The sequence below is a fragment of the Chanos chanos genome, chromosome 6, assembly GCF_902362185.1.
Source record: "Chanos chanos chromosome 6, fChaCha1.1, whole genome shotgun sequence".
Lineage (NCBI taxonomy): Eukaryota > Metazoa > Chordata > Actinopteri > Gonorynchiformes > Chanidae > Chanos > Chanos chanos.
Genome location: NC_044500.1, coordinates 35079029 through 35151117, shown reverse-complemented (window position 1 = coordinate 35151117; position 72089 = coordinate 35079029). Strand labels below are relative to the sequence as shown.

Here is a 72089-nt window from a genome sequence, read left to right as displayed (position 1 = left end):
AATGGCATAAAATACCCTACAATGGGAAGAAAAACTAAAAGCTGATGAAGTCTGAGATGTCATGGAACTGGGGTTCACTAACATTACTGAAATATTTCAAGCCATCAAAGCAAATGATGTAGTCAGTGCCTTTTTGTCAATATAGTAACTAACCCATGTACTGACACATTCTGCACGACTCCCAAATGTATCGGTTTGGTGCAGAAAATTGAGATCATTAAAAAACATCATCATCATAAACATCAACACATTTGTAGACTGCAACTCAACATGTGCAAATGGAGAGTTTCTGTGCCTCTAGAGGAAATAAAGTGAAGGAAAACTTAGTTAAGGTAATTCTGCTTTGACACATTAAACACAGTAAAGTCAAGAGAGCAAAATACAGCAAATACAAAATACAAAGAAAAGGGTTTTTTTGTTTGTTTGTTTTTAAAAAAAAAAGGGTTACAGGGCAAAAACGGTAAAAAGCTTTCCACACAAACATCAGCAAGAGGAAGAGAGAGAGAAAGTTATCAGGTACAACACCCTATACTCTTCAAAAATTAACGCTCATACTGCTTTTCCTTCATAATTTTGGAATAGACACAATAAAGAGAGAGAGATAGAGTGAGACCAAATGATGTCTGCTTTGCCTGGGCATTGTTTGAAAGTTTGAGTAGAGAATATAGATAGATAGATAGATAGATAGATAGATAGATAGATAGATAGATAGATAGATAGATAGATAGATAGATAGATAGGGAGTGCTTACACATTTTACAAGTATCATGAGAGTTTGTGTTGGAAAAAATGATTAATTTCTGCATTATTACAGGAAGGTATTTTCGATAAGCACTTTCCGACTGCAAAGTATTCAATGGGTCAGATCAGGGTAAGTATTTTTCATGTTTATTTAGAAAGGCATGCCTAAGGTGTGCTAAGGAGACAAAAGTGTGTCAGTTGCATTGTAAACTGGTTTCATCTGAAAATAACCGAAAGATTACTTCCAGAGACCATTTATTTCAAGATAAAGACACATTACATAAAACGCTATCGTGAATTTGTCCGACAGATGTTGGGCACACAGGAACTCCAAAAAAAAAAAAAAAATCATCATGTAAGAAGAGGAAGTGCATAAACATTTCAAGTGGCTCACCCACACTGTGAGTTTAAGAGCCAAAGTGGCTTTGAGGTCCCTTTATCTCTTGATTTGTTTTGTCTCTCATCTTTGGTCTATGACCGGCCTGTGATACTCTAGGGAAAATAAAGTGCTCACTGGCGCCCTCATGTGGAACATGAGAGGGCAATCTGTTGCACCTTGCCCAGTTCTGTCAGCAGCTGTTTGATGCGCAGTTTGAGCTGAGGCAGGCGGGCTAAGGGCTCTGGAGGTTCCAGCTCACCTGTGTAGTCCAGCCAGCTCTCAAGCACTGAGAAAGGAGAAGAAAACATTCAAAAGTACCTGCAGTGAGAGGACAGCTCACACATAGATATTATGAAGATGTGAAAATGTCATAACAACTTCAAAAATCCCATGAATACAAGTTATGTTACATCCACACTAAAAACATTAAACTGAATCATATATTCATTTCAGGTATAAGATGAAACTGCAGTAGTGCTCCGTGACTTGGCCATGTAATATTTCTGTTGAGTTCAAGGCAGGGTGTGTCCTGAGAAAAAACTATTTTGATGCTGAGACTCACCATCCAGCTCTTTCTCGATGAAATCCATCCTGTGTGTGACCTCCTCCTGAACAGCTTCAATGTGGTCCAGCAGGTTGATTTGCCACTGCTGCTGCTGCTGAGCTGTGTCCCTGGCCTCCTTATTGCCACCCGCAGACACCACCTCCCCCAGTTTACCCAGTGTCGCCCATTCTGACCTGCTTCCACGACCGCTGTCTGCCTCCTGGACACAGACACACACACACACACACACACACACACACACACACACACACACACACACACCTACTTGTTTATCTTCAAATATGACTGTCCAGAAGCGTCCCATGATTATAATGAACCGTAGAGACAAAGCATTAAGCATTTAGTTGGGGAGTAAGGATGATGCCTTCTACCTTGTAATGATCAGGCTGGTGAGAGGAGGGAATCTTGGCTGAATCGGGATGGAGCTGTCCCCCACAACGTTGCTCGTACTCCAGCAGGTCCTCGGTGCTCCGTAGGTTGTCCTCCAACTCCGAGCTACGCCTTGTCTCCACCACTAGCCGCTGCTCCAGAGCAGGGTAGTAAGCCCGGGGCTTCTGGTAACAATGCTCACTGCTGATGTACGACTCATGGAATGATGAAGAGGATGAAGGGGCTCGGCTGAGTCGGTCTTCCGTACTGTGGTTGAGGCCTACGGGGCTATCCTGCCTGTTGTGGCCCTCATCTATGGATGCTGGAGAGCGTACCAGTTCTGTTCCAGAACTAGATTTTTTCACAGGCTTCTCCAGCCTTTTCCACGGCTGGCACCATAACTTCAGGTCCGGGTGGGTCTGGGTCCTACAGAGAGACACAGAAAACAAAGATGTTTCACAAAGTAACCACGTTTTTTTGTTGTTTAAAGAGGCAGTAATGTTACTTACTGAAGGACGTTCATCTTGAGCTGTAGGCCATTGAGCACCTCCACCACACGGTGGACATCGCCCAGTAGCTGGTGAGTGGCTGTGATCTTCTTGGCATTCTGATGGGAGTAATTCTCCTCCAGGAAAGACAGACCATACATATGCCCGCTACTCAACCAGTCTCGATCGTACCAGTACCGCAGGCTCTGCCTCTGACCTGCATACACACACACACACATCGAGTAGAAAGGGGGAACTCAGAGGAGGAAAAAAGTAGACGTAAACAACAACAAAAACAGTGCGTGGACGTCTGCCAACAAAGCTGTGAGCTTCTTTGACAATTTTCTGGCAGTTCCTCTAAAAAGCAGTGGGGATTTCCACACAGAAGAACAAAACAGGAACTCTCCCCTGAATGAAAATAGTTGAACTAACGTGTTCTTGCGTATGAATCAGGTATCTGACCTGGTGGATCTCTGCAGATGTAGCAGGTGTATCTGTCTGGGATGCTGTCCTCCAGGAGGCCCATACAAGTACCATGCTGCCAGCACAGACACTCCTCGCACTGGGGAAACAGAAGAAGCAGACTGTTCTAAGTGCTGTTCTCTGCCGGAGAGGGCGGTCTGACTACCTTTACAGTGGGACTACTGTTCACCTGTATCATGAAGTCGTTCTCCTCCTCTACTTCACATACACAGCGTATAATCTCCTGTCCTCGTCGAGCGCTGTAGCCCAGGGGCTGAGTTGTGTCTAGGTCAGTTCCTGATTCGTCCTCGCTCCACCCACAACTGTCACTGGACCAATCAGATAAACTATCCTCGTCTACCATCAAAACAGGGGGAAAAAAGAAAGGAAGATGGAGGGTTACCGGTAGAACGAATGGATACTGCTGTTTAAATGGTATGCTTAAAAAAAACAAAAATCACCACTTAACCCTCATGTACCTGCTCTTATCTTTGTGGGGGAAAGAATGTAATTAGGCTACGGGATATTCAAAGAAAGTAGGGACCTTTGATGAAATGCTCTCCAAGCTTTGAATGCCATAGAAAACCCTGTACAGAATGATGGTTAGATGATATATAGCAGATCTGAGCTGCAGAGAAGCAAAACCTTGGATTCAGTGAACATGAGGGGCTTTGTACAACCCATTAACATGGGGATGGCAAACCCCTGATGCAACGCTGGACCGTTCATCTCATGTCTCAGTGAAAACAGTGAGACATGAGAGCGTATAACAAAGCCTTGACAGTGACCCAGAATCCAGACCATTGAGAAGAGAGAGGGAACAGAAAAAGACACAAGCAAACAAACAAACACCCCCCCAGCCTCACACACACAGAGCATTGATACCCACCATCAACACATCTCTGCTCTGACTGTCTGTGTCCGGGTCTGCAGTGGTACGCCTCAGGCGTGTGTTTGTGTGAAAGGGGCAATTTGAGGTGCAAATTCAATTTGGGCTGAGACGCCAATATTGAGATGCCAATATTCTCCTCACTACCTGTGTACTCTAACAATAAGGGGAGGAGGGGGAGAGCAAATGCAGAACAGAAATTATTTTTAGGACATTTTTTTTCCGATACAAAGACATAAATGCTCTACAGGGACACAGCATACTTGGCCAAAAGGATCAGGGTTGTTCATTTAATCTGAAAAGACTGTCACAGTCTGCGGGGCCAGAACCACCCGCATCAAGTCTAATCTATGGATATACCACCAACCAAATCAGTTTATGGAATAAATGCAACATAAGGACGCTTTCAAGATCTCATAACACATCCACCTTTAAAAAAAAATATGTTGGTCCAAATTACGGTGAACTATGAAGGGTTAAAAAACAACAACAACAACAAAAAAAACCCAAATAAATAAATAATAAAATATACAAGCACTTGAGGCTCTGAACACAACTGTTACAAGCTCAGTCAAAGAAAACAGTGAAAGGGGAGGGCCAACATGCTAGAAATGATCACTTGAGTCATGTCGACGAACAGAGTTGTCTGAATGCCAACACAATGGCTCTTCTCTACCTGACTTGGACTTCTTCTTCTTTTTCATTTTCTTCAGTTTAATGTGGAGAAAGTCCTTTGTTCTCTTGTCTTTCAGCCTGTCTCGCTCCTTCACACATGCTACAAACACAAAGCGGGACACAGTGTCAGTAAGATCATATAATGTGTCCTGACTACACTGAGACTGAAGCAACAGGAATCCTATATTAAATGACACTTTATATTTTGTGTTATACTTTGAATACAGGGGTGAAACTGAAACTTGTCACGTAACTTGTGTTGCAGAAGACACCTTACTGCCACAAAAAAAAGGTGTTTTCACATTTGACGCATTTCTAAGAGAACTACATGCGAAAACATCTAGAAAAAAACCCCTACAATTCTACATCATGCATTCTGTATCCGTCTCCCCTCTCCAATATCCTTGTCTGTTTCTTCTTTATGTCGCTCTTTTAACACACACCCATATCAGCAGCGCTCTTCTCTTTCTCTCGGTCTATTGTTCTTCGGCCGTTTCTGTCCAGCTGGTTCTCCTTGCTCCTCTCCTTCAACGAGGGCCGCTGCTGGAAATTCTGCACGTTAACTATAGGTGGTGCCGACGTGCGCCTCTTTTCGGTCAGCTGAATACTGGCCTTTCCGTCCACCCTGGGAGAGGTGGGAGTTTGGATGGGACTGTGTAAGGTGGAGTCTGTAGGACAAGGCACACACATACATTTAAACACGGAGTGTAAAAATCAACATCCACATTAGAGTTTGGCGTTAAGGATTGGGTAAGACTCAAAGATGCTGCTTTGAGTGACGAATGTGTGCAGAGGTGCAATAGGCGTCAGGGAGAGTGGTGCTTTGTGCTTCAGAGGTGATGAATGGTGCTTATTCTCTTAACACTTGGTATTTCATGCACAGATAATAACTCAGATGGAGGCACTCACACATTGAGGCTGATATAGTGCGTCTCCTCTTGGGACTCTCTCTGTTGCTGACGGTAGCCTGTTTGTCTGTCGTCCGAGTTTGAACTCTTCTGGTGGGGCTGAGATCCTCATCTATTGGTCGGTCGTCTCCATGGTAATATTTCATGTGGTAGTGCAGGAGTTTTGCTTTGCGAAAAGACTTAGGACACCCAGGAGCGCTGCACTTGAATGGGTTATGGTCCAAGTTGATGGAGAGAACAGGGGGTGGCTGGTTTTTGATGACTCTGTACACTAAAAGAGAGGAAATATGTTAAAGTTCATCTGAGTGATGAAAACAGAAAAAGCAGGAAGGGGTTTATGAGTACTCACATGGCTCCCTGCTGAAGCGATTAGGGTTGTGGAAACCCTGTTTTCTCACAGCTGAAATAAAAAGACAAAAGCCAGTAAAAATACAAAAAGAGTATAGACTATAGTTCTAACAAATTCAGCTAATTGTAAGAAAACTGATACCAAGGGGCTACAAAGAGCCTTGTATTGCACTAATTAAGACAGTTAAGCCAGAAGAAAATTATAACATACAGCTCAGCGCTCATTCGTCAGAACAGGTCTATACTGAAATGTAGAGATCACATTATGAGACAAAGAGCTGTCTGCTTTAATATCACCATTTAACTATGTACAGTACAGGACTCTTACACTTTACTGGGGGAGCTGGGTTTGTCTCTCCAACAGCTTTAGAATCATCTGATTTGTCTTCAGTCTTGTGATCACCAGCAGCCTGTTCTGAGGGTGTGGGCACAGACTCTGGAACAACCTCAGTGACTGTGTGGTTGGCCAGTTCGGTGGAAGGCTTGGACTCATCAGGTGAATGTTTATCTTTACAACACAAAAACAGTGAAAAAGGCAAAGGAAAGATACATCAGAGAGATAAAGGGGAAGCCCACTTTTAACACAGCAGTGAGATGACTGAACTGACATGAACTGTTGTGACATATCAGCTTAAGTACAAGATAGTATCTCCCTGCTAATCTGTATTTTCGGGTTTCTGATCTCTTAATGTTTAAATAATGAGACTAAAGTAACCGTGTCAGAATCCACCCTGAGTTTGAGCCTGTTTTGTCGCACTTTGTTTTGCATTTCTTTAAAGAAAAGCTACTTTGCACCATTGAAACTGTCAACTCGAACTTTTTACAGAACATGTCACTGACAAGAGAGGACAGAAACATATTATATCCAAACGCTCTGTTATCTGAACGTGAAAGAAACCGTGACTCAAAACAACTCAAGCGAACACAGGAATTCCGCAAAGGTAACTGTGGAGAATATTAAGACCACAAGAATCAAACCTCCGACCAAATAACATTCAGTAAAGTCTGTACAGTTTATATAAGCATGTAGCGCCGTTACAGTTAAACACAGCCACAAAAAGGGAGTCAAATTCAATTTGGGTTAAATGCTCTCTTTGATTTTGGCTAATGACTCCTCCAGCTGGACAGATGACAAACGGATGAAGCCAAACCTTCCACAACAACAGCAAATTAGAATCAGACGTGACTAAATAAAAGTTTAATACAGAATTTTACCTTCTCGCGCCCTCTTGGTCTGAGGAAGCCCCTGACTGTCCACCTCCTCCTCCTCTTCTCCTTCTTCTTCTTTTGATTGCACATGTCCTTCCAAATGAGTGGCCTCGGTCTCTTTTTTCACCTCACTGAGCTTTTCCCGCTCATCCTCATTCATACTCGCGCTGTGTTGCATGACTTCAGCCCGTTTAAACCCATCCTCTACCGCTAACTCACGATTCTCTGTGCAAAAAGATCTATCGCAGCTGTGCTTTTCTGCTGTTTCCTTGTTTATTTCTCCTTCGTCCGCCCTTTCACTTTCCGTTTTGATGCAAACACTCTGCTCCTCATGCTTTCTCTTCTGTGCTTTTCTTCCTTCTATTGTTTTCTTTTTTCCATCATCTTCTGCTCCCTCCGAATGGACGTCCATCTTAGCGTGGCTTTCCTCATTCGCATGTTCTACATCCCACTCGTCAGAGTCAGCGTCCTCTTCGTCATCCTCTTCCTCGGTATCGGTACAGAACTCTTCGTCTGAAGTGTTGCGTGAGACTCGTTTGCTTTTGCAGCCACCGTTCTCCTGCGCTCTCCTGTCTCTCACCCTCTGGATTCCTCTGGCCGAATGCCTCTCTGTAGTTTTGTCTGATGATTGAGATTTCTGTCTTTGTCTCTATTTTTGGGAAGGGCGAAAAAAGAAAGAGTAGGTTAGGATAAGGCTATTGCAATGGGTCAGTGAGACTGCGTGATATTAACTTGGAAAAAAAAAAAACCAAAACCCTCACCTCTCTGATAAAGGGTTTGACATGGATTCCTTTTACAGTCTGTATGACTCCGTCATAAAACTTCACAGTATACGAGGCTAATAAAACATGGAATCATGAGAGGATGTTAGGTGTAATAATTTTCACAATTTTAAAATGCCATGCAATTCAATAAAACGTGATGTGTTTTCCAAATACGGCAGTAAATGGTCAATGATCTAACTTCTAACTGATTTCGCTGGAGTCAAAAAGTACTACCCAAACTACACACCATCTTTATGGACAGCCAAGACTTTTGCAGGATAGAAACGACAGTCAGACCAGCTGGCAAGAACCTTGTCATTCACATGAAACCCCTAAAGGCAAAAAACATACATTAAACAATTACTGTACTATGTATCAGTCTTCAGGGTATTACTGAGTATTGGCCAAATGGAAAGTGGTTCAACGTCAAATCAGTATGGCGGCAGAGAGACACACTGTAAGAGGCTGTCAAGGCCTTTCATGGGCTGTGTGACTCACTGGGATATGACTGTCCTCCTGTAGTCCTTCTCTCCTAAGCTGAATCCTCTCCACAGGTCTAAGGTATGGGCTGGCCCAGTCAAACCATTCATCATAGCGATGGCTCCACTGGCGGTAGTGAATTAAAACTTTTTCATCGTCATAGTCTATCTTCTCAATATTAGCAGCATACCTGAGAGCAGAACAAATGATAGTTGTTCAGCAAGTTGCTTTTGAGACAGAGAAAGGCCACAACAGAGAGAGAAGAACATGACTCACCAGTTTTTCAGACTGTCTCGAGCTTCAAGCTGTGCTCCCACCTCAAAGGTGATCCCTCTTCTATTAGGGGGTGTTTTACTCATACTGTCCTCAACCCCCTCCTACAAGCAATGTACACAGAGACATTTAGGATTTGCGCTACTTCACTAACAAGTGCATTCTGCTCCATTCCTCTCAAAAGACTCAGTAAAAATGCTCTAAAACCTGAACTGGTGAAGAGGATTTGGTGAACAGTTCAGACACTACAGATAAGAGGAGAAGACAGCGGTCAGATTAGAGACTCAGTTGAGCTGAGTTCATCACAAATATGTGTGAGGGAACAGAACAAAATAAGAAAGATATTGTGCCTGTCCTCAGCAGAGCCCAAACAAAGAAATCTCAGAGACCATTCTGGTACACTGTAGACTCATTATGTAATACTTCCTGTCACATCCTTGAAGACGGCACACTGCCCCAGTGACACTGACACGGGCCTCACTGACATACTGCCCAAAGATATCTACATGTATCAGGAACAGCTTCTTCAACATACATCTATACACTGAGTCTACAAAACACTGGGGATGGCTACTCTTTCCTTGAAATAGGCTGACCAGATGAATCCAGGTGAAAGCTATGACCCTTAACTGAATTCACCTGTTTAATCCACATCGATCAGTGCAGATATAGAGAAGGAGACAGGTTAAAGGATTTCTGAGGCTTGAGACAACTGAGACATAGACTGTGTATGTGACGAAGAACAGACAGGAGAAAGGATTTAAATGCCTTTGAACAGGGGGTGATAGTGGGTGCCAGATGGTAGGCCAGTTGTCGAAAATGGCTCATCGATGAAAGAGGTAAAAAGAGGCTGTCAAAGATTGCGCAGATCAATAGCCAGCTTACAGTTGGTCAACTGACAGTGCTGTACAACAATGGTGCCAGAAGGTCCATAAGAGACTGCATATCTCAGAGCACCTTGATGTGAACAGAGTATGGCAGCCAACAACCTTACAAAATTCCACTTCTTTCAGTGTAAAAACAGTAAAGAGTTGCAGTGGACTAAGAAATGAAACCATTGGATGCTGGAGGATTGGAAAAATATTGCCTGGTCTAATGAATCCCAGCTCCTGCTGTTTCACACTGATGGGGTGACTCGTGTATAGAGAAAACCATGAGTCCATGTATCTATCATGCTGTGTGTCCATCGTGCACTGTGGGGCCTGTTTTCATGGCACACATTGCTCTGTTTTTTATCACGGTGCCCAATGTTTGAACGCAACTGGATGTCTGAACATAACTTCCAATCACATGCATCCCTTCATCCGTCTGCAAATTGGTCTTTCCATTCGGATAATAACTGATGCCAAAAAGCTAACACTATCCAGGAACAATTCCATAAACATGACAACGAATTCAACATAACGCAGTAGCCCGCCCTGTCACCAGATCTCAATCCAAATGAACATCTGTGGGATGAGATGGAACAAACTAACTGAAGTAGATGTCTGTTACCAGACAGCATGGGACGCATCCCTGTGGAATGCCTCCCACACCTTGCTGAGCCCATGTCCCCATGAACCGCGCCTGAGAGCGAAACGGGTGTGGGATGAAATGTTAGGAAGGCATCCATAATGTTTTGTATGTTCAGTGTACTTTTCACTTATATACCTGTACCTCTTAGGGTTGTTAATCTGGACATAAATAATTAAACTCTTGCCCGGCAGTCTGCACTCACGGCAGTAATTTACAGTACTTGAAGTCCTCGTTGCCAGCAGGCATATGTCCACTACATCCTAAACAAACTTCAAGACCAGCATTTCACTCTGAAGTAGACATCTGCTGAAAAGGTGTGTCTAGTGTCTTGTTTCAAGACTAAGACAAACCCCCCCAAAAGAATATGCTCTAATTGATGCTTGGAGTACTGCTCACTCCTAATAAAAAATATATAGAAAATATTTAACACATGCATAATTTGCTCCTGTTCTCATGAGCAAGAGTCCAGCTGACAACTCAAGAGGCACATATCTGCTTGGAACAGATGCATGCATCCCAACAGTCTGAGGCATCCCCAGCAAACAAACAAAACTCCTGGACTGAATTTTGCACCTATGGTATATCTAATCTAGAGATTGAGAAGTTTAGCAATATTTATGATGTTTTTCCAACCTCTAGAAATAAAAACTGGGTCATCCAACGATCTTGGCTTTCTGCCACGTGACCAGCCTTCGTTAGACATCCGTCTTAACTTGAATGACTGCAATGTCTAAGCCTCTAACATTCAGGGCACCTACCTGATGGCAGACTTTAAACCAAAGTCCACGGAATGTTTGGCCGTAAGTACTACCCTGTCAAAGCTTGCTGGTCTAAATATGCAGCAAAAACGACAGTTACGTTACCTAATAATATAGTTAATCCTATATTTAATGGCAAACAAAACGAACAAACGTGAGAGGTTGCAGCAATTTCGCTTTATTTTCTCTCCTTTTTAAGGAATCTGCAAGGATCAATGATTGAGAGATTTCAATTGGTCATGTGCCTTCCCAGTTTCAGCTATCTACTTTCACAATGGGAAACCACAGAGAAGGAAATTCACAAACAGAAACTGGCTGAATTGTGGTCTCATTTAACTTTGCGCGCACCACCTGATATGAGCTGTGATTTCGTTGAAGAAAGGAGCCTTGCTTTCACTCTTTTGGTTTGGGCGTGAGCAGCGAAATGAACTGAGCCGTGACGTAAATGGCGCGCAACACATCACTTTTGTTATTGATAGATGGCCAGGCGAAATATGCCTAAGAGAAGAAAAGCATGCGACAGAAGCACTAAGAAACACCAGTAACAAATTACCATGGTGGATAACATCATGTTATCCCGGAAGAAACAACAATATGATACAACCTTGCAGATTTAATCTTTATTTTTGTCAGTTTACTAGATGCAAGCTTGGGTTCGGCAATACGAGACATTTGACCGCATGCTCATCACGAGACCCATAATTCATGTATTCTGTATTCGACACAAGACAAAGTTTTGCGAAAAGAGAGTAATTTGAAGACTGCTGAGAGGAACACATTTATTGTTACATGACTATTAATAAGTATTTTGCCTATTAAGGTGCGAACAATACATCCGCAACGCTGTGCTTTTATTGTTCTCAAGACAGAGAGTCATTATTGGTTCTGAGCTCACACAGATTCAGCTTTGAGGGATCTTAAAGGTCGTTTTAGCTGTCAGTCATGGATCTTACCGTGGCCTTTTCTTGGCCTGTATCCGTGCATTTTTACAGTAAACACAACTAGCGAGGCACTGCCCAGTGACTAACCGGAACCCTTTGAGAACTGCATGAACGCCAATTCGAAGACCGAATGCACAGCTTGCAAGTGCGGACTTCCCTCTTCCCCACATGTTTTCTCTACGACAAATTCCATGCAGCACGTTTTGTTACAAAAGTGGAATGTGTGGAGGGAGCACTTAGGATCTCGTGACGGAACCATTGTAACAATGATGCACGAACAATTTCGAGTCATAAACAAAATACAGTTTCGTTCCTTATTTGACAGAGACGTCTTTTCCAATTTAAATATAGGAGAATATGATTTACCTCTTACTGTATTCGTCTTCAGCGACGACTTTAGTGTCACACCACTGAGTTATCCTTCGACTCGCAGCCCGTCGTTTACGCACTCAGTTATTTTCCAATGTGTTCCAACACACTACCGGTTCCAGTAGCGTGACTGCGCATGCGTCAGAGGTGCGCTAAACAAAGGTAATAATAATAATAATTTGCCATCTATTACTGTTATTATAATCAGAAGCAAAAAGTTCACATTTGCTTGGAGAGCTCGAATGACTTGCGCGATAAGTCCACGTAATTTTACACAGAATGTTCAACTTTTATTATTATTCAAGCAGTGACAGCAGACGTTCACGAGAAAATGCAAATTACAAAGAGAGCGCCAACTGTGTTAGTATTATTTCCATCATACATAAGCCACACACAAAATAGTAAAGAAAACTCCTTATGAAAACAGATTTTTTTCTAATGTCAAGAAAACTCGTTGCTACTTTTTTCACTCAAACGAATGGTCAGTAGAATATTAGTATTTACAGACTTTATTTACAGTGAACGAATTGGAGGGGGGGGGGGGGGCGTTCTGTAATCAGAGCGCAGAGTATATCCATCCTCTGTTCTTTCTTCTGTTCCTAATATTTATTCATTTTAATTTCATTTTATTTATTACAACAGCCGCCCGAACATGTCAACTTGTTAATGGGCACAATATCGTATGGTATTTTGCCCTGACTGATGTAATCTGGTTCATTCATTTCTTTTTAAAAATTCTCAAACATTTTGATTTAGACATGTGCTGTAAATTTCTGATCCCTTTAGCCATGTGAAGTAGCTGCAATTACATCTCAAATAAATTTTGCTGATTGATGACAATCAGTTGGTGACAAAAACATCAAATTTACTTATGTGCACTTTAAACAATTACAAAAAGCTTTTTGTAAGAAAGCTGACAAACTCCTCTTATCTCAGATTATTGTACAAGCTCTGATCAGGAGGGTACAACATATTAAAAGTGTCATTGGTTCCTCAGTAAAAACTCTGGGAACAGAAATAGTTTGCATAGCCACTGAAAACTAGTTACAGGAAACCATTCATAAACAGACATGTATTACATTTCTCATTATCTGTTCTGTACATAGTTACATAATCTTAAACCACCCCCAAATACATACACACACACACACACACACACAAGCACTCTAGAATTTGTCATAATCAGAGAATTTATCAACAACCATCATGGCTTTTGCCGTTAATTGTATAAAATACCTGCACACTTGTTTAGATGTCCTGTAGAAAGGCTTTTCATACACAATTAGTCTGAAAGTAAATACAACCACCCGTTTTCTTTCTTGTGTGACATTAACCCACAACTATATATTATTTGAGTAGAGGAAAGGATTGGTTTACATGCAGTTACCAAAGACAGAGAATAAACAACACTAGGCCAAGGGATGAGACCACACTGTTGCTGAACATTTTACTGTCTTTGTGTATATGCTTATCATGGTGTAATGTTCCAAGAGTCACTGAGGTGAACAATGAATGATTTAATACCCAACAGAAGTGAGCAAGAGACAAAGTCCTTCAGTGCGTGTTGCTTGCTGGAGTTGCATAGGCTGCTGAAGTGCGTAACCATATACTGGAGGGCAGTCGAGTATGAGAGCATTACACAATTCCCTCTATGAAGGTGGTGTCCAGGTGTACGATGAGCATGCGCAGGAAAGACATCTCCTTGCGTGTGTTCTCAAAGATGACCCGTGGGTCATCAGAGTGGCAGCGGAGGCAGTTTGGAGCCATGACCATGGCAAGGTTGTTAACATCCATCTTCGTTACAGACACGTTAGCAGGCTGGGCAAAAATCTGTGAGGAGAGAGTAAGACACTGAATTCAACACTATCTCTTCAGTCGATTCCACCGCACAGTAGCAATATGTAATGTTACACTACAACTAACACTTATCCATTGTCCCTATGGTTAGTTGTAACCATATGTGGCTGCTCATGAAATCTGATAATGGATAAGTATATCTGTCTGTGTCTGTATGTGTTTTTGCGTCTTGAAAACCACGTGCTCTGGGCTTACCTGAAGGAAGTGGATGAAGTAGCAAAGCACAAGTCTGTTGAGCTCAGGCAGGGACTGCACCACACTGATAGCTGCCGCTGGGTCGTCAAAATTACTGACACACTGATTATAAAAGCTCATGGGAATTAGAGGCTCCTCCAGCTCGCGATACCAAAGCTTCATCAGAGAGGCTGAGGAAGAGGAACACACTTGTGTGAAACTATGACTAGACAGGCACAGCAAAACAGTATTTAATTCAAGTATGTGAAAACTGCACACAGTCAGTCAACTTACCAGGGACATTGGGATCAGACAGGTTCTCCGGGATCCTCCACTGATCCACCTGCAGCTTGAGTGCATTCACCTCATCAATGTCTCCAGGCACCCTACCAAAAACAAATGTCACAGTTAAGTCCTGTATCCACTAGGGGGAGCCAACACATCATTAGTACATCTCTACCTGCTGAGGGTTTGGGCAGTGATATTTCCACAGGGAATACTTAGCTTTACACTAATTCTACAGTGTGAAATGAGGACACTCCACGGCCACTGCGCTTTGTTTTAACATCAACAAAATGGAGCAACTTTATTTAAATTGATAACGCAGAGAACTGAAGAGGACTCGTGACTTGTTGCTCTCACCTGAAGATGCCCTCAGTCTGAGTTCCTCCCAAGGCCAGCACATACTGAGAGAGCTGCACCTGAACCCAGGGTAACTTCCTGTCAGGGAAGAGTTCACTCTGTCGCTCCATCACCTCCTCCAGTGAACTGCCAAACAGAGATGGAGTCACGATGGCCTTCCTGCTGTGGTCCACCTCCTCTATTGTGGGTTTACGAAGACCCTACAGAGAGAATGAGCTCAGTCATTTCATTCTCTTTTGTGCATTCCAGTTTAATGGCTCAGAGGGTCTAAAAACCATGTAAGTTTCTATTCTGAGCTTCTCCCTACTCATTCCCTCCAGTTCAATGACTCATCAGAACTACACTAGTTAATCTCACCTTCTTCCCTCCTGTGACAGCCACTTTCTGGAGCTTGCGGTAGCAGTACTTGGCATAAGTGCTGATGGGCAGACCTGTGGGCAGAGAGACAAGTTGAAATTTAGAACCTTATACAGACTTGGGATGTCATTAAAGCCATATATTCCCTGGAGTGTCTATGCAGGGACCTGCAAAACTTCTCAAATGACAGACCTCCTACTTATGCGCCCAAACCTGCTTTCCAAAGGTTAAACAGCACCAAAAACAAAAAAAGAAGACTGAGAAAAATGAGCATTGCATCTCAGAGCACTGAAACGGCTGAAAGAACAGTAATTAGTTCCATAACAGCCCTTTATGGCACCGCTGAGACTGTGAGACTTCCGACGCACATGGGGTTTAATGCATACACGTCAAGCCTGTCAGGGTTCAGTGTGATTTAGCCTTGTCAAATGTATGACAAAGGAATCCAGCCAACGCATCCTCTCCCCATTCATGAAATTTGTAGGTCAGACAGACAAGACAGAATGTTAGGTCTTTCTACAAGACTGCACTTTACGTATGCGCTCTGTCATCCCTGTATTATGTAATAACTGTCTGTGAGTGGGCATCTTGACATTGTGGCTTACATTTTCTATGGTGAATACCAAAGTCTAGACAATGAAGATAAATCCCATTGTTCACACAAACTTTAAGACACTAGACTGGAAAAGACAACAACAATTTCAGGCACATGCTTTGCACTCCTTCCATGTGACAAAAAAATGACTGCTATATATCTGACTTCAGTTGTAGACATAGGAGGGACTGCCATGCTTTCACAGCTAAATATGAGCATCTTAAAATCTAACCAGATGGTAAAGTTCATGCTGTGATGAAAAGTATCCTTTCAAGAATGTTCCACATACACAAAGTTTCCAGATTAATGGCAAACAGGTGACACACATACATGTTGACACAACCCTTGTTAATCTCTCAGAGTCTGACTATAATTACGTCTAATTACAGTGACTGTACTATACATTGGCCCTTGATCTCTGAGAAAATTACGCTTTCCCTAGTCTCTGAACCCTGGCAGGTCTTTTCTAGGGAAAACAGTCGTATCTTGCTTTTGGATGCCAGTATATGGCGAACTGACGGTGGTCTAGCACTCCACTGACAGCTTGCGTTAATTAAACAAAAAGCAACAGCGAAAGGACGGAACCCAAAAAAACAGTGGTTGTCTTAAGGCGAAGTCAGGACACACAAGTCTCTGGGATACGACACACAAAAATAACATCACGTTTCACAATGGTCTCCTTGGTGGCTTTTTCTTGTGCACATTCCAACTGTCTCCTCAGCCCAACCCATGAAAGAAGAGCTTCCCCCAGTTTACTCCAAATTCAGCCTTTGCGATGAGTCACGCCCTTCTGCTCACGGCTGAAATGTGGCAATGAGATCACGCCACTCCTCACTACATCTGTCCCATTCATCAACCTGACAGCACATCTCACAACACGTGTAGAGGCTTTCTAAGTCAGTCAAGTGAGCCATATCCTTGCACTGAAGTGGTCTGCGGGTGCCTCCATATGTGGGTTGTATGGTGTAGAACTTACTCACAAGAGGAGTGGGTTTTTAACAGTCAGTTAGTCACTGGCATTCCATGTGTAGGCTCATGTTGTGGTCAGTGAGGCACAGCGAGTAGGACCCCTCATTATGGTCAGCGCTAGAGACCATGTGGGTACCATTTGATGAGATCATAAAAGCTGGCATTGTGGCTGCTCTAAAGAGGTCAATCTGTCACAATGGTCAGACGTCCCCTTCACTGAAGCCAGGCATGCAATGTGTGATGAGCTGTCGCTGTGTCAGCCAGAGGGGGTAGTTAATAGAGGCCTCTATTGATTTTTGTCAATTATTGATCGGTGGCAACTAATGAACAGTTACAGTAGTGGCTCAGAGGCAGAGACTGCATGCCAACACAAATTTTCATTAAAATCCTCAAACATCCATCTGGTAATCAGCTCAGGAAAACAGTGTGAAACAGTAAACACCTACTGCAACTCAGCACCACACCTCAGCTTTATCCTTAATCATGGATGAAAAACGTGCTTCTGAAAGCTCCTTTGACAGGAAGACTCGACAGAGTAAATGAGGAGTAGGACAGGAAATTGAAGAGTAGATGATGAACCTACCACACTCCTCATCTGTATTCTGTTTTCTCTTCTTCCTGGATTTGGAGTTTTTCTTTTTCATGTCCTGCTGGTCCAGTATGAACTGGGTTACTGAAGGAAAAGAGAGAAATATGTATATGAGGACAATAGCACTCTGTCATCTGCTGCATAACGGCTCAGCTCAGACATGAAACTGAAAGCTTAGCAAAACATTTCAGGTTGTACCAGCTAGCATATAAACAATTTTCATTGTTTATAGAGAGAAAGAGAAGCCACGTTAGAGTTAAATAACAAACTCACATTTCTTGTCATTAGCAGGCTCTGTGTGTCGGTGGATGTAGCCTTCCAGGTAGCAGCAGAACTTGGGTGATGGTGAAAAGAAAGCCAGGCTGACAGCCATCAGCTCCCAGCCAGCGGCCAGGCTACGTGGGCTGGTGTTGCCTGTGGTCTGCCTCACCAGCTGCACATAAAGCTCGTCACGCAAACCCTGCATGCTCCAGCATTTGGTGACAATGAGCAGGGCAATGTGGCGGCGGTCCAGCCGCGAAGGCCGGTCACCCATATAGGCTTGCACCAGTTTAAACATCTCGCAGGCTTCCTTGCGCACGGTACGATCATTGGTCACCAGCATGGGCTTCTTAATGGAGCCGCGGTTCCAGGACAGCATGTTGGCAATGGAGACCCGGCGCCTGAACAGCCCCTGAGTGTGCATGTTCAGGTGCTTGCTGGCCCAATCAGCCATTCCACCTTCTGGGGGAGGCGGATGATGCATGGTGGCGTAGGAGAACTGGTAATCCTCTCCTCCACCTCCACCTCCACGTCCCTCATTGTCACTGGAAACGGTGCGGTGGGTGCCAAGGGAGCTTGTTTGCCCGTCCACCATACCTTTCTTCCCACTCCCCAACTGAGCCTTAGCTTCCAAAGTCCCTGCCTAGAGAAAGGAAAGAAGGCACAGAGACAGACAGAACCATAAGTGAGAGAGAAAAGTAGATTGTGACAAACAGTTTCGACAAGGAATCATACAGTAGTTGTTTCTGCACAGCTGCAGTGTTCCCAGCATGGCTTTTCTGCCTGCTTCTCCACTTAGCCTGAGGTGAGAGCTGGTGGATCGTTGCAGGCCAGGCAGATTAACCTCCCTAAAGCCAGAACGGAAAAGAGCCCAAAGAGGAGAGCGAAAAAGAAATTCCCCACACACATGGATTGTCTCAACTGTAGCAGGTGACCTCTTTCTGAAATAAGCTGCCCCCTGTTCCAACAGGAACACACCCCATACCAGCCGCCTCCCTCATTTCAGCTACGCCACATACACAAATCCAGCAAAGACCTCATTTTGATCCTTGATGGAATTCCATTGTATAAGATCTCCTGCACAAGCACTGCCTCTGTGAAAGGTGACTGTGAGAGGTGACCTCTGTGACTGCCTCTAATCCTGTTACAAGAGTCAAAAGGCTGAATTAAATTAAAAATTTACAACCAAAGGTAAAATATTCAGCACAGATTTTTCTGTAAACATGATGTCATTCAGAAAGGATAACATCAAACTGTCTGAGTTCTTGATTTAGATGAATAGGCTTGGCAAATCTGCAATAATTTTAAGAGCTTAAATATGTGGAAATGTCACTGGAAGGTCAACCAAAACTAGATGTTCATATACGGTAACAAATTTCTTCACCTTCTGTTTTTCTCTAAGCCTGCCCAACTGCTGCCTTCAACAGACGATTAGTCAACAGGAGAGTGTCATGGATTGCATTAAACCAGATATCGTATTTCCCTTCCAGACAAACAGCTCCAAGCTAACCAAACAACAGCGTACAGGAAAAACACTTTACCTGTTAATGAAATTTCAAAAGAAAATTTCACCATTTCGTGGAAAAATAATTAGTTCCATGGGATTACGGTTGAATGGCTAATGTAGGGGGGAGCAGTGTGTCTGTGATGTAACAGGCAGGGAGAACATTCCACAGTAGGCTTACAGCCTTTTTCAGCTCTTTGCTGGAAATGTGATTTCAATAGCAGACCCCTCCTGGCACCAGCTACTCCCCTGCCTACAGATAACCTTTGATGCCAAGATTATGCCATATGGGCCACAGTGGTTCTCCTTCCTGATCAGCAGGTAACATGTTTTGCAGATCAGCTATGTCTTGGCACTTAAGATGCTACCCTGACCGCCTACATTTGGGCACAAATCAGAGGCTAGAGGGAAGATGGAGGTGGACACTCCAGAATGAATGCTGGAGGCCTGGCGACCCTTGTCCTAGACCAGTCCAAAACCAGTTGTGCTATTCTCACAATTTGGCTTTGAGATCAAATTCCCTTTTGTTCCATTTCATGTAGATATGATCTTTTATGTCTTTATCTTTTGTGGAAATGCTTTTCAAACAATGAGTATTTTTCCAAGTTCTGGGGCAGACTATGATCATTCAAGGCGGGAGTGAATTCTAGAAGGCATCTGAAAAGTATATCACTTTTATGTCCCTTTTTGCCCCTGGGGAGAGGTAGCAGTGGATTAAAATTCATTGCTGCGAAAGGTTTTGAGATTATAGTCCTCATGGATCAGAGACATTGTCATAGGTCACAGCTGTAGTTACATTATAACAGTTCTGTACGAAAAATAACCGCCTCAAACTAAAATCATGTGGAGAGAAGGAAACAGCTCTAACTCAAAAACATGTAGACAAATGTACACAGCTGTAGACAAATTAAGTAAAGAAAGGCATGTCATTTTAGAATAACTTGTTTTAAGCTGTTTTCAGTACACAAGAGACTTCGAGTCACCACACAGTACTTCTCAGAAGTCATTATTTTATAAACCTACCTTTATGTGATCTAATATGATCTAATAAATTAGTTCAGTTAAGGACAACCAAATAAAACTTGGAGGGAAAAACAAAACCATGCTTTAAATGGTTACCCGTTGGGATTAGATAAACAGTAAGTCTGGTATTTAATGATGCTAACACTTCAGGTTTGTGGATAATGCATTAAAAAGAAAAAGTGCATATCTATTGTATGTCACACGAGTCCGGAAAGTCCCAATAATGTAAAAATGATCAAATTGCCAGACAGCATTGGTAGGGAAAAAGACATTCCGAAAACTCTCTTCCACAGTGAAATGAAGCCATCTGCACATTAAATATAATCATTAAAGTCCCTTCAAATCGGTTCATATAGAGTACTTGAAAGCGGAAAAATAAAACAACACAGAACATACCTGAGAGGGGTGTCCTGGGGTCTCAGGAGAGGACAGGCTGGCCTGGCTGATGATACTCTTCTCCAGAGTATCCACCTTTTCATAGGTGCGTTTCTGCCTTCCAGGGATGTCTAAGCCAGTAAAGGTACTGGCATGGCTTCCAGCCCTGCTCAGTGAGTGGCTACAGGAAGCAAGGTCCTCTTGAGAGGGACACCTTCCTGCACTGTGAAACACACTAGGTGAACCAAGCGGGGAGTTCGCACGAGGTGCAGAGCATCCCTCAAGCATCTCTGAATCCTGGCTGGACTTGGTCTCACGCATGGTATTAGAGCGGCTCACAACCTCCCTCATCTCCGCCATCAGTCGCTCATTTAGAGCGCTGATCTCCCCACTGCTACCCACAGAACCCGGCCGGCCCTGGACCCCGGAGCCCATCCTCCTGCGGCTCTTCCTGCGCAAGCTGGGTGAAGGCCCTGTGGAGTAACCTGAGTCCTGATAGGTACCAGTGGCCAGTGGAGGTGTGGAAAAGTCCTGAGAGGCCTGGCTGCTTTGTCTGCTGTGATGCACCTCCATGGCCCTGAGCACACTGGTCTCCAGCACCTTCCAGGACTGTTTCTTCTCAAGACTGACAGGCCCTTTCTGCAGGCCACTTGCCTGGGGGAGCACAGACTCTGGCACGGAGGTGGGTGAGGGGCTTGGAGGGGGAATGGGTGATGAAGGAGGAGGATGTACCTGTTTTGGGTCTACATTGACCATGTGTTTTATACACTCCAGTCCAGCAGGGCTGTAGTCAGAGGCCGAGGGGTTTCGACTGTGCCTAGAGCCTGTGTGGGACTGACCAGGGTGTTGGAGGAGTTTAGGTTTCTGCAAACTGTGTGAATGGCGAGAAGGTGCAGATCTGCTTTGAAGGTGGGCACCCTCCACTTCCATATCCACTGGAGGGTCGTCGTAGATGGGGCAGTCGGTTGGAGGATCATCGTAGAGGCGTGCTGTCGCCCCATACTGGGGAGATACTGGCCTTGGTGTGCTGGTCTGCGGCTTGAGCGACACTGGCTGCATGGAATGGTCACTGGAAGTCACGAGAGAGAAGCTGCCACTGCTGGCCTTTCTCAGATGATGTGCCTGTCTGGTATCCGTGCTCGTCTTGCCGGCTGGTGTGGTTTTATATGCCTGGGTGGACAACACGTAGCCCGTCGCTGTCTTGGTGCTCATGGGGTTGAGGGTGCAGGCGCTGTGACCATTGGCTTTACTGTGTGAGATGTGGTAAGGGAGCTGAAGGGATGCTGAACCATTACTTCCTCCTGTTTGTCCTGTTTGACTTCGGCCAATGCTGCTAACCTTCACCAGCATGGCAGCCTTAGACCCCGGAGGGGGCTGCCATCTCTGTGACGTGCTCCTGTGCTGTTCCCTGAGACGCGAGAGGGAGAGAGGGTGTAAGCTGAGATTTTTAAACAAAAAAAAAGAGCAATAACCATCACGAAAAAAAAGGATGCATGGAATGCTACACATCTGTCTCTGAACCACTCTGCTTCAATCAGAGATCATCCTTACTTTTTATTTCTCCAGCCATCAAAGGATACATTTCTGTTTTTATGGTCTAACAGGGAGAGGTTAATTATCCCAGCGAGGAGAATAACATTTAACTACAAATTGTGCATTTAAATCACTATAACTTATACAACAGGGCTGTCATAGACACAGAACTACTACTGTATTCTAGTTTTATTCATGCATATGTTTTTACTTGAAGGTTATTGAGGTAGCACATATATACAGAGCAACTCGGTATATTGCTTTTTCTAAGAATACAGTCTAATAACATACAAATCTAACAATTAATCACCTCGCACAAACTCCCTAGTCACCAGTTACAATATGCAGGTTGGCTTTAGTTTACATTCCTGAACAGTCCTGTTTCTAAATCTTTTCCGAAGAAGGAGACACAACATCACACCATACACACATCAAATACACTACTACGTGCTTGAAAATCAGTGAGCGAAAAAAGAATGCACTTCAATAACAAATTCTCACACTCACCTGATGAATGACTAGATTATTCTTAAACTGAAAGCTTTTCAGCTAAGCATAATCTAACGTCTAGACGACTTTTTAAATTTACCCTTTCTGTGTTGAAGGCACAAGTCCCTCTACAGCCCCTGAACACAGCAAAACATAAGAGTGGCAATGTATCCTTTCAACTCTTCTTCCAAAACAGCTGATAGTTACTACTTTCAGCAACCTAAAATCCCCCAAAAGCCCAAAGTTTGACAAACAGAAAGTAAACTGCTGCTGTCCCGCATCTTCCTGTTGGGAAATCCTGATGAGTCATACTGAAGTAAAACCTGTTTTATCTGACTCCACCTCCTTACTACACCTTTGAAACAAAACAGCACATCCAATGCACATTGATATATTTAGCACTGAGCTAATGTAGAAGAAAGAAAGGAATAGGTGTGAAAAAAAAAATGGAAAATCCTTATTCAGCCATCCTGATGAAAAGAATTACCATCCCTCTCCTGAAACAATACAGCAACAATGCCCCTGAGGCCCATCATTCACACAGAGTGCCCCCCCCCCCAACTGTTCCATCTCTTATCGCTAGGTCTCAAACTGTCTGACTCAAACACCATCTCAGCTATTTGAATGTAAACAACTACATTTGAAACGGTTGCACAGATTTAGCTTCCTGGGCCAGAAAACAACTGGAAGTCAGCCATCTGGCAGAGACACAAGGCAGTCCTTAAGAGCTTTTTGAAGACGCCTCAGACGTGTCAACACAACAATCAACACTGTTAAAACTTGGACACACAAAGAAAGACTGACACTTAAGTCTGACACTGTGTGAGGACGGTCTACATCAAACCCTCTGTGTTTCAGTGGCGTTGGTTTTCTCAGGTGAATGTGATGGCAATAACAGGCCACAATTCCAAAGGTCCTAATAGAGGGGCTTTTCATCCTCTTTGAAATTCATGGGTCTTGATTTTTACTAGATGTGCTGGTGTTTTCCTGAACACAGACAGGGCAACAGAGAGGTTTACCCTGGTTAAAAAAAAAAAAAAAAAGCACAGAGAGATCTGCACATGGAGATCTCTCAGTGATACACCGAATGATCAATTGCTGTATGTGCGCTCGCCACGTGACAGGGGCCGGGCCCCATTTCCTTCTGTGGGGGAGAGTCCGTTACACAGTTCAAAGGGCATTTCTACACAGCAAAACAGGAAATACCAATATAGTCATCAAATCAGAGTGAGTTTAACATGGACTACTGCAACCATGGGGGGGCCCCAAAAATCAACCCACAGAAAACACTCACAACTCAGCTGTGACTTCCTCTCAAATACTGTACACAGACCTCAAAGGTCATCAACACTGTCTCTTGCTTACAACCCTTCATCCAAGAAATACAGTGCTGATACGGACTGGCTAGGTAACATAAAACCTTTCAGAAATGTGCCCAAACAACAGAAATATAATCCTGAGCTTAAAGGTTTTAGATGAAATTTGAGACATTATATCAGTCTGATTATCATGCCAACCCTTCATCATTCACTTCAAACACAGCACAATTTGGGTTTTACTTTTGCTAATCTACAGGTGTTTATCCACCAGTCCCACTGAGCCAACGAAGGGTTTGGGGCGAGGATGCGGGGAAAAAAAGAAAAATAATGCGAGAGAAGGAATAGTGGAAGAGAAAGAAGAGATGAGTCATGGGAGAATGCCTTGGCTGGTTTTAGGAACAACGTTGGGATTTCTCACACAGACGGCTTGGAGGGAGCTAAATAGCGTGCAAAGAAAGGACGCACAGCTCTGCCAGCGTCACGGTGATGGTTTTCTAAACACAACAACACCGCTAGTCAGACCCTTGAAAGGTGGAGACTTGGTTTGAACCAAGAAAAATTCAACAGAGGGACCATTTATCATATAGAAAAGATGTCATTAACATGAATACAAGTATTGTAATAAGACAAAAAGTTTTACAGGAGCTCAGTCATGTTCTCACCTTCTAAATAATACATTTGCATTCCTAAGACAAGACCCCCCCCCCCCCAAATTAGGGGACAACATACACACATGCAAACATCAAAATCAAATGTGTGTGTACAAAATGCTTAACTTGAGATTACTTTGTGCATGTTCATACATGTCAATGCTCTGATCTTCAAAAGTGTGTAGAAGAATGCTATACAGTTAGAACCAAGCTGAGGTCCTTTGGAGCCTCTATGGATAATTTCATTTGGCAATGGAGAAAATCAAGTTATCTGTCAGGGAGTTCCAATTTGTCTCATGCAGTTTAGTGTCTCCTACTCTAACCACAACTCCTCACTCACAGCGAATTCTGGCAAACAATGCCAAATATCCTGTAATTATTTGTGAGTTTGTGAGAGTTTTTGCAACTTCCAGAGATAAACATTGAAAAACACATAGGCATACAGACAAATAGAATTTGTAGAATTTGTCTTAATTTTAGCCAAAATGAAAACGAAGACTATTATAGACTATTAATGACCTCCATTTGAAAAACAGGAACCTGAAACATGGCCGAGTGAGATGATTTGTGGTAAACAGGACCACACAACTTCTAAAGGGAAAGAAATAATTAATATTTCTCTTATATCTGAAATGTAAACTGTACAGTCAAACTAGTCTCTTGAGACACAAGCAAAAAGAAAAAAGGAAAAAAAAAAAAGATGGAAAAAAGCAGCTCAAACACTGAGAACTTGAAAAACGTGAAAAGAACCTGCAGGAGTGGACCAGAGCAGAGAGCAGAGGACCCAGCTGTCTACAAACAGCTGAACACCTCCCACCACTGAGCCAGGAAGTCTGCCTAACATGCATATTTCTAACACTGCCACCCTGCCCTCTACCTCCACACCCTAAAGAAGCCTCAGCTAGTGCTAGTGGCCAACACCATGCCCCCCCACGTTCCACATGACTGAGGGACAGGGTGTCAGGGGTCCGGTGCAGCATATGGACAGAGAGACGCCTCTGGAATCTCAGCACTAATCTTCATCTGTTGATATGAAATGAGATACCATGAGAATGCGTCGCTCGGGTTACTGTTGTAAAACCACATCCTCTCGTACAGTCGGTGGATTCAGTACATACTGTACTGCACATAAAGTGACTTTAAGTATGAACAAAGTATGGAAATTAACTTCAGACACCTTAACCCTATTCATGGAGGGTAACTGGGTAATAGGCAATGCAATGTTACTTAAATCTGAGTCGAAAAAAATAAAAAAAATAAAGAGGGCTAAACCTGAAAACAAAGCTACACTTTGCTCCTGTGAAGGACACACAAAAAGTTGAGTTCTTCACTTATCTGATCCGAGGTTGAAATTGTGCATTGTGCGAGACATTTTAGTTTAAAAATATGTAGTTTACTCTCCAAGGAGTTTCATAGCGGTATGTCGTTTAGAGGGAGAGAGCAGATCAAGGCAGCAGCCTGTTCTCAATGTATTTTAAGCACCACCATAGGCAAGGCTAAAATAAAACAAAGGAGGGTGAAATTACTGCTCCACTTTTATATAAAACTATGTTAAGCTACTAATCTACTTTTGTGAGGGCAGTGGAAGAAACGGTGAAGGGAAAGACGGAGGTGAAATATAGAATGTAAGTAGCGAGAGAGAAAATAAGAAATAGTATTTCATCAGTGTGAGTTAGTGAGCTCGCCCAAGCTAAGCCATAACATCATGAATCTGTAAACACTCAAATGCATCCCATAGAGGACAGTATTCAGTGCCCTGTATCACCCAGTAAAGACAAAACTGTTCCACAATAGGCCAGATTCCCTCACCTCTAACAAGGGCTTTGGTACACAAGAAAAGTGTGAGCAAAAGGTGTTAAATCTTAAAATGCCACCAAATTCCACTGATAATGTGTAGAAAACAAGGAAATAACTCATGCACTAAATATATGACTAATGAAATGTTACCAGTTTACTCCAGACACTACATTTTCTAATTCATCCAAACACAGCAAATGACTCATCAGTGACAGGCCTGGTTAGTGGAGAATGTGGCCAGTAGACTCACATTTCTGCTTTCACTAGTAGAACTTGTTTACCGGAAAATGGTGTTTTCCCCCTGTCATCTTCTACAGCTTAACATTCCCCTTTCTGAGTGTACTTCTACTTTTGATCTCATAAAACATCTAGGAAACGGTGAAACTGCACAGTAACTTTCAATGGTGAATTTATTTCTACTTACTTATTTATCACTTTTAAACTGCTTCATGATATATTAAACTAAACCATAATTCTGGTTTAAAACAAAATAAAAACTGCTTGATCTGTTTTAAAGCTCTATTACATTAAGGTGTGCACATCAATTCATATCCTGAAAAGGAATGCCCCTGAAATCACAAGGGTATATTTTGCAGCTAACATCATAATTTGATATCTAATGCCATTATTCGTGTCCATTTCCTGCTATGGGACACCTAACAGTTGGGCTTTAAGGCGCTTAAGAGGTTCTTTCTCACAGCCTAAAGTAGGCAATCTGCCTGGGGTCAGCCCACAAGACAAAAGAGCTTAGTGTCCCTCTGACAACTTGCTGTGTCAGTTCTGGGTTACACTACACTACCAAATCATGTACCACTAAAGCACCAAGAACCTCACATAAAATCCATCCCTACAACCTGCTGTTTTGCTAAACCAAATCAATCAAATCGCACACAACACACACTAGACTCTGACAGTTAGTCAGGGACCGTTAAAACTCTCATCGTTTTAAACCAGATCAGACTGTTGAGTTTTGAGGAAGAAATGTGTCTAGCCTGGAGTGTAAGGTATTTCCCTGAGAATCCTAGTAGGGTTAAAGTGCCTGTAGACTCTTCAGGCCACATGTGATGGAAGACTAAGGATGAGTAACAGATTTAGCACTTGATTCATCACAAAGAGGAAGCTGCAGCTACCAAACAGCACACGTGATAACACAGATGGTGGCTGTACTGACCCATTGTCAGACAGATGTATTATGACCACTCCTCAGATTTATTTTTAGATAACAAACAGAGGAAACTGTGATAGGTCACATTCCACCAAAGGTATTAAAACAATAACACAAACGCTTCACTCAAATGTGAAACACTTGAACGCTACAAACTGCTCTTCAATATGTCTCTGTATGTGAAAGTTAAAGGTAAGATAAAACAGAACTAAGGGGGTGCTTTCCGAGACAAGGATGGGAAGGAAATGCTTAAGACGCTGAACTGCTGAAGCACTTATATACTAAAGCAAATATTAAAGCATAAAATAAGGTTGTTTAATATCACAGGCAATTACTACAAAATTCACAAGATACATCTGCTGATGTTCCTAGGTGACCTGCTTGACGTTTACAAATGCTTTTTACATGGAAAAGCAATTGTTTTCTTGGAAAGACATTTCCTTTGTCCACATTTAATTTTCCATTTTCTTCAAAACATTTCACACTGATGATGTCAACGTTCAACAAAAAAAGAATTCTGAAAAGACCAAGCAACTAAATTGGGCGTAATGTATTCATGGAACTATAGCTACTCCATGGTTACTCTCAGAGACACAGCTGTCCATTGTTTGGGGGAGTTTGCATGACCTCTAAAAAATGTGAGTCCTTCGTGAAAAGCTCAGAAGCGTGGAGTACCCGTGGGAGTAATACCGGTGCTTGTGAAGGATGAAACATCAGGCTTCCTGAAGCTGAGACCTCTTTGTAGAAGGGGAGACTGGTTTGTTGCCTTTCTACTTTTACGTAATCCTGGGCAAAGGTCAAAACACGTGGGGCCTCCCACAAGGCCATTTGCCATGTGAGTCTTGACTGGAGTGAAGGGACGGCCATTCACAGCACACTACATCAAGGTTGAGAGGTAGTGTACGAAACTGTGCAGCATTTCTGAAATCCTTAAAATTGGTTTTGAGATTCTGCTGTTAAGATGTTGGGATTTCCAATATTTTTCCATAGGAAAGCAATGAACCATAAGAGCTCTGCAACTTGTTACCCTCAAATCGTCTGTGTATGTTGGCTGAGGCATAGTGGGACCATAATATGACCGTAATAACTCTTATTGGGAAACCAAAAATGTTCAGTCACGTTTGTACCACAATGGTTTGGCCCTTCCTCTCTGTCAATCCGAGATGCTTTCATCTAGTGGGGCCCAGGGTTTGTTTAAGGAAAGCAAAATGGCCTGAGGATTGTAGCTGGGTAGAATATAAGGCACTGAAATAACAGAAGCGTGGCCAGGGGCTGGGGGTAATATAGCTGGCATGACTGGAATCTGGCGGTGAGGGAGAAAAGGTGGTTTTGATGGGTTTGGAGAGTGAGACACATGGCCGGGCAATTTTCTAAACTGAGGGTAAAGGGAAATGTCATGCACTTTCACATGACTGAAATTTTTTCACATTTGGCAGTGATTTATTTAAATGGCTACCGTGTGCGTTCATGGTTAAAAAAAAAAAAAAAAAAAAACTGACATGAGCGAGAGCAAACATTTTTATCAGGGGAAAATGGTAGTAAGATTCAAGGTGTCTCAGATCGTTGACCAAACATGAGGTAAAGCCGGTACTGAGATGGCCCAGGGACCACTGGGCTCGAGTATGGGATAGAACCGTGGAAAACAAGAAGAACGGACTGTGCAGGAGAGGAATGCTTACCTGAGAGAGTCTTTGCTGCTGTTTGTGCTACTGTCTGCCTGCTGTCTGGTGTCTGTGGCTTGGTCCTTGGTGTCCTTCTCGATGGTGTCAGGTTCTCTTGGGCAGGGCTCCGGAGGTGGCAGTGGGGTGCGTCTCCCTTGACTTCCCGTGGTGCCAGTCCCATGTGGCCTCTCCTTAATGGAGCCCCTGTGCTCAGTCTCTGAGCAGCGTTTCATGGCCTGCAGTTGGGACAAGGGTACGATGTCACCCCCCTGGGGCCGGTGCCACACGGTCAGCCGGTCCACGGAGTTGTAATAGTAAAAGCGTCCACTTTGGGGGTCAAAGAGCTCCCACCACTGGTTGCCATCAGCCTGGCGAACGGGGGTTCCCTTGGGCGGATCCCAACCGCATTCCCCTGTTGCCAGATTTACATACATATACTCTCGAGAGCGAGGTTCCAGGATCTCCACCCAATCAGAGCTGTGTTAGAGAAAACAGATCACATTTAGAACTGAGAGTATTATTCTCAAAACAGCTCTTTTTCTCTCTCTCTCTCTTTTTTTTTTTATCTGTCCACCAGCTGGCGGAGGAATGAAAACTGGCTGATCATGGTGATATGAGTTTAATAAATTCTCTCCCTCTTGAGCTTACTCCGGTGAGTCATTTATCTTTGAGTTCTGAATTATGGAGTCACAATAAAGACCATAACAGCATAATTCATCATTATTCAACCATCTGTTACATAAACAGCATATGTGATGGAACTAATAGCGAATCACCCGTTAGTAATAAAATATCATCAAGTAACCACCTCTAACTATAAGTTACAGTCTGAAACAGATAAACATATACACGCTGAAACATGACTCGATAATCAGTGTCTAGGTTATAATCTGGCTGCCGTGTTATCACAAGCATTCTGTTAAAGCCCTAGAGAGAATCCATCATGTGAGTGTTTGTGAAAGCACATCCCCAAGCCCAGTGCTGGCTCAGCATATGTGTAATCCTATCACAAGCTAAAGGAGCAGAGGAAGCAACAGTACGAGTAGAGGCAGTCTCAGCATGAGGACACACACATGCCCATACACACATACACATAAAACGGCCAGTTATCCTGAGGAGCGCCATCCGTTCATCATAGCCTGACTGTTGGACTAAAAAGCCAAACTGCCCTTTTCGACATATCAGAGGAACCCCTGAGCTGTCTGTGCCTGCCAAATAAACACAGTATGCAAGTGCAGATGGAGGAGGACAAAACACACACAGAACCTGTAACAGAACCTGCTTAAGTTTATGTTTAGTGATATCAGAGAGCATATTCAAACATAACATACTATTCAAGCCCAAACAAACTTTAACGTAATTAAGGACGCCCTTCAACAATCGATTTTAAGTGACAGATCAGGAAATGTCTCCATCCTCTTCTGGGTCTGTGCCCCATATGATAGAGACTACCACAAATAATATGAAAGAAAAGAGCGATCTCATGAATGCCATAACAGCAAGAAAATAAAGCAGCTAATTTGGGTCATGTTACTCTTTTGAGAAACCCATTATGTTGCTTTTGATCTAGTTTCCTAATGCAGAGGAGCCTTAAGTGTGCTAATTTAAGCCATGTGGGAGCACGGACAGCATGTCCAAGGTCTGTGAGTAGAGAGAGAGAGGGTAGTGCTCAGTGGCTTTACCTGCTACATTAACAAACTAATGACTCCCATACTACCTGGTCTAAGAGTCTCAATGACTGTGAGACGAAGGAAAACACATAAGCTACCACCACATCCACGTAATCCATGTAAAGAGTCTAAACACTGTCTAGAGACAGACGTGATCATATCTCTCTATGCAGCGTGAAAGGACGGGGGAGAGGCACCTCGCTTGGGCTGCCAGATATTCACAGCTTCTCTTGACAAGAAAAATGATTCTGTCCTTTCCTTCAGTTCCACATGGTCCAGACACCCATAGTGAGAAAGAGGGCAGGGTGCTTTACGTGCTGCCTTATCCATATGCCCAATTGTTCACCTGGATCCCGCCCAACCTGTGGCAGAGAGACTCAGAAATAGCCGCTGAGCCAGAATGCCAAGACACTAACAACACACAGGACATTCCCCCCCCATTTTAGAGTAAGATCATACATTTTAGTAATCAGAAAAAAAACAAACATGAATTGGGGAATCTCTGTCATAATGAAGCATATCAAACTAGTGAAGGCCAAAGGATGTCCAGTGTTACTGTCACTGAGACATAACCTAGTGGTCCTGATGGACAACCCTCAGTGAACCTCAGTGATGTAGTGCTGGGAGGCCATCTGTTTGCACCTTGAACGACTCATTTTACCATCATTAACTCTGCTAACCATCCTGGTCTTATCTAGCAGAAAAGGGCCACAAACCTTATGGTGTAAAACGTTATCTCTGTGTACATGAATGTTACTGCTTGTTTGAAACATACATACGTTACAACAGGATGGAGTTTACAAGGCCAATGATCAAAAAGGGCAGCCCCACCGTGGCAATAGAGTAACGAGTATGTAGGCTCAGTGGATGAAGGGGCGTCTTTACGGTAACAGACCAAGAGCTTTATGTGTAGGAGGCATGTAATTGAGGAACATTTAAAATGGAACCCTTTGTGCTTACACACACACACACACACACACACACACACACATACCCCACCCACTATTTTCTCCCAGATTCTCAGAGAGTGAGGCCTCTCAGGAGAGGCTTTGGTTTCAACGACAGAATCCTTTACGGTGAATTCCTCTCCATCCAAGTCATATGCTTGGTATTACGTTATTGAGAAAACACACACATTCTCGCGTACACATGTAAAATGACCCGCAACCTGAACACTATCAAAGGAAAGGACAAAGAAAAGGTTAACTGTAAAAGTCTAGTGAACTGTTTCTGAATGGCAAATGGCAGAGCAACTGTGTAAGAGCATCTGTCTAGTGAATTTAAATCAATTAATTAAGAGAGCAGACACAGAAATTTCGATTACTGATTCCGACAAACATGAAGACGAGTGAAACGTTGGTTTCCGCAGTATTACTAGAGAAAAATGTTGTCTTCAAAACATATCCGCCCATAGCTCACAGAGCTTATAATCTCCTCATTGCTAAATTAGATTTCATCCCTTTTACCATACTTTTAAGTGCTTCAGTCACACGGCTTAAGATGTGACAAGAGGAGACAGGGTTGTGTTGTTATGTCAACACACTCGAGTTAGTGAAGTTCTGTTCAATTCATTGTTCACATTTTTATCAATTAATGCATGGCTCAGTCGCCACCCTCAGCAAATAAATGTTTTATCTAATTATAAATCCCCCTAATTGAAATCTTACAGTCACATATTAACACAGTGCATAAATAAGTGGACGGAAGAAGTCAAAGAGAGATATTTTCAGCATGCTCTACACCAATGATAAAGAAAACACACACACGAGCATATCTTGGCAAGTTGCGCAATCATGTGTTAGAAGGACAAGGCATGTTTTTTCCACTATAGGGCTGTGTTCCATACTGAACTAATGGAAGAGGTAAAATGCTGTGTGTGTCACTTTTCTCTTCACTTGCTCAAGCTCATTTCCCTTTCATGGCACACTGGTTCTTTGTTATTTGCTTGAGTCAAGGGGACACATTCTGAACCTGTGGTTATTCTAGGAGAGCTAAAAATATCTCAAATCAAATAGAATAACACCTGAAAGTAGTCTGCACACAACAGAGCTCGGTGCCAAGACCAAGAGGCTAAATCTTTCTCTTCTACCTCTACTTCTCCCTAGTGTCTCATCGGTCAATTTTAAGAAGACAAAGGCTGTCCCTAAAAAATTAAGTCAGTCTAATAATAGATTTTAAATATTGAAATTCTTTTCAAATTCTTGAAATCTGTTCAAGAGATCTGGTCCATTGTTTAAAAATATCTTTAATGGCATTTCGCCAAGAATTGAAAAAAAAAATATCTATGAACAAAGCATTGTTGTGAAAACGAGGGCAAATGGAACATGGGTCTTTTTTGATTTATGGACAAAAATTTCCAAGCAAACAGCCAGCTGTTACTGTGTGTGTAACATGACAAAATTGCTGAGGTCAAGACAAGCCAATTCATCTAACTGTCATTTAGGACCAATATTCATAATGCAGCAATACTTGACCTAATCCAGGAACAAACTATTCTGAGCTCGGCACTTGACCCATGTGGACTACATAAAGCTGGTGTTTAAAAACAGGGGTTACTATTGATTTAGCAAACTATTAAATGTTTAGTCAGCTAGGACAGCCAAACCCTACCACTGTATTTACAGCACTGCTATTTCCTACTTGACAAGACAGAATTTAGGACAAAAAAAAAAAACAAGAATGAGAAGTAGGGTGAGAAGTTGTATCCTTCCTTCGCAAACAGGGGAGGGAAAAGATGTTGGCAGAACACTGGATGTTGAATTTTAACTGAAAAAACGTTTAACATAAATACCAGAATTGTGAATGGACATAGTGCTAGAGAAGAGCACTGTAAGATGTTATTCAGGAAAAAAAAATACATATAGCCACCTAGGCTAATCAGAGGTGTTTTGTTAAATGACACCTTTAGAATGTCCAGTGGATTGACTAACTCACATACAAATCACAGTAACCAACATTATACTACATTAATGGAAAGGTACATAATGTTAGTTGAGTACATAACACAAGGGCCCACACTATTACAACAAGAGACACACAGAGGGTAACATGGAACCTGGTCACACTGAACAAAAACAAACTGCTGCACCTGTCAGAGGGACTTTAGTTCCATTGTTTGTTGCCTCTCATTCCTGTAATGCCAGGAGTTAAGGGTCACGAAAACAGAGCACCATCTGTGCAGGTTGTATGTCCATATAGACATACATACATGTATTTACATGTTTAGTGTGTGAGAGAGAGAGAGCAAAGACCTGCTTTTGCTTAACCCTATGCATTTGCTTTCTGCAATACTAAACCAACTTAGTTCATACCAGTCTGCCTCCTTCTCTTCTACTCCACCCACAGAGAGAATTTATACTAAATGGGAGTTTTACATGAATCAGCCCACTGATTCGACCGTCAGCAACCCTCTTTTACACTGGGGTGCCTGACCTGGGGACATGGGATTTCTGCTGGTAATATCCAGGCTCATGACCCTGGTGTTAAGGCTACTGACGATAAAGATATTTAGAGTGCAGGACAAGCCCTAAGGAAAGCACCCGTTCTGTTGCTGTGCACAGTGCTGGCAGGGTCAGCAGGACTGTGTCATTTCCACAGCTCACCACCTTTCCTCCAAGTCTCATCAGAGCCCACTCCACAGCTGTTCATGTCTGTTTCACGCTCTTTCTCTTCCAGCACTGTGGACCAACACAGGGCTCATTTGTCTTTGGGGATAACATGTCAGGACTGATATAGCTGGCCTTGTGTTTACAGACTGGGTGCAGGAAGAGAGCCGTTAGCGGACTGAATGCCAGAGAGAGACGAGAGGGAAAGGGCTTAACACTAGCAGTCCAGAGCCAGAGAACCACAAGGAAAGGCCAGAATCACAAGCCCCATTTGGCTCAGGTCACCTTCACACAGACCAAAATAAGGGACAGAAATAATGAGACTTACCACAGCAGGTTTTCTCGTTATGTTTTGATTACGGCACGTGGCACGAGAGCTGCGGGCATCACGAATCCAACAGGCTTACTAAACATAAACGTGAACAGAACTGGTTCAAGAACGCTATGTAAATATTTTCCTGAGATAGCACAAAATGTCATACATCCACCCATCCTTTCCACACACCTGCACTTTCTACTGTTGAACATTATATCAGTTTTCAACAGTTAGACTTCTGACTATTGAGATTTAACTAATCTCTCAAAGAAACACATTAAGTAAAGCAACATAGTTTGTCACTAAACATACCTGAATGAACAGGCAACAACACTGGGAGAACAAGCTAGTTGCATTGTAAAGAGTTGTCCATTTCTTGTATTCAACAAGTTGCAATATTTCACAGGGCCTGTGAACAGTCTGTAGGGAAGTTAGAACATCAAACTGACCAGTCAGCCCTGTGATAAGTCACAATCATATGCATTACAATACGTGTGCAATGCACCCTGTGCTAATAGATGATGGGACAGGACAATGGGGCCCATTGTCAGCTCAGCCATCAGACTTCATTCATCTGGAACAACCCCCCATTACAATACCCACTCTCACAGTCGTGTTAGCCAATCAGAGCCCCTGACAGGAACCAAGGCTGGGGGGAAGTCTGTCTTGGGGTAAGGATATGGGGTCTGGGGTGTGACTGCCAAAATAAAACAGGCCCATCCCTCCCCCCTCCAGTCTCAAATTCTTTCTATATAAAGCAAGCAGAGTTGACCTCATTGGGGATGCTGTGCAGCAGTTAGTGTATAGAGGCTATTGTCTTAGCCCCCACCACTGCAGCGCTTCCTCTCAATAACACAGCAGTGGTCAGTGCTGCTGGGAACACTGAGCCCAGCAAGGAAGTTAAACAGTCAGTCTGGAATTATGAAACTGCAACTGGGCTACACAACAACGTACTGTCCTTCTTTTGGGCAGAAGTCTGACACCCACCCCCCCCCCTCCTTTAAACTGGACAAATGGGCAAATTGTTTTGTGTTACTGGAGTTAATGGGCATGAGAGAACAAGTGTGTGAGGGAGAAATATAGACTGGAGACTGTATGGGTCTGCACACATATAATACAAAAGCTGCGGATACAATACCTATTAAAACAGAGAGACACAAATGAAAGGATGTGAAATGATTAAATGATTAGCGCTCTTCAACAATAGAGACAACTTATGGAATAATGAAAACAGATGACATATAACAAATATGTGATAACAAAATTAAGGTCATTTCACTCCAGCTGTAGGAAGAAAGGTTAATCCCGCCATCTGTCCTGAATATGCTTAAAAGGTCAAAGAAAACAATTTCCATGCATTTGTCTGACTGGATTTTCTGTGGTCTGGTTGTCGTTTCAGCTCTCAGGTAGTCTGGTGACATGACAAACAGGCCAAGAGTCTAGATGTCAGGCCAAATTACGGGGTTAGGAAGGGGTCAGCGACGACCCCCCAGCCTCAAAGGACAGAGGTGTCAGAGTGATCTCCATGGAGACAGCAAGGCGACTGCCCAGTGGATTGAGCTGTTAATGCTTGGACTGTGTCTTAAAGGGGAAGTCCAGAGAAAGACAGGCATAGATAATACTCTTCCCTTGGGGTCTAGGGTATTGGAGCAGATTAACATATTAACGTAACACCACTCATCATAAATATGGATGCAAAGGGACATGCTGCTCTAGCCACTTATGCTTTATCCTGTATAAGCAGATCAAACAGGTGATCTCCTTTCATGTAGGTGACACTAATTACTTGTCCAAAATAAGCCTAAGTTATTGGGTGCACAACAGATTGCTTTCATTTAAATACTTAATCTGACATTAAAACGTGAGTGTGTAGATCTATGAACGCTAGCATGAGGTTACAAAGTCTGCTTTACTCCTGAGTATCAGTACAAAACAAATCATGGCACATTTCTGCCTGGGGAACATTCATTCTGACCTGAAGGCTCCTCTGGGAAGAACAATGAGAGGTTTAAAAGCAGTAATGAGTGAGTCACAGTATCCTTGCGTAACCACCATCAAAGGGATTTTGAATAAAAAAAGCAGGTGAGACGGAGCTTCTGAGCTAAAGAATGAAATACATCCGCACATATGAATTTACTGACATGATATTCACCAAACTGAGACATTCAAAACCCAAAAGCTTTTCAGCACAAAGGATGAGAGGCTTTGATTAAAATACTGGAATAAATCTGCCTTGATGCAGGCTGCACAGGAAGGTGCGTTCAACACAGCATTGAAACATGAAAGCATTGCAACCTATCTATGGCTCCAATGGACAGAGCCACTCTCTAGCATAGCTTGCCCATGAGATTTTACAGATTTAGTTCAAGGTTCCCATCTAAATACAAGGGTAAACAGACTGTCGCAATATAGCACCAGAACAGGCCACTGGCTGTTGGACATTAAACAGAGGGAAATAACCCATTTTGAGTCATTTAGGGTCAATCACAGACTGACCAGCGATTTTTTTCATTAATATCAAGGCAGGGTTAATACATAACTAAGTTTGGTCCTTCTTCAAAGCAAAACTTACCATGCATTTAAAAAGGCAATGTTAACTGATTTCAACCATTTTTATTTTTTATTATTACTACAATATTTAAATTAAGCAGCAAATTATACAATATCACAGATAAAGATTGATTGGCTTTAATTCTAATTTGTTAATTTCTCAAGATAGATCCAAATTCCCATTAACCTCAGTCATTGTTTACAGTCATATTTTTACTGAGAATAACAGTCAAACACAACAGAAAGCAGTAGCCTAATGTCTTACTGCTGAAACTCATATCCTAATCAAAACCTCTATTACATCACAATGCACAACAAATTACAGAAATATCTGAAAGAGCCTAATTCAACACAATATAGACAGTTTACCGAACAGAGAAAAGTTCAATAAAATGAAGAACTCGTCACAAAAAATGCACCTTCACTCAGTCTCACTCTGTTTGTCAAAATATGGCAACACTGTAGAGTTGTGTGTACATTACAAACATTACCTCACTAAAACTGAAATACGCTTTCTTTATTAATTTGAAAAGAAAAAAACTTTGGGACATCCACTGGTGTACACGGGGGCAAAAGCACCATACTTTGTGATGTTCAGGCCAACTTAACTCATGAAAGACATTAGTGGTATTAAAGGAATATCTCACACACACACACACACACACACACACAAGCTCTGACATTACTGGAGTTCTTTGATGTGGTTTGCCAAATAAAAGGAGCTAGGGATTTTTAACGAAACGATACATGTGTCCGGCAGTAAAAAAAACAGACGCTGGGAATTAACGATGCATACATCAAATTTGCAAAGCACGTCACTGGGTGCGCTGTGCGCAATAGCGCAACAAATGAACCATGTGGCCGCCACCTTACTATATGGGCATTCTAGCCACAGCAAAGCCAGAGCAGTGGAGCGCAACTGTAATCAAAGAGAACACAGTCAGACAAACTCGGCGTCATTGGAAAATTAGCTAATATCAATATGATACAAGCAACCACCTGGTATGATTACGACTTCCTTGTGAAAGGCTTAAGCAATAAGTAAACTACATAGCATAAACTGCTAAGCAGTCATAAATCCCCACACATTTTTTGACACAACTATCCCAAAGTGGTATGGCATTATTTATATCACATACATGTACAGCTCCCAACAACTCTTGTATATCCCAGCACCCTGACCATAACGTAATCAACCAGTTGTATTCTTGGGTAGTTCTTTTTCCATGATTAGGCTTCTTAAGGTAAGACGGACTTCACCAACTGCACTGAAACAGCTAAAACAAACATCATTCAAATACGGGGTCCCGTGGTTGACTGAGGTCGACAAAATCAATTTTCTCGAAAGCAGTTAGAGAAAGAAATCGCTTTCCTGATCTAACACAACGTTGAATTTGCAACGTATTCCTAACGGCTTCAGAGTGCAACCCCGGTAAGGGAAAACTTGATGTGGAAATCCAACTGAGAAAAGATAATCTACTTCAGTTAATACTGACCGCAACATAAGTTTCGGACCTACTTTCTCCGCAGCATGAAACGGCAGCTGAAGCCAGACAGTGATTTCAAAATTAGTTTTGTGGGTTAAAATTTCAGGACATGTAGGGGAACATATTTATGTGATGTTTCTTTAAAGTGATTGAAATAGTTTCGGCGCTAAAGAGCCTAATATACCACAGCATACTATACCATAGCCGGCTTAGTTAGATAGCGATACCTCCTCAGTTGCTAGCTAAATTAACCAGCTAACTTGGTGGGAACAGTTGCAAGTCAGGTCTCCGAACCAACAAACGAGAGTCCAACTCGTGTGTATCGATAAACTTTTATCGAACCATTCGCACCCTTATACAATCTTAATTTAAATATACCGCCTACGGTCTTACCTTGTCCCAGCCATTTCCTTCACATTGTGCGGGGAAACCTAAAAAGGGAACTCTGAAGCGGATGAGTAAAGTTTCTCAAGAGGTCGAGCGTCCTATGAGCACGAGAGGATCTGGTTGAAGTGTTAGAAACCCGGGCTCCCCGCCTCTGCACGTGAGACGGACGGTTAGGAATGTCATGGACAGCCCCTCACAGCCCCTCCTGCTCAATTACAATAGGTAACTCATGCAGCTCTGTACACAGTGGCTGAGGACAATGGCTTGAAATCGTCATTACACACTTATTACGTAGAAAAAATAACGACAAGACATACTAATACTGTTGATGTTTAATCTATAAGGAGGTAAGAGCGCTTCTGCAAACTGGAATGGTAAGAATGTTGACACCTACTGGTGTTCTTGGGAACATGGTCTGTATGTGATGTCCTCTAATATTGATTTAACGCGTGTTTGGCTTTTAATGATAAGCTGTAATAAACATTATCATCTTCTATAATACAATGGATTTCTGGGGGGGGGGGGGGGGGGTGTATGTGTGTATGTGTGTATGTATGTATACACAGTAGACCAGTGTGGACTTAACACAAATATATTCAGCATTTTATTGAAACTACCAGCTACTGAAGGCTCACTGCTAAAACAGAGAAAACAAGAATATGCATCTGAATTTGTCATGACACACACCACACATCATTCCACTTTTATCTTCTTTTTTTTCGTTTGTCTCAAAAGTAAATTTAGTATGTTATTTACAAGCTGATTAAACATAAACCTCTGTTAGACAGAGAACACAGGTCATTTGTAAGATCGATTTCTAACTGATCATGTTTCAGCTTTAACTCTCATGGTTAGACTGGTGTAGTTCCTTTTTTTCATTCTTGTAAAAATATTGCAAAATTTACATTAATTTCACATTTAACATTCATTCAAACACATAATGTGCAGCAATCATTCAGTTCACTGTATTGTCATACACTAGCACCAATGACAATAAGAGCATCATGACCGAAGACAGACTCAGATACCTTACTGGTGACATTTACATAATTTAGTTGAAAAATGAATAAAGTTCAAAAAAAAAAAAAAAAATTAACGTAGTTCACTGAAGGCAGTCTTTTGTTCTTTTTTTTTTTTTTTTTTTGGGAAATCCTCTGAAGTCCAAAGCAGCAGCACATCTGAGTGGTTCGAGTTATTTACTCTTGGTCTTGATATACAGTCCTCTGAGAACAAGTCATGTACCACCACATTATAGCAGCAGCAAACCTGCAGCTCTTTTAGGTAACAAATTAAACACAGTCTTTGAACAACATAGACTTACAGGAAAACATTCAAACAGTTTGTACAGTCGCTCCACTGTTACTATTCCTTAAAAAGAGTTTAGAGATAAGGTGATGAGGAGCTCATGTGTGATATCTTTATTTTGCCTGTTGTAGTTTTGTTATGAGGCAGGGTGTTGAGCTGATCATAAAGATAAACTGACAGGCATTGAAAAGGACAGAAATGGGATCCTCTGATGTGGATTTGTAGGCAGGGAGGCAGAGGAATATGGTGTAAAGGATCTCTATGTATTCTTTTCCACATCAACATTTTTTTTAAACAAACCACAATAGAAAACAGCTTGAAAGTGAAGGCAGTGTCTCAGTCAATATGCGTATGACATGCTATATCTGTGAGGTTCTCCCCCAGGAGGAAAGAATGACAAAATTAGTTCCCGTTCATGGCGTTATTGAGAATTATGAAAATCCCGCTGCTTTCTTTTGCTTTGCTTTGTTGGTTTATATTTAATGGAGAATACAGACGAAAGCGAGAGAGAGAGAGAGAGAGAGAGAGAGAACTGAGAAAATAGAGCAAACAGAAGAGAGGAAACAAGTGAAACCAATGGAGAGAGACCATACCTGTCCATAACATTTGGCTGTTTGAAGTCTAAAGGCCTTATGCTCCCCTTTGAAAAATACTTCATCAATAAGCAATGTGCCTGTACATATAGTGTTAGAGGTTGAAGACATGTGACTTTCTCCACAGGATCCTCAGGTTCCAACCACTTCTTATTCTTCACACCTGATATCCTCCAGTGGGTGTGGGCAAGACTGCTCTTAGCCCACCCATCCTTCCCAAATCTGCCCCCTGGATAGAGCAACAGAGAGAGAATGATTTAAGAACTTGTAATCAAATTCATTTATATTTTGCACTGCATTAAACATCTTTGCGAAAAATTTTGCGGGTGCAAACATGTTTCAGATATCAAGAGAAACCCGAACAAAACATTTCCTCTTGAATAACTGATAGATTAAGCGATAGAAAGAGATTTTAAGAGATTTTTTGTGAAATGAGGACAGAGAAAAAAAAAAAACCCCATAACAACATGTCATCATTCTACCGTATTTTCAATTTAAGAGTGAAAAGATTGTCTCTGAGACAATGAACATCGAGAAAAGAAGGTCACGATGATCTGAATTTGAATTGCTCATGCAAAAAGCAGCAGCATGCAGACTGGCCATCTGACTCAGAGACAGCGAGACACTCAGGGTGGATAGTGGGTATCTGGCTGAATTTGAAGAAGCAGATGGATTATCACACACACTCACATCGATTTGGAGGATGGTTTCTTCACTTTTGGCCTCTTTCGACGATGAAGGGGCCTAAACGCATATGCATACACACACCGCGTGCAGGCGTAGGTGTACACACAAACAACCACGCAAAAGAAAAACAAGCTGTTATGCACTTATCTTTCAAAATGAAGGGTTCGTTTGCTTGATAGTAAAACTCACCAACAGTTATTGTTTACATGATTGGAGAAAGTTACATAACATGGATAAGAAGCGCTATTCTGATTACTGGGTTATGCACAAAATATTTTAAACTGTAACTGTACTATTTCTTTTTTCTCAGTTTCCCTGAGGGTCTCAGTCTGAACAGAAGGTGTGGAACACCCACGGGCCTTTCCAAGGCATTATGGACTCCAAAAGAACAATATAGCTATCATTTTAATTGACAGGACTTTAATTATTTCTCGGTAACACAGGGAATATTACAAATTAACAAACAAACAAATAAAAATCACGACCGAGAAAGACAAAAAAATGCCAGAAAAGAAAGGATACGTAAAGTCATACCTGTATTCACTGAAATAGTTTCGTTCTTTGCCTCCTGCAGTATACATATCAAAAATGTTATTAGAACAAAACATCTCAGAATGGGTCATGTGTTCATGTGTAAGGTTGTTCATAGCACATGGACTATAATTTATAAATTACATACTGATATTCACCTATTAATACATGAACCTGTTTCAGGACCTGAACCTGTTTTGCTCATTTGTTTATTACTCACTATCATATCTTTTTGCACTACATGTACAGTTGTTTGCTCATTTGGTGTTTTTATTGCTCATTACTATATTATACATTATGGTATATTATATTTATTGTATTGTATTTTTATGTATACTTCTTCGCCTGTCTTTCTGCTGCTGTTAACACCCAAATTTCCCCCCTGGCAATCAATAAAGTCTTATCTTATCTTATCTTATCTTATCTTATCTTATCTTATCTTATCTTATCTTAACTCACCTGTATCCTGGTTACATTCTTTATGACCTTTGCAGCTGCGAAGTTTCATGAGCTGCAGGTGCATGTTGTTGAGAGTGTTGCGGTCTAGTGTGCTTACTGCATTTATAAGCTGCAGAAAGATGAGTAGAAATGGTAGTTATTCACCACAACTGTAGTTCTGAATTTCTGTTTGATTATCTAATAAACGCACATGAATGAATGAGAGAGACTGAGATTAATAGTTATTCCTTTGACAGTTACCTGGTAAGGGTCTGTGTTTAGGTCAAAATACTCCAAGAAGCCAGTAGCAAACTCACAAAACAAGTAGTTGTGTGTGTCGTTGATGGTCCTCAGACACCAGTAAGTGTTATTGTTGGCACTGGTACAAGCACAGAATGGACCCACTGGCAGGATGTCAAAGGAAGGAATTAATGAATGTGACACATTTAAAATAAACTGCAATTCAGACCATATAAACTACATTAACTGAAACCTGGACAGCAAGCCATAGAATGAAAGAAGTATTGTGAGACTGCAGTGTCTTACTTGTCCAGAAGGGGGCAGTCTGCCAGTGTTGGTTGTCGTGTGTGAAGCAGGTGAGCCCAGGCATGCTACAGGTGTCATTGTTACGGAGGCGCTTGAGCAGTTTACGTAATTTCTTCCTGCGCTTCTGTTCCTTCATTAACCACTGCTTCTTATCTTTGGATGACAATCTTAATCAAAGGTAAACACACAGATCAATGCTATGTGAAGTTGTGAGGAACCTAATCAAAGCAACAACATATTTTATCCACTCCCCAGTCAGGGTTTTCCATTCTTATGCTGCTGTCACGTTACGTACCTGAGTGAGTGAGACCGGCCTGCTTTGGGTCTGAACATCCCCCTGTTCTTGTGCTGGTAGCTTAAAACATGCCAATGAAAATCAGATGGAAGGAACAACACAGAATATATGCCTCCTCATGTTAATATTTTTCATCATAAGCGGTTAATAAATAATAGTGTGCATGCAAGGCAACAAAAAAATGAAGGTTGGGTGACAGAAAATTTTAACTGTAAAAACTGTTAACACAAGGGATTATTCAATTAACTGTACACTCACAAATTTCGGTTGCAGTCACACTCTTTGGGGCGAGCCTTTTTCAGGTGATCCTTAACCTCTCTCAGGTTCTTTATTTTAGTCTGTAGTGTCTCAATCTGTACACGGAGGAGTGGGATTAAAAACCGAACAAAATTCATAGTCATCTTAAAGAGAGACAGAGGATATTGGGATAAAAGACACCTTATTCGTACAGATAGACTGAGAGTATTATTTAGAGGCTCACCTCATGTTCAATGTGCAGTTTGTGGTCTTTCCACGCCTGTAGTGATCTGTACAGCCCCCCATCACAACTTACAGTGTCGTTCATCAGTATTGAACACCTGCACCAAACACATCATACACGTCACTTTTTTTCCCATTTCACTCTACTCAGCCTCTCTCCCTACAGGGCACCCACACAATACAGCAGCTCAAGCACCTCTACCATCAAGTATTAACAGTTTACACAAACACGTTCACAAACCTCCCATACATACCTTTGTCTCTTGAGCTTTGCATCTACACCATCTCGATAGCTATTTAATTCACTTTGTCAACACTTAGAGCTGCAGGGTGATCATCGTCTTCACTTTACCTGTAAGTAACTTTGAGTGCTGTGAGTGGTGAGAGGTTGTTGCTGAGGTCATCGTTGCTGCGTGTGGCTGTGGCTCCCATCCCGCTGTATTCCTCTTCTCCATCATCCCCCTGTTTCCTGCTGACCGGCCGACTGCCGTTCTTCAGGCCGATGGGCCGATAGCCCTCTTCCAGGTCTAGAGCATACACGTTAGCGTCGGGGAGGAGAGGGACGGAGCGAGCCAGACGATTTCGAGACACATTCTTCCCGGATTTTAGCTCTACGAGAGACGTAATGGCTCCATTACAGTCATGACAGCAAACTAGATTTATAGTGATGTGTCCTATTGATCACTATGATTCTCAGCTGAGTTTGAACAACGTATTCTATGCTTTACATTACGCATTTCTGCAATCAGCCACTTGGTGGCACCAGTCAGTTTTTCTGTGCATTTAGCAAGTATAGCAGCAAGGAATCGAACTTCTCATGTTTATGAGATGTTGGTTTCATATTATAACCAAGATTAAAGTATAAATTATCATTCATTAATGAGATACGAGTTTATAGTATCTTAAATATAACCGTTCCTCTGTTACTCGTAAAAATATTCATAACAGCCGCTGAGTTTGTACTCACTCCTCTTAGCGAGCAATCTTTTCCTCTTAACGGGTAGTGTGGGCTCACAGTCACACATGCCTGGATGGGAGCCAGGTCTGTAGGGCTGAGTACTGCCGCTGGCCATCAGGGCCTGCGCACGGGGAGCATAGAGACCTGCCAGTCCCTTACACTTAAACAACCTCAGCATACCGGAGGAGTCTTCTATACACTGCCACTTCTGCAGAGAGAGAAAGAAAAACAGCACAGAGAGTTTGGCAGACAAACAGGGATGGGGAAAGAAATGGAAAGCGATAAGCATTTGCTGTCTTTCGTTTCAATACTAAACAATTTCAGCATCTCTGTGAATACGAGGTTTTTTGGGGGGGGGGGGGGGGGGGGGGTGTTTGTACGTACCTGTCCTGGCTGCTCACAGGCTGTCTGATACTCAGCTCTCTGACACAGATCTCTGACACGCTGGTGCTTTGGTAAAAAGTTCTCCTGAGCCACCTCCTTTCCATCCACTAGCTTGTGGAGTGGCTTCCTGCATGATTGCCATGGAATTAGATTAGATCTACCCTATTACTACCATTAAAAAAACCACATCAACGCTATTTCCTCAACAGATGATTGTGTCAGAAATCTTGGAGTCACAGCTGGTGGCTCTTTAATGGCTATGGATTTAATCAATTGTTGGTGAAAAAACCTTTTTGGGAGATACAGTATAAGGTTAAGTCATTCAAAGTTCAATTAAAAATTCATGGATACATCTGGCCTGATCAAATTTACTCACCCTCTCTCGACGAGAAAAGAGTCCCTCCACACCCTCCCCTTCTTCCTAAACTGAAACCTTGAAACAAAGGGAGCACTGTCATTCAGTACAGAGTTCAGAGGCAAAATAAACCTGAAATAGCTATTACATATTCTTTTGAGCAATTTGGATAAACGGTTTATTGTCTTAGTAATAAATGAAATTTTAGATCATGTAATTGTCACCATGTGGCAGCTACATGTTGTTTTAGCACGGTTAAGAGTAAGGAGTGAATGAGGAGTGAAAACAAATCTGCTTCAGTTTAGGTGTGTACGTTTTTGGCACCTGTTGACTGGTCTGTCTGTGTCGAGCAGTTTGAGGATGGATTTGCCGTCCATATCAGCAGGGATGTCCACTCCAGCCATATCGAGTAGAGTCGGAGCTAAGTCAATGTTTAGTACTATGTGCGAGTTACTGTGAGAGGCAGGAGATGTTTAAAGACAAAAAAAATAACTAGCTCAAATTTCAAACCACCCAGAAAAAGTATAATATAACATATACAATTTGGGAAAGAGATGTGTTCAATCATAGGAATGGTTGATCACGGGCACTGTGATCACGGGCTTGTCTATGGAACTCACATGGCACCTGCTTCCACGTTGGGGCCACGTATGTAGAAGGGCACTCGGATGTCAAACTCATAAGGCATGGACTTGCCTTTAACCAGTCCAAACTGGCCAATGTGATAGCCGTGGTCAGACATGTAGATGAGGTACGTGTTGTCTAGCTCCCCTGTCTCCACTAGCATGTTATACACCTGTGAAATACAAACAGATAAGCTATCTCACATCAAAGACCTTCTCATAACTAAGGCATGCAGAATGTACAAAATATTGGGAGAATATTTCAACATAACAGTGCCCTTGACAGCAACATGTGGAGACTGGCAAAGCGAAAGAGAGACATGTGAATATGTGAATTTGGAGTAATAGGATGGTAAGGCTGGCTCAGAATCTCAGGCTGTACCTTTTCCACGCTGTCATCCACTGACAGCAGGGTCTGCAGCCTCCTCCTCTGCAGCATATTGGTGAACTGCATGTGCACAGGCTTCATTGGACCTGTATACCGCAGGATCCAGTGCTTGTCTGGGTTAGGAGCATAATTGTAACTGGGAGTTCTATGAGGAACATTAAAAAAGAAAAAAAAGTTGGGATCGAGAGACCAACCTACAGGGTTTTATTACAAGAAAAAAAAAGATGTAAATTCACATTTGTAGAACTAGGATGAACGTGCTTCCAAAACACATGGTGTATAATGCAGGATTTCAACGATTGTTCTCCTTTACGTATGACTATGGACCAAAATGTAGCTTTGTTTTGGTTTCTGCTGTGTCATGTCGTATCATATTGTATCAAAAAGCTGTCTGACCATGCATTATGATTACTCTGTGAAAAGAGCAGATTGAGAATTCATTTTTATAAGGGGCTTTGTTGACCCGGGGCACTCATTTCTTTGCACTCACTCGATTTGCATAGTGCGGTGCTAAAGAAGCCAGCCACTATTCTTTGATTAATAACCTCATTAATTTGCTGACTGCTTGATCAATAGTTTAAATATGGTGTGTTCTGGAGGCATGAATAAGACATTTCAATCAGTAATGAATTATGAACAATGATTTGTGACTGGCAAGTTGTGCTACAGAAATTTAAACTGGGAATGGAGAAACTATGTAAATAAACAGGAAACAAACTAAATTATAACGAATTAAATTAAATTAATAACAAGAACAGAAAGAAAATAATGAAAAAAGCATCTTATAAAATGATGATTGGGATTTTGCAATGCTAGAATTTTCACAAGAGGAAAGAAAGATTATAAAACACTAAAGCAGTATGGCTTAAGCTCTCTCTCGACACTTGACTAGTCATTAGTGAGAGGCAAAGCATGAGGCAATTAAAGAAAAAAAAACCCGATTTTTTTTAACATCACATACACAGAGAGAGGAAATAACTGCGTGTGCTAATAGTATCTTGATTATAAATACAACAGTCTCGATGATGAGATAGTTTGCTTGAATGTGCCCCGAGGACCACTGTGGTATCATGAAGAAATCATATTTTAGTCAATATTAGATCATTTAATATAGAACTTTCACAACAGAGATCTTTTAGAGATTAGCATGGGCAATATGTTGGAAACTCAGAAAAGATGTGGTAACTGTTCACATATGAGAGTAGGTGAGATATGTTTGTATGAGAAAGAGTGGTTTAAATGTGTGTGTGTGTGTGTTTGCGTGTGCTCACATATGCTGTGAGGCATTGGGAAAGGCACTGCTGTACTGTGGTGCTGCATCCTCTGGACCGTGAGGGGCAGCGTGACTCAACACCATCATCACCGGCCGATGAGGGTACATTCGTTTTGACATGCGAAAGTAACTGATGCTGTCATTAGTGATGATGTCAGTAAGATAATCCTGTGGGATAAACATGAAAACAAAATGATTAGTAAAGAAGAGCATGGTTTATCTGAAGTGATATAATCTAAGTGGGCAATATTATAAATGTATCTTACTGCTGCTGAATAAACCCGTCTCTCTACATCTATTAACCAGACGGCAAGAAGGTAACCTTTCTTTTCCTCTATACACCACCTCACTCATGTCAAGCAACAATTAAACATAAACTGCTGTTAACTACTGTAGTTGCCTTGAAACACCACAGCATTTTAATATGTGTTCTGTGTCTGTTTGAGTCAAATCTGATAGTAGACTTAGCTGCAGCCACTAAGGAACACATGTGGTCTCAGCCCACGTGACCATACATTTAATATATCTCCAAAACTGGGAAATGCTCGTAAATATTCATATCTATATACCATGAGAACAGCTTTCTGTAAAATGATGTACAGTTAAAATGCAAAATAGTAGGGAAGGCAGCCAAAAAAAAGGACTGGACACGTTACAGAACCTTGGGATATTCTGTTCCATGCTTCTCACGGACTCCGTTCCTGCACAGGGTGTAGTTATAAAAACGTGAGTTTTTCACCAGCGCTACCCATTCCCTCCATCCAGATGGCACGTAAGAACCATTATACTCATTAAGATACTTCCCAAAGAAGGCTGTGGGAAAAAAAAAGTAATGATATCGAGTTACACAAGCAAATCATTGTTCTCTGTGAATATGTCTACATGCTGGTGAACATGCTGTATCATTTCGGGGTATACAAACCGGTCCTGTAGCCTGAATTATTGAGATGCACGGCAAAGGTGTGAGGTTCATGGTGAGCCTGCCATGACGGAGAGGAACAGTTCTCGTTGTTTGTGTAGGTGTGGTGGTTGTGCACATATTTCCCTGTCAAAATGGAGGATCGTGACGGACAACACATCGGAGTGGTCGCAAACGCATTGGAGAAGTGGGTACCTCCCTGCATCATGATATGTCTGGTTTTATTCATTGCCTGCATAGAGCCTGAGAGAGGAGGATGGTGGCAGAGAAGAGAAAGAAAGAAGAAAGAATGAACAAATCTTGTTGAGCGTGGGGCCATTTAATTAATTCTTGTAAGCCCATTCAGATCGCCGGGGATTGTTCGGTTAACAGATGCTTGGCCGTAAATTGTTCTTGTTAGATTTAGGTGATAGGAATGGGACAAAGACCAGCAGTTAGGCCATTATGCCATTACTTCAGTGTAATAAGTGTTATATGGCTTGGACGAGTGGAGGGAACAGCCAGTTTGGCAGAACAATGGAACCCATCAGTCGCTCCACAATAGTAAATCATGAACGCCATATTACAGATTCAGGCAAATCACATCATTTGCAAGATTATTAAACCGTTCAGCTTAAGTGCATATACACACGCAAACGCACACGCACACGCACACACACACACACACACACACACACACAGACACACACACAGACACGCACACACTCATACCACGCATCACAGACACAGACACACACACACACAACACACACACACTTGCCTAACTCAATGTCCTGGTCATCAGTGAGGATTAAGATGACATTGGGCCGAACATTGCGTCGGTCTCTCTGCAGACGAGACCTTGACCGCTGGCTGGAGAGGTACATGGATCCATGAGTGAGGGAGAAAAGCCAAAGGAGGAAAAGAAGGCTGGCCATTCTCCACTCTGCCATGGCTCCACCCTGCTGTTACCTCCTCTTCCTACACTCCTCTACTACTCACACTCTGGGTCCCTCCCCTCACACCCTGGCTGTGGAAATAACAACACACACAAAAGATTAATTAAGACGTTAATGATTCCACAGTGCAAGATGTGATGGATTATTATTGTGACAAGAAGAACAAAACATTTACCATTTTGTGTACCTGTTATGCGTTTATGGTCCAAACATATCCAGTAATACTTGACATACTAGTCATTCTCTCTCTGTCTCTTGACATGATGAATTAAGAGCTCTGAAAATTACCATATTTAAATTTTGACATTAATCCGTCCGTAATGATGGATTAGACCTGTAACACTGCCTATATAGAATGATCGCTACAGTTTAACACAAATGAGGGAAACAAAAAGAAACGGGTGGATGTGGTAAGCCACAGATAAGAGCAACACAGAGGAAGGGCTAAGTGTGCTAATATGCTGCAGAATGGGAAATATGCTGCTAACAGAGGATATAAATATTTTGGCAAATATTTCAACACAAGATATAGCCTTTCCAGTCCTTCCCAAGAATGTGCTAAGAACCATGCTTTTTGTCACCTTTGTACTCATACTAAGGATGTTTTGATCAAATAATGCATTTGTCGCCTATTAACTGCATGACAGAATTTTGCGGTCTGTTGCATCATTACGATAAAGGAACCGTGCACTGAATCAAACAGCAAATAAGTCAGTGGATTGAACTAGCTATTTAGCTGGCTACTGAAGAAAGAAGATGGCCACTGAACAGTAGAAAACAAGGCCAGAAGACAGGTTGTCGCGACTCGGAAAGCTGTCTACAAATAACTCGGCAATTTAAATCACGTAATTAGCTGTAAAATTGGCAGCATTATGATTTATATGGTGTAAAATTTGATACAGGTATCTATTAAAATTGTATGTACTGAGGTAACCAGCTAAAATGAAGTCATTTAGGATGCATGACCGCTTTCTTTGATAACACCATAGGTAAATACATTCCAAAAATATATTTTTGGGTCAAAGTAAAAGTAATGTGGTTTTCTAGCTGTGGGTATGTTTTGAGATGTTCATACAGCAGAGAATGAGAAAGGTAAGTAAGAAGAGGAAGACAGAAAACACATCAACAGGCAAACCTCCAGTGAAATATTATAATTCGCTCTCAGTTATCACTTGTTTCATTTCTAGTCAATTATTTGACCACAGTTACTGCTGAACTAGTTAGAGCTGATTGAGCTTTAACTAGTACAGCACTCAGAACCTCAGTTACCATGGAGCTCATGCTGTGATGGAAAGAACCTGTTCTTGTTTTTATACCTTGCCACTACTTTTAGACAGATTTATACATCAATCTTACAAACAGTTCAAATTCATTTGTTTGTTTTGTCAAAATGATAAAGGATGCATCTTGTTTCTGCTGCCATGGAAATGCTGCAATCATCCAACATCAATTTTGTTTGAGGAGAAACTGTACATCATTTTTAGAGTATGAAAAACAAGCTGAAGTATGTGGCAAACCTAATTATATAACTCATCTATGTAACAAATCAAATGCCACAGCAGTATTCCTTCGTCCCAGTGTTTAAAGACTCATTTGAAATTGTTAATCTCGTTAAAGCAATAAGAACATCACAAAGCTGCTTAACACAAAATCCACAAACAACTCATGACACACCACCAGCTGAGAGCGCTGAGAAGGAGTAAACATGGACTAAAACAACAGCATCTGTTTATTTGGTGTTCAGGCCAGAGGGAGATCTCTCTCTCCACAGCATGGTCCCTATGCTAATGCAGAGCAACACGGAGCCTTCTAAGCCCCTCAACTGGGACTACACACTCCCTTACTGTGAGCTATTGTGACTGCTCAGTATCATTTCACTGTATTAACCTCCATTAGTTTTCCAGCTACCAATGTTCCATTCGAAATATCTGCCTCGTAATTAAAAGAAAAGGGTGGTCCCAATCAAGTCTTGTTTACTGTCGTATTTTTAATTGCATGATTAGTAAAGAACATGCGAAAACAATGAACTAATCTAGTCACATAGGACAGACAGGAGGATATAAGTATTTACATGTTTATGAAATCTATAACTTACAATCCCAAACATTCCCTCTGAGAATCCTACCTTACTGTTGTCATATGCAGGAGTCTCACAGTTTTCCTCTCTATCCAGCGATAACACGGAGACCACCTCTCTAAGGGAAGCTGTGGTACTGAGAGCTGTGAAGATAGCTTTGGCTCTCTGCCAGTTTGTCGATCAAGGTCCCTTGCTGTTACCTCGTTCTCTTTCCCATCCGTGTAGTCGCACTCAGTCTTCCTTTAGACCTCCTTCTGTCTCTGTCTGTCTCCTTCTCTTTCTTTCTCTGTCTCTCCCCTCTCTCTCCTCTCTCTCTCTCTCTCTCTCTCTCTCTCTCTCTCAGCCATATAGCACTCACACACAGCTGTATTCACTCCATGTTAATTCCTGCTCCTCTTTAAGGCATTGTTCCCCCTGTAGGGGATGGATGAGGTCTGACCTTGGGGTCTACTGTTTTAAATTCTCCCGGCTGCTCTCTTTCCCCGTCCTCCTCCTACCCCTGCCTTTTCAGCTGGCGACTAGTGAAAACAACTTTGAGGAGAAGGTAAGAGATAAGAAAAATGAACTAGTCCTATAAACAAGGATGTAAATGTTTGACTTCATCTCAAGGGAATGGAAATTTAGGAAATTTAAAAATAAAACCAAGAGACTAATATTTAGTAGCAGTAGTCATAATATAAAAATATAACAATAACGCCGCCGCCACCAGCAGCAACAACAACGACAACAACAATACTAATACTAATACTAATACTAATACTAATAAAAACAACAACAACAATAACAACAACAATAATAGCATTAATGACAATTAACAGTTAAATGTTGTACTATATTAGGCTCATTATATACTGTACTGTATTCTGATAATCTATATGTGCACAGCTTGAGTTATTGACAATGTACACTGCACACATCAGCTTTTTATAGAGCAGGAATAGGAGTAAACTGGTGTGCCATGCTGCTGAGCCTGCTAAAGTAGACAGAGAACCAATGCAAGATTTCAGAATGAATGTCGTACAAAACAAGCCAATGTTTTGGTAAATATCAACTCAGCACAACTCACTGTGGACTGTTTCTGAGCTAATACCCCCCCCCCTAAAATGTATATTAGAGCTTTAATGAATCCAGGACAGTCATCCATGCAGTTATCCAAGGACAAGTACAGATCGTTCACTGTAACGTACTGCAGTTGGCACTCTGTAAAAGTCACATCACCAGTCATATAATTTCATGCATTTCACAACACATAAGTCCCTCTCACATAAGGGTGCTGAGAAACAAAGAACAAGATAAAATCTTGATGACATCTATCTTTTATGAATAAGACTGAATTATGAATGTTGTACAGAGAGAACTGAGTCACGCAAAGGGCTACATTTGAGATACAGTGCTATGAGAGGTTGTCTAGAAATACCAGAGTAAGAGAGTGTGTCACCCACATGTAAAGTTTAAAGATGAGTCTGATCGCACTGTGATATTCTAAATGATAAGGAAACATCCACATAAACTTCCTGAGATGGCTTTTTCTGACTTTATTCAGTATGGTCTGGTTTACATGCCAGTACCACCACGGGGGAAAAGGAAAGGATATTTGTTATGAACAGAAAATCAGACTGTCATTATATATTGAAGAGAGGGGTTTGCTAATATTTTCTGTTTTATTGCTCTTGGACTCTTTACATTTAAGAAATATGGAGAAGCTTTCCGGGTGTTTGCCAGCCACTTTAGAGGGGCAGCAGGTCTATATCTGCCCGTCTGTATCACAGTCAGTCTAAATCAGGGAGATTGCAGTAACATCAAGGTTCATTTCATCTGGTACAGAACAAATCTTTCCACCTGTGCTACTGGCTCAGCTACCTCCCTCATAACTCTGCTTAGTATGTCTTTTTAGAATGTCTTTTCAGCAATTCGGTTTGGAACTGAGTATGCAAACTCGCCAAGTCTCCCTGAATTTACCAACAAAAGTAGTCATTCAGATGCAAATAGTTCTACGACAAGCCCTTTTGAGAGAAGAAACCTTTTTTGGCAGCTAGTTTGATGTGGAGGTGGGTGGGGTGGGGGGGTGGACATAGAATGGCCCCGTGGTGAATACTGTACATCAGTCTCTTTTGTGACACAGTGAAGCCGCACAGTGAAGCCGCACAGAGTCGCGTCCATTTTGATGTCTCTCGGCATCTGTGTCGCTTCACACGTCCCCGACATTACAGAGTGGAACGTACACGCCTTGGCACTTATAACAATTGAATCCAGAGTAATAATAATTGTGTTGTCAGGAGTTGCAAAATGCTTTATTCTTAAGCAAACATTGAATGTATAATTACTATATTCCTGTGCCCTGATGTAGAATTAATACACAGGCAGGCTCCAGCGGAGCAGCTGTGGCCAAGCATGATTTTAATACTTATCACCCTTAAATCAAAGCATTGCGCTTGTAGCTCTGATTGTGGTCTGAACGCTTGGTCCTTTAGTATCAGTGTCTTTACTTGAACATAACTAAGCTATGGTCAGAAAAACTCTAGGGAAAGAATGTTCAGTGATGTCACAATCAAAGTACAAGTTGGTGATCAGTATCAAAAGATCATATGTTGGTATTACGCCTGTCTGTAGCTACGCAACACTATCCCCTGTCTCTTTTCCACTACGACGGTGCTGGTGCCCGTGCCCGTGCCGGTGCGGAGCCAGTGCTGCCTTGGTGCCTTTTGAGAACCGGCCCGCATTTCCACAGGTTTGGGAACCGAACGCTACATAGCGAAAGGTTGGGTAATTTCCGTGGGGAAAAAATAATGTCGGACAGAACGCATTGCTTGCTCTTTATAAATTTACTTTTACGCTAGGCTTCCACACAGCGAAACACCTCACGAATTTTGTCCCAGAACTTTTCGCTCTGGGGGCAAAATTCATGAAAATAGTAAGTCTGTCACCTAGCTCAAAAGTTAAAACGAGTGTTTAAATGAAGGTCTGCATGAAGTGGTTTAATTGCACTAGCCAGAGCCGAGAGAGAGAGTGTCTTTTTCTACCACTCTGGGTCCGACTACGTTCATGTAACATGTAAACAACAGCCCGTATTGATGTAGACACAAATTGTTACTCATGCATCTTTTAATCATATACATATTTTCATGCTACAAATATCCTTTAGCCTACCGCTACTTGGTCGGACGTTTTTTGTTACTCCCGCCTCTCTAAAGAACGTCACGTATCAAACGCTGAACTGATTGGTTCTCGCGTGGTTTTTATTTGCATAGCCTCTGACGTCAGCGGTTCCAACTTTTGGGACCAGCATTTCTGTGGTGCCGTGCCGGTGCCAGCTTTTCGGCTCCGGCACCAGTATTTAGTCAGTGGAAAAGCGCGGGTGCCGGTGCTCGATCGGGCACCGGCACCGGCACCGCGGCAGTGGAAAAGGGGTACCCATGTTTTGTCATGAAACAGCTAATTGAAGACCTCACTTTTGTACCAGTCGTACCATGTGTCCATGAAATAAGCAGCTATTACATAATGAATCCCTCCCAGTATCACCAGCCCATTGAAAGTGAAATGAGACCCAGTTTGGGACGAGTTTTGGAGCAAAAAGCTTTTTCCCTTCCTTTTTCCTTCAAATGCTTTAGAAGGCAGAGAGGTATGAACAGCTATATGTTCAGAAGTTCTAGTTACTGCTAAAAAAAGTGTATAAATGAACATGAGTGGAACAGATGAAAACTAGCAACAGGGTTTAAGAGACCAATAATATAACAGACTAACTGCCAGTTGACAGTAATTACAGATTTATTGGAGAAACAACAGTGATTGACACTAATTGTAGTTTTTTCCATTTATGCCTCAATGCTATATGCTTAACCGTGCGGATGATTGCATTCACTTTCAGTTCCTTTAGGACTGGAGGAATCCCATTCACTCAGCCTCTGTTCTCTTCCTATTCCTGTATCCATCGGCAACCAGGAGGCATGTGCATGGCAAGCGTGGTGGTCCTAAGCTGTGTGGTTTTGGAGGGTGTACACAGAAGGTACTTGTGGGGGTGACCCTTTGTGGTTAGACCACTTTACCCCCTTCTGCTTGTCCCGTGCTCAGGGCCCTCTCCTAGGTCTCAAAACACAGAGAAGCTGTATCGAAAATATCAACAGTGCTGTAGTTGTGCCTATCCCAGAACTTCAAACAAACCCTGGAAGCCAGGCCCTTGAAAAAATAGGAACTAAGGGAGAGAAAAGAGATTTCTTGTAAATAGTTATCTGTTTCAAGCTCGGTGCTTTCCTTCTACTGAAGTGGCAAATCCAAGCTAATCTTCCAGCAGTGGCCCTACTCTCTCCTTGCCTTGAGACAGAATGAATGATCGAGGTTGGCTGGTTTACTTTTCTGTTTTGCTACAGTGCACTGACTGGGCTCATGTGGCTTTGGTGATGGAATGAATGATGCCAGAGTGGCATCATGCTGCCTGACTGAACTACTGCTTTTCATTCAGACAAAAACTACAACAGAGACCAGTCTGCTCTGCATCAAACAGATTACAAAAATATGGCCCTGCTGCTCAGGACTCATGATTGTTGTAAACCTGATTTAATCCAGACTGCTGTAAATTAATTATAACTGATTAGTTGATCTAGGGAAAGACTACACCCAAGATACTGTAATTTTGGAGGTTAGATATAACCTAACTTTTTAAAGCCTTTTTAAATGTGTAAAAAAAAAAAAATCCATTTATGTCTCTGTTGGAACTTACTCAAAAATCTTAATCCAGCCAGACCTCCAGAGCCACAGGGAATTTATTGTCATTTGTTCAGTTTTAATCACAACCAATTCCTCTAGTCTCCTCTAAACAGCCAGGGGATGTGAGACTGGTAATGGCCCTGAGATAATGATGATTACAGGCAATACTGTGCTCTCATTTACTGCAAACACCCATAGTGGTAAATACATTAAGTGGGTTGATGGAGGCACCAGTAGATCAATGTGCTAACATAGCGATTACAGTTGCATACCTCACATTAGTGATACAGCAACTCCACACAACTAGGGATATAGCCAGTGCAAGCATCATGCATAACTCATAACTTCACTGGCCTGGTAATAACCTTTCTAATGTTTTATCCCAACAAAGAAATGATAGCTCATAACAGTGAGTACTTATCCTGTCAGAAGGCTTTGCCCTTAACATAGAATAACAAATGAACACATGAACTTTATAAGTACAGACCCCCGTGTACATATGATAACATTGAGAGTGGTCTCATCATTTGTGGAGCATGCCCCTAGAGAAGGAGAATGAAACTCACTGGTTGGAATACTCCCCCCCCCCCCCCCAATCCCATTCTTCACACTAATGCTCCTACTTTCTCCCTCTCCCACCCTTTGTGGTTAGATTAGCAGGCTTAGCGATAACCCGTTCTAAATCTATACATATAGCCCTGCTCCCCAGTCCAAAACACACACAGGTTTTAAAATGGCAAAGGCCGGCTGAAACATAAAAAAGGAATTAGACAAGGGGTCCATGCGTATTTTATGGCCCCTTGTCCAAGCAAGAAGTCTATGCTAATCAGACCTAAATTATACTGATTTGCTCCAGGGGATTTGTGAAAATGATCATGGAAAAAGCTTTAAAAGGGGTCCTTTTAAAATATAACCACAGAAGCTCATACTGCCCAGTGGCACCTACAGATAAGCAGTATGGATTTGAGTGTGTTATCACTACACAGTCTCTAATAATGTTAAGCTGCAATGCTCCAATGTGTTGAGGAAGCATGGTGCATGAGACTCGATCTCAGTATCTTTACTGATTTACACTAAAAGACCAGATAAGAGGGCAAACTTCTTTGTATCCATGTGTTAATAATCATCTGGCTCCTCAGTCAAGATTTTTTGTACACAATGTATATTACATGCTGTGCACAGTTACACTTCATTATATTCGGTTGACAACATGCTACTGTTGCTACATGGAGACGTATTGAACTAAATGAGCCCTGTTTCAGTATGTTAATGAGTAACAATATGGACTAGTATGTCTAAAGACACAAGACTGATTATGATTTATGATTATGGTGAACCATAATAGATATGTGAAGGTGAGTGTCATTACCATAAATGGACATAGAGTTGTTTGAGGGATCATCAGAAGGATATTTTGGCAGCGTGTGATTTTAAGAGACCTGTACTTCAACACAAAAAAAGACCAAAGGGACAATTAAAAATTCACTGTCTCGCATAAATAAGTATGTTTTCCACATGTGAGAACAATGCATAAATATTCCCAAAAGTACAGACAAGCTCCATTGGTACTGGATATCAAAACCCTAACATTTTGTACTGAGCTGTGCTTTGGTACATCACTGGCGATGGCTTATGTTAGACTCCTCTAGCTATCTCCCATAAGGACATAAGGATAGTCAGGCTGCCAACAGCACGTCATACACTCATCTCTGTGATGCTTCCGTATTGATATTGTATAGTATTGCAGCGGCCCTAAAGGCTCTTAATGAAACCTCAGATTAATAATGCAACACTGGACTTATCCTCTGGAGAATTTGTCTCGCTATCATCCGTTTTTCCCAGCAGACATCGAATTTAATGTGTAATCCATACCAAAGTGTCACATGTACGCTTATTCATACATAAACACACACTCATTCATAGAGATGTGTAAATATGCCATCCACCATCTGGATAGAGCCTCACAGTTTTAATTATACCTGGACGTGGACCTTGACACTGTCCCGTGTTGCACTCTACAAACATTCAATGCTGTAACACCTTTCCAATGTTCAAATGCAGCCATAATATAACTGTAACACGAATATAATGATTTATTTATTAGTAATCAGTTCATAATATAATCACAAATGTAAATGGTCAGCAGGGACTTAACATTTCTCTTGGTAACAGACAGACAAGGCAAATGATGCAGGGAAAATTAGCTGTTAAGGGAACAGTACAAAAACCCCTGAGGCTCTGTCTGCTTTGAATGGTTTAGGTTCAAGCTCTCAAGTCCCTGTTGAACACCAATCAAGCAACACACAGGGATAAACACAATCAATGTTAAGGTCTGGACTCATCTGTGGAAAACAATTCTCTCTGAAACCCCTGTCAAAACATAGCTAAAACCACGAGGACCTTGAGCCTTTGATCTTAATACCTTCTCTGGTCTCTGTTTGGAATTATTCACAAGATGGGAAAGTGAAGTAATGGCCAGGAGTGATCAAAAACATATCCATATCACTTCTCATATAACAGAATTGAGACTTATATTGTTTAGAAACTTACCATAACAAAGATCCTCCTTGTTTTTTTATATTAGAAAATAAATGTGGATATAGTACATCTATTTTTTTCCTCCTGGAATCTTACTTTCGATAATCTGCTATACAGCTTTTCTCATAGCAGTGATGAAAGTGCTCATGTTTATATGGTACTTAAACTGACACAGAGCATTTTGTTAATGTTTTAATCAGCAGTCTGTATGGCTGTGACCCTTTTTGCTGGCCTGGCCTTTAAAAGACTCTCAGAACAGGTCCTCTGATTATAATTAAGCATGCTCTGAACTCCATCTAGCAGACTATTATCATTGCACAATTACCAATGCCTTTACCTTTCACTGACTTTCCTATTGATCAAAATGTTCATTACATTCATGGAGATAATGGGGCAGGTGAGTGTCATTTATAATTGAGGGCAATTGAGTGTGACACCAGCTGGGAGTTATGGGTAAAGGACTCCACACAGCTAAAAGCAGTAAAACCTAAAAAACAGCCAAGCCTGACCCACCTCCCATAAAAGGGCCGATAAATCCTGACGGCAAATGGTCCCATGAACAAGAGCTACAGCTTCATTATGAGGATGGGGGTTAGGGATGCAAACTTTACTACCAAAAGCACTCAGCTAATGTCTGTAGCATTCAAACTACGTTCCTTTAGGCTCTAATACATTCCCCTTAGAACTGTCAAATATAATTGCAAGAGTTATCTCACACAATCAGCAGCACAGATCATACAAACTTCATGAACGCGCATGTGTATGAAACAACAGGGAGCCATAGCAAAGCAGAGAGCAGAGGGTATTTCTTTTCAAACTGCTAACCTCTGAGTCGTAACCTTCACTATGCTTGTTAATCTCTGTTTAAACCTATTAAACCAATTACTATCACAGCAGGAGAATCTCTTGTATAAAAAAACAACAACAACCAAACACACACACACACGCACACACACGCACACACACAAACACTGGCCACTAGGGTCTGTCCATTTCTTGCCTGAGGAGAGTGATATTTGTCCCAACTGTTCTTGTGATGATAGCCGTGTATTTATGTTAAACTGCGTGTGTCTAATTTGCACTGACTTTCTGAGGTTCAGCTGTCCTTAAAACATCTCTGGGCGCTGTAAACGTCTGTGTGTGGCCTGCCTGTTGACAGAGGTTCTGCGGTTTTGTTCGGGTTCCCTCTTGAGAGGTGGGCACGTCGCCCAATGTTGACAAAGCCTGGTATCTCCTGCTGTCCGCTTCCTTTGTGTGTAGTGAGTGGAAAGAATCAATTGGATTAGCTCACCATAAACCATTTTTATAAATGACTCCCGGGCTCATTTTTAGAGTGATATCTGAGACATATGCAGACCGTGATTTTGCATGTGATTCATCTGTAATGTGCTCCTTGATGGCTCAAGAAGTACAATTGACAAGAGACCTCTTTAAAGTGCTCTCAGCATTATACCATTGGCCTAATGGACACATAAAGTGTTTATGAAGGGGGACTCTTTGTGAAGATCAAAGCACTTTATTCTGTAACTTGAAAGTGTTGTAAACTCTCTCCTGCGGAGAACAATTGTACATTGTGAGACCAACCGAAGATATAATTTTTGAATGTCTTTGTAAGGTTGCATTTGAACTGCGCCTTTGAAGAGTTGTTTCCTTCAGGTTACAGACTTGGTTTCATCTAGCTTTGCCATAGGAACTTAAAAAGTGGTTGAAAAAAAAGAGGGAGAAATGTTTGCTGTACTCCTTTGCTTTGAAGTTGAAACTTATCTCAAACAGAATAACTGAACACGGAAAAATCAGTTGTGTCCTTTTTTTTTTTTCTAACTGTGAAAGCTTAAAGCACAGTAGTGTAAGATAAGATTTCATATGCAGCAATGAGTTGGATGGCTCAGTATCACACATAGATGCCAAAATTTGAACGATATCATTAATTTTCAAAGTTAACTCAAGGGAATATTCCACAGTATAGTATAAGACAAACATCCACATGGACAATGCAACAAGGTAATAAATGTTAGACAGGTCCGGGTGAAACACTAGAGCAGTCATTGATTGACAACTTGATATGGACGCGTTTCAAAGAGCTGTTCTTTCCTGACTTCTGAAATTGCTTCTCATGTCAGGTTGAGTGGCATTTTGACTTATGAGACCACAAGACAAGCTGCGGTCCAAACCACTGATCAAAATTCAAAATGCTTGCACTCAGTATCAGCTCTGTGCTTGCTGTTTAACATGAGTGGTTTAAGAAAAATCTTTGTGATATGTAACACATATCACACATCTGTGCTTGAATCCTAGTTGTGATCAACACACAGAATATATTTCACAGGTGATTATAACACAGATAGCAATGGAATGTACTGCTTTGAGTCTGCAGAATTAACTACAGAATAAAACTAAGACATACAACACTGTTTGCACCTATAGACAACAAACTGGATCTCCGCTTAGCATAATCATATTGTTTATGTCGAAATAGCAAATAGGAGGGATAATGAGAAAATCCTGGCAGGTGTGTGCGTGGGGGGGGGGGGGGGGGGGTAGCGTTGCATTTATCAGTGGGTCATCTTAGATGGATGTCTTTAAGCTTACCTGCAGTTTTAAGTGCAGATTCTTGAGTTTTCTTCTTTATTTCAGCCCAGTGTGTCCAATATCTGAACCCCCCCCCCAAAAGAAAAAAACAAAAACAAAAAACAGTCATTTCATAAACTCTGAGAAAAATTCATTAGATACACTGAATATTGGGCATTCATTTTCTGTGAAGCCTACTATTGAAGCCAAGACATAAAATTGTCAATGAATGTAACATCTGTCCTTCAGATGACACATGGTCAGATAAAATCAGTCGTCATTGTTGATTTTTTTTTTGTAAATATATAAGCTGTCGTCCATTATGGACCATCCCTAACAGATGCCACTCTCAATTGTGTCTGTGTTACTCACAGATGCCCTGTGCTGTTATGAGTCATCTCCAACAGATGCCACACACTATCACTCCTCCTCCCTCTCAGACGCCAGCGTGGTCAGTGCCAGATCTGACATAACGCCTGATAGTCCTCTGAGAATATCTCAGTCATGACCCTGGATTTTGTATTTGTAGAGAAATCTTCCACCGGATTTCATTGTCTGGGACCATTCACTATGGATGGCTATCTGTATGAGCCCAGACTTCATGGGCATTAATAAATGTGATGGATTTGAGTGACTACCTTACTGTCTTTGGGTTGTTTAGCCAATTATTATCATGTAATAAAACCTTTTTTTTTTTTTAGCTTGATCACTGAGTTTCCAGTCACATCCAGTAGTCATTCATAAAAGACAACCAAGACTATGATCAGACTTTGAATTACTGTGAGAACTACGACGAACATAGAAATTCTGCTTGTCACTCACAGGTCTCACGACCACTCTCTGTCAGCAAAGTAACAACTCTGGTACAAGTTCACTTAAAACCACTGACATAAAACTGACATTGCATTGTTATAAAATCATCATTACAAGTGTTAAAATATGTCAGAATGACATATATGTTCTGACAATCCGTGGTGTATTGTAACAAAGTAGAAATATTCGTTACTGTAGCCTGTAGTATGTTTTGGGAATATTCCTATAAACGTCACTGCCAGTTTCAATTTTAGTTCACATCAATTTCAAAAGTAGATGAGTACTTTTACACAGAAAACAGCAAATAACAAATATACACAGGACTTCACTCAGTGAATCAATCAGCTAAAATAACTTCCTCCAATTGACCAGATCAGTGTCCTTGAGGTTACCATGGCCCTGACCATCTCGTCCTGTGTGGATGGTATGACTATGGCCCTGCCTCGTTTTAACCTGTCGTATCTTCTTTGGATTGTTATATTACATAATATATTTGGCAAACTTGTAGTCATTTCAGCCATACTTGAGTGACTGAAAGAGGACTCACAGCTAACATGCCATTTTACCGAGGCGTAGCAGTGAATGATAAAGATTTCTGCTGTAGTCATTATTGTACCTTGTTGTATATCATAAGTCTTTCTCATTAGGTCTCATTAAGTCTCTTTCTCAAAGGATTAATCTTCCTCTTTTCAGAGACTGACCATTGACCTTTGAGTTTATGTCTGGGGTTCTCTCTTTTTTGTTTGTCTTTCCATCTATACCACAGGAGCTTGTTCTCTTCTTTCACTTTCATTAACAATGGTATTAGTGATAAGTATTTGAAGGATATATATGCAGGTCTGTATGTGAATATATACTGGAAAAAAAACATGTCAAATCAGATCTATGTTCTAAGATATGAAAATGGATCATATAGATACTGAGAAATTGGGATTAATAGCTGGGCAGTCACTCCAGAAGCTGCACTGTGAAGTTAATCGCAATGTTCTTATTCAGCAAAAGAATCATTTGAACCACAATCTTGAGGGACAATCAGGTCAATGAGGTATTTTAGTCAACGACTTTGGACGTTATTGCTGTACTTACCTGTTAAAAACTTCAAAAGTTTCAAAAGTGAAAAAAAAAAATCATTTCAAAACTTCATTTGATTTCATTGTAAAACTTCATTTCAGACTAAGAGGGAATAACTGTAAAAGAACAAAAGAGGATTCACTCGTGGAGTTCACACATATTTTTGTCTCATTTCAGATTTGAATAAAGGATTAATATTTTCCTATGCAGCCCACAGAAAATCATGGGAAAAGGGATATTGATTTGCATGCACATTAAGAAGAGCAGATCGCAAAATTTGTCTCAAATGTAAGCAATGTGAGACTCTATATTGAAAAGATTCCTCACACAGCTCGAAGCCGCGGTTCTAAAACAAATCACCGCACATTTTAATTTGAGTGATGAGCATCATAGTAATTATTAACATATATTCATTTTGTTTAAACGTTTTAAAATTAGCTTTAAATTTTGAGAGGAACATAGAGCACAGAAAAACAGTTTCTCACTGGCATTTCCAAATCTTTTTTAGCATGGATAAACCCTCGGCCATTTCTTAGATTCCAATGACGTCATCCAGTAAATTCCCAAACCATCTCAGACACCCAGTTAATATCTCACATCAATCCCACTGCAGACCACTCAATACAACTCTCGTTCCTTAAAGATAAAGATAAAGTCTGTTTATTTCTTTCTCTACCCTCAAAATAAAAATCTTTTTGTGTCATAGTGTATGGTAAAAACCTTGCATTGATGATATTGGGAGAAGTCATTTAGTTGTAGAAATATTTTCTCATCAAAAAGGAGAGGCATATATATTGCACATAGTGGCCTTATTAAGAATCACACCCTGTCCTTGGGTTAAAGTGATTTGCTGCGTGAAATGCAATGTACCTAATGACATATAGATCTGGAAAAAAATCATTTTAAGTGACCATTTCTTACCTCATCAGGATATGTATCTGGCCACATGTTAAGTTTTATATTTAAATTAGTATGTAACAGAGGTGACTGGAGCATGCACAGTGGTAGTTCCTCAGTGTCCACCATGTCCACTGGGTCCTTTTACCACAGGAGTTCAGTTACAGGTCACAAAAGCCCTAGTACACAAAGAGCTAACCAACTAATCTTTATGCTTTGGTGGAGTGAGAAAATCCAATTCCAGAGGTCCATAATTCTATAAAAGTTATTAAGCAGCCACGATGCCTGCTTAGCGACAGAGAGGAAGCCAGAAATGAAAAAGTGGGAGTGAAAGAGTGAGCTGGGCAGAAACCCAATAAACGCACCATTCATTTGTGCGGGAGAAGTGCATGAATGACTTATGGAAGCTTCATTCTAAAAGCAAGTTGAAGAGATAAATGCATTATATATATTAGTGGAGGTCATGCTATTACAGTTCACCTTGAGAAATACACTGAATGACAGCATATGACGAGCAGAAGACAATGACAACGATCCCAGCTTCGCAAAAGTAAGATCAAAATCCAGGGCAAAAATGTACTACTGCTGTGGACTAGTATAAAAAGAAAATAATGTCCAACATTTTGAATCTTCCATAACCATGTAACGCATTTAGATATAGGGTGCTTATCCAGTCATGATAGATTCTTTTTTTTTTTTTTTTTTTTTTTTTACGATTACCTTGTGTGACCCAAAGAACACATCGTTAGCCGTGTTTAAAAGTCAGTGCTGCAGTCAAACTGCTCCCGAGCGTGTCAATTCCTGTGGCAGTCACTGAGGCGCCTGTAACATCAATCCCGTCTTACATTCTGTTCTCCATTTAATCACCGCATCAGTGGACCACTTTATTGCTGCTACTACCGGGGGTTAATGTTATCTGAGACAAAAGATCGATGCTTGTGGAATAGGTTTGTTTGCTGCTATTGTAGTGTAACGGCTATGGGAAATCAGAGTGTTGTGATGAGGGTGGGGCTTGACTGAGTGTTTGTTATAGAGATGATGAATACAGTGCCGGAGATGTTGGTGCTGGAATCGCTGTTCCCGCAGCTCAACAGACTTTGAGAGCCGGTGATCAATACTTTTGTGTAACTAATGCGGTTTCTCTTGCGGTAAAAGACGAGATGAGGGAAAATGTAAATTAGATGGTAAAATGTTAAAATGTCTTCTTTTACAGAGACACGATGATAAGATCAGTTTTTTAGATGATAAGCCCTCAATCACTGACATCAATGGAGTCGTGATATTTCTAGACAATAGACCTGCTCTTGGTGTATTTAAAATGGAGCTGATGGTCTGGGGTTGCGTCTTGGTGCTTAGCGAGGGGTAATTACAGGTCTCTGTGGGACACATGCACTTCCACAGCTAAGAGATAACGGATTCTAATCACACTGTCTCTGAATGGTCACAATTAGAGGAACTGTGCTTCAAAAAACTAATCAAAGATAGCCAGTCGAGCATTAACATTTCAAAGCTAAGACACTGGATAATACTTTTGAATATATCAGTAATTGGTTGTTCAGATAGCAGTTCAGACATAAGCATTAGGTCTCAAAGACAAAACCTGTAGGCTGATCAATGTTATTTCCATCACTGTTGGTATACGACAATTCCCCAAACAATTAGAGTATAAGTGTGTGTATGTGTCTGTGTCTGTGTGTGTGTTTGTGTTTAACATCGGCAACTGATATAAAGACATGCTTTTGATCAAAGGAGGATAGGGTACAAAGTAAATTGCCTCAATTTAAATAATATCAAACAGTTTTACCCACTATCTGCTCCTCAGTAGAAAAAACATTAGAGCAATTCAGTGAAATGGTCTGAGTCACTGTGTAAGTACAGGCTCCTGGCTGATGCTGACATGTGGCAAGGTCATTTCAACCCAGCAGGCAAGACTTTTGAGAGCTCCTCCTGATGTGCCCGACTCACCGTCATCTCTGACTGTCACAAGGTGAAGTCAAGAAGAAGAGGTGATAATAGCAGCAGTCAGTATGACTCTTGGTCACAGAGCCCAGAGGCCTGTGGTTTGACTTTGAACATTGTTACTGCTAGCAGGTCTCTGTCAGGTGTGTTCCCTGTGGGACAGCATAGTGGTTTTTGTTCAATGACCTAACAGTTCTACCTCATGGTGAGAAAAGATGCAGATTCATTTAATAGCTGTGAGCCAACAAAACCTTGGGATATTATGATTAACATACATACGAAATATGCATATCCATACATAAACACTAATACAATGCCAACTTATCAATATACACGCTTGAGTTTGGCCAAGTATGAAAAACGTATTCAGTCTACCAAGTAACATCACAGGAGCGTGTACATCTCCTCTGCCGTGGCTACAAATAGCTTCCACTTGGGAATCAGGGAATTGAGTTCCAGATCTTTCTGTCAGAAAAAAAACCCCCAAATGAATGGATACGCTGTGTTTGCACAGCTCTACGGAATCTACTGGACGACATTGAATGAAATTGTTTGTAACATTTCTAGAAGTTTCTTTCTCTTTCTGTGTAAGTGAAATATGGATAGTTTGTAGTAAAAAAAAAAAAAAAAAATCAGCTGGCTAGCGGGCTAAATGGGAGCAGGACCTGACAGACTGTTCCAGTTCAGAGTGTGGCAGAGGGAAAGGAGGCCAGTTGATGGGGAGCTTTGCAGAAGCAGAGTGCAAGGTAAATAATAAATGACTAAAGCACAGATCGCTCAGCCTCTGCCACCTCTGTCATTACCCAACAGCAAACAGCACCCGCCCAAACAGCCAAGCTCACTGATGAATATTTCAGCCAGTAGGTCACAAGCTCAATGCTTTCAAATAGTTCTCTTTCTCTCCCCAGTTGACCCATAAAGGGAGTATACACTTCTGTGAGTACAGACACTTTGACTTCTCCATGAATTTAGGGAATACGTTCCCCCTAATTTGGATCTAATACGAGTCAGCCAAATCACAAACTTTGATTAATTGCAAATGGAAACATATCGTGTACGAACCAAGACCAACAGAAACGCTCATTTTATTTTTCCATTCACTGAGCAATATATCCAAGCAATGACCATAACATTTTTGAATGGTCTTTAATAGAGAGATGTTTAGTGAACATGAAACATTATTGTATAGCTTTTAGAGTTAGCCTGCAGGTATGAGCTCTGTCCAGACTGGCAGAGAGAGCAAAAGTAAGATCAAAATCCAGGGCAAAAGCAATCAAAACCAAGATTAAAGCTAAATCCGCAGTCAAGGAAGTACAAGAGCACTTCCTGAGAAAAGAAATTGAAAAATTATGATAGACAAGCTTGAATTTCCTACAAATTTAAGAAGCCAGCAATTAATCCACATTTCTAAAAATCGCTGTAAATGTCTTAATCAAAATGTCACGTATTACATAGATCACAGATTACAGATATAAGAAATTTTGGATAACGTAAAATCAGATGATTTTACGTCATGCCTGTCTATATCATCTGAATGTTGACGCAAAAATGACAATAGACCAATAGTCCAAACAGCTCAATCCACACAAGAGTTCAATGACATAGTAAAGCAGCTGAATAATGGAGGAATAGCTCTGTATCCCTGTTGTGTATCCGCTGCAGTGGTGGGAAATCTCACTGAGGCGACGGCACTGCGCTGGGGAGTGTTAAAACAGGACAAATTCACTATACCTCATCGCCGTCTTCCCCTGGAGCAAGATGAGAACCGTCCTTGAGAAGAGTGGGCACTACAGAGTGGGTTCTTCACAGACCAGGCAGACTTTCACCTGTTCAGTCAACTCCAGACCACCTCTGTCTCTGGCTCAACCCCTTGCTAGCTAAGTGAGTGCATTCACAGTCAACCCACTGATATAGACGCACAGGGCAGTGAAAGGGGGAGGCGTGGTTCTGTAGCAAATAAATAAAATAAGGAGGGAGGGGGCGGGGGAGTGGGGGGTCCTTCCATCTAAAATTCAATTTCTTCTACTCCCCTACTCTCCATTTTATTGTCTCCCCCCCCCCTTCTTCTCTCTCACTTTTCTTGTGTTTATTGTCATTTTCCCAGTGCTCTGCTTTAACTCTTCCAGAGGGAAACTCTATAACTCTCTCTCTCCCTCTCTCCTCTCTTTTCCCCTCATTCTCCCAAAGTCTCTGTTTTTATGTGAGTTCTGAGCTCTCTTTCATTCGACAGCAGTGTGACTGAATCAGGGCAGCTCTGGCCATCTGTTGGAGCCTCAGTGCTTTACCTATTCAGGAGCTTCTAAAGCCTGGGTCAGGCGGAGAGGAGAGAAAGGAAGGGGTGGAGATGAGGGATCAATCTTGGAACAGGAGGGCGGGATAGGGAGAGACTTTGGAACACAGAGACTGTATTTAGTTGGCTGGCACCTATCACGGTCACTGATAGAGTAGAAGTCTGCACACTGGAGCTCAGACAAACGGAGCACTGAGAGAATATTTCGCTTATTATGGTGAACTGAAATTCTGATGTAATCATCCAGTACCATGAAATTATCCATTTGTGCAACACTGAAGCCTTTATACCGATGATTCTGTCATATTCCATTTACAACAAAGCAAAGGAAAATGGAGAAATTTCCTGAAAAGAATGACAAATATGAGGAAACAGACACATGTCTTTAAGTGATACAATTATTTTAACTTAAAAATGATATAATACATATATATATGTATAATATGTAGACTCACGTTGCGAAACCCACACTCTGGGAGAGCTTACAGAGGCCTCCGTACCTATTCAGGTGTTTCTGTACATCTCAATCATAATGTCGCCTACAGATGCATGTGCATTCTAGCAGCAGTCATCTGTCATAATAAAAGCGTCTGTGTCACTTCTTGAGTTCTCAGCAGAGAGGCGTAAATAGATTGATCACTGCCTCTAGGATACTCTGGTGATGGATGTTTATGTTTACTCTCTTTTACACGTTATTTATTTTCAAAGAAAACCCAATAGGTCAGAAAGGCTTTACATCTAGTATATTTAGTCACTCACCCACCCCTGAAGTCTCACAACTGAATCCTATATCTTTTACATATTAACATTTCAATTAAACTTTTTCCAATGGAAATGGAATAGATTCTTTCAGTATATGCTATTTCAAGGAGGCACAATGCGCAATATTTCCAAGTACCAATCACTGCAGCAGTATTGTGTTCCTCAAGATTTAGAGCAAATTTTTTATTGATATTATGACAAGTAGCAGGGTGATGTTATTGACCCTACTCCTCACTCAACTGTAGAGAAAGTTTGTCAGTTCACAACATCAGTGACATAATGCCTGCATAAACAACTCAATTAAAATATAACATTCAAATAATCTGTAATACTATGCTGCTTTTGTATATCAGTAATACCTTCAGTTATCTGGAGCCAGTACACTGCTATGAATAATATACTATACCTTTGACTACATTAAAAAGACTATTTACAAATGTGTATGCCATTATCTGTAAATAAAGACTCATTTAAGTTGTTATTGTGGCATACTGTAATATAGGAGACATTAGTTTTAACGGTATTAGAAGAATTGTGAAATTTAAAAGAAATGCCAGGAATGACTAGACTGGGTTATTACTGAGAATAAGATGTGCTTTTCCCCCGTAGACAGGTTATCTCAATCTTTACACAGTTCACCTAATCCCATCTTGTCCCACTCTAAACAGGTCTGGACCAGAATACATAAGATGTTAAAATTACCACATTGTAGACAGTTTTACTCCTCTATATGGTATAACCCTTGTTATTGGGAAGACAACAGTATACTGGAAAAAGTGGCCTCTTAACAGGCTGTGTCATGTTGGTGACTTGTATAAAGAGGGTGTGTTTATGTTGTATTCTGATATGATAAGGCAATACACTCTTACAGGAAAACAAGATTTTTGGAAATATCTCCAAATTAGGAACTGTATTACCTCTAGGACTCAATATATGGATGGAAACCACATTAGGGACTTCTTCAAATTGGCAACGACGCGCCTTCGTGCCTCTGTCTTCTACAGACTGACTAAGGATCTGCTCAGTAGTAGTTGTAACAACTTGAAAATAATGTGGCAGAGAGACCTGGGTTGTATATGGGAAGAAGAGGAATGGTTGAAAATCTTGTCCGATTGTGGCAAATATGTCAGGGAATCCAAAAGTAAATTCACTCAGTATAAAATAATACACAGGTATTATTGGACACCAACCAGACTACATAGGATGGGTCTACTAACGAGCAATTCATGTTGGAAATGTCAGGAAGAAATTGGCACATTTTTACACTGTATTTGGGAATGCCCAGTGATTCAGCCCTTTTGGAGTAAAATTTTAAGACACATGAGTAAATGGCTGGGTAAGGCGTTGCCAGTATCTCCAAGAGTGTGTTTATTAGGAGACAGATCACAAGTACATAATTTATCAACACAGGAATTTTCAGTTGTTACGGCTGGTATTATTACAGCTGTTAGAACAATACTCGGGCATTGGAAAACACCTGAACCCCCAGAACTAAAAGAATGGGTCAACTATATGACAAAAACCGCCTCATATGAATCCATGCTGAGCAGGATGACTGATAAAACCATAAGAAGGGACCAAGATGGGATTAGTTTTGGAATTATATTACATTGTCTGATGATCCTGAAATATGATTGCTGTGTTTGTCTGCCTGAGTAGAGTTTCTTTTTATTATTTTTGAATTCATTTATTCTATTCTATTCTATTTCTTTTTGTACCCTCCTTCTCTTCGGACTCATGCTGCATCCTCTCTTGTATGGATCTTTTATTTTATAGCCATTTTATTTCTACTAGAGATGTCATTGGAGCAGTGTCTCAGTTCAAATGTTGATTTGTCATGTACCAACCTTTTCAAGATCAATAAAAATTTGAATTACAAAAAAAGAAATGTCATGAATGGTCTGTTAGCATGGATTATAACTGTAAATTATATTAGTATATTTATCAGTATCCAAACAAGGCCTTATAATGGTACATATTGTGATACCGTATCTCTTGAATTTTAAACGACAGGAAATGGCTGTTTCCATAATAGCCAGTATTAGCCAACTGTTCCTTCGTGGTATGCTCCACACTGCTCCTTTTGCCTTCCACCCTCTGAATGGATTCATTTAGCATAACAAATCAAACTTAAATATGCATAGGAGATTATTCAGTTGGCCAGAAAATTACTGAAGAATTTTTTTAATGTCTTCAGCAGCCTGTGAACAAAGGAAGCTGAAATGAACAGTTGCCATGCAAAAGCAGGTTTCCTGAGACAGACGGTGTTTCTCAAAAGCAGAGAAGGCATGTGAACACATGAGCTCATGGCATGACCATAGAGTATGATTTATTAATGTGCAGTCACATCACGGATGAAAAAGCTTGAGTCCAAACCAACGGTGTCAGGGCTGACTCAAAAAAAACAAAAAAACAATTCCCTCCACTGACTCAGAACACAGGAGAGGGTGCTCATTTTCATACTGTTACTCAGGGTGACTCAGTACCTGTTATCCATCTAAGAATATTTCCTAATCCTCCTCAAAAGCTCCTCATAGAGTGCTTTGTCACACCAAAGCATTTAAGCCATGCAGATGATGATAAACCAATTCA

General features: G+C 41.5%; 3 protein-coding genes across 4 annotated transcripts; all 3 read right to left on the bottom strand.

Annotated features, from left to right (window-relative positions):
- Positions 1–1263: 1263 nt before the first annotated feature.
- phf20a (PHD finger protein 20, a) lies at positions 1264–8636 on the bottom strand. Its single transcript, XM_030778296.1, has 17 exons — positions 8554–8636; positions 8296–8467; positions 8045–8129; positions 7795–7871; positions 7040–7682; positions 6153–6332; positions 5826–5876; positions 5478–5747; positions 5010–5236; positions 4570–4657; positions 3894–4049; positions 3195–3361; positions 3005–3104; positions 2564–2759; positions 2073–2480; positions 1683–1873; positions 1264–1406 (listed from the first exon to the last, which is right to left on the bottom strand). The coding sequence occupies exons 1-17, from the start codon at positions 8634–8636 to the stop codon at positions 1264–1266; spliced, it is 3237 nt and encodes a 1078-aa protein (XP_030634156.1).
- Positions 8637–12679: 4043 nt separating this feature from the next.
- Positions 12680–39189, bottom strand: arhgap46a (Rho GTPase activating protein 46a). Of its 2 annotated transcripts, XM_030777007.1 has the most exons (10): positions 39115–39189; positions 29112–29570; positions 20501–21887; positions 17590–18220; positions 17311–17400; positions 15164–15237; positions 14807–15006; positions 14459–14550; positions 14186–14355; positions 12680–13963 (listed from the first exon to the last, which is right to left on the bottom strand). In XM_030777007.1, the coding sequence occupies exons 1-10, from the start codon at positions 39126–39128 to the stop codon at positions 13769–13771; spliced, it is 3312 nt and encodes a 1103-aa protein (XP_030632867.1). In that variant the 5' UTR covers positions 39129–39189; the 3' UTR covers positions 12680–13768. The 2 variants fall into 2 exon arrangements, with proteins under 2 accessions (XP_030632867.1, XP_030632868.1); XM_030777008.1 differs by lacking the exon at positions 29112–29570 and having other exon boundaries at positions 39115–39183.
- Positions 39190–41204: 2015 nt separating this feature from the next.
- Positions 41205–49815, bottom strand: sulf2a (sulfatase 2a). Its single transcript, XM_030777486.1, has 20 exons — positions 49644–49815; positions 48887–49126; positions 48626–48777; positions 47963–48132; positions 46686–46836; positions 46301–46476; positions 46005–46133; positions 45702–45758; positions 45326–45452; positions 44951–45149; positions 44336–44594; positions 43985–44081; positions 43762–43856; positions 43504–43563; positions 43209–43375; positions 42924–43066; positions 42684–42792; positions 42228–42261; positions 41697–41750; positions 41205–41235 (listed from the first exon to the last, which is right to left on the bottom strand). Exons 1-20 carry the CDS (start codon positions 49813–49815, stop codon positions 41205–41207), a joined length of 2622 nt encoding a protein of 873 aa, XP_030633346.1.
- Positions 49816–72089: the final 22274 nt, after the last annotated feature.

Coding starts and splice junctions, on each gene's coding strand:
- sulf2a (XM_030777486.1), bottom strand. CDS start 49,815: ATGGCAGAGTGGAGAATGGCCAGCCTTCTTTTCCTCCTTTGGCTTTTC. Junction 48,778..48,886: donor TAATTCAGGCTACAGGACCG/GTTTGTATACCC, acceptor TTTTTCCCACAG/CCTTCTTTGGGAAGTATCTT. Junction 46,837..47,962: donor CCCAATGCCTCACAGCATAT/GTGAGCACACGC, acceptor TGTTCCTCATAG/AACTCCCAGTTACAATTATG.
- arhgap46a (XM_030777007.1), bottom strand. Junction 18,221..20,500: donor CCCCAGGACACCCCTCTCAG/GTATGTTCTGTG, acceptor TCCTTTCTCTAG/GCAGGGACTTTGGAAGCTAA. Junction 13,964..14,185: donor ACTTCATCCACTTCCTTCAG/GTAAGCCCAGAG, acceptor CTCTCCTCACAG/ATTTTTGCCCAGCCTGCTAA.
- phf20a (XM_030778296.1), bottom strand. CDS start 8,636: ATGAGTAAAACACCCCCTAATAGAAGAGGGATCACCTTTGAGGTGGGA. Junction 6,333..7,039: donor GACCAAGAGGGCGCGAGAAG/GTAAAATTCTGT, acceptor TGTGTTGTAAAG/ATAAACATTCACCTGATGAG. Junction 4,658..5,009: donor AGAGCGCTGCTGATATGGGT/GTGTGTTAAAAG, acceptor GCATGTGTGAAG/GAGCGAGACAGGCTGAAAGA.